Consider the following 72,089-nt stretch of genomic DNA (forward strand, 5'->3'; position numbering starts at 1 on the left):
CAGGTCAATACAATCATGCTCGTTCTCTCCCTTGGCTTCTACAATCATAGTGTCAGGGAGCAGGGTAGCTGGATTCAGAATGTTGCACCGAGTAATGACTACATTCGCATCACCTACGAGAATCCTCTCGTATTTAGTCAGCCGACTAAGGGTGAGATACTGAGTTTTAGTTCTGGTCAGTAAAATCACAACTGCATGTGGAACATACACAGTTACAGGATGTCCCATAACAATGGATTCACTCTGTTCTAGACTCGTGCAAGTTGCAGCTACTGCTTTCAGACATCCGGGTAATCCAGCAGCCACTGGATCCAAAGTGGCAGAAAAATATGCCACTGGACGTCTAGTCAAACCATGCTCCTGAGTTAGGACTGACAGGGCACAATTATCTTGTGTATCACAGAACAGTGCAAACTCTTTAGAATAGTCAGGCATCCCTAGAGCAGGGGCTGTACATAGACATTCTCGTAGCTTAGTAAATGATGTCAAGCTTTCATCATCCCATTCCACTGGGTCCTTTGCTCCTTTCTTTGTCATTTTTATCAAAGGTTTTGCCAGGACTGCAAATCCCACAATCCATTGCCTGCAGTAACCTACCACCCCAAGGAACATTCTGACTTCTTTCTGAGTACGGGGTAACTGCATGTTTCGAATTATCTTGACTCGCTCTGAGGTAACTTTTCTGATGCCTTTTTCTATCTGGTGCCCCAGATATTTCACTGACTTTGTACAGAACTGCAATTTGTCAGGGGACACTTTATGTCCTTTTTCACCTAGGTGATTCAGTAAAGCAATGGTGTCAATAACACAATCTCTATGACTTTTAGATGCCACCAAGAGGTCATCTATATATTGTACTAAAACAGATTTTCCCGGTAAGACTAAAGATTCAAGACACTTTTTCAGAATCTGATTAAAGATCGAGGGGCTTTCTGTGTACCCTTGAGGGACACGATTCCAAACGAACACGTGACTGTCAAAAGCAAATGAGAAAAGAAATGTGCTATCTGGATGCAATGGGATCGAAAAGAATGCGTGACATAGTTCTATTACGGTAAACCACTCAGCATCCCAGGGAATCTGATACAGGATCACTGCTGGGTTTGGAACAATAGGACAGCAAGGAACTACAATTTTGTTTACCTTTCTCAGGTCCTGCACTACCCTGTACTTGCCACTAGGTTTCTTAATTCCAATTATTGGTGAGTTACATGGACTACTCATCACTTCTTGTATGATGTTTGCATCTAGCAATCTTTTTATTTCAATGGCAACTCCTGCTCTCACTTCGGCACTCATTTTGTATGGCTTGGTATTGGGGTAAACTGCATTTTCTTTCATGGCTATTTTGATTGGGTCTACATTTGCCATTAATCCTACATCCTTCCCAGTAAAGTCCCATACTTCTGGCTTCACTGTCTTTTGGAGTTCTTCGGGTAAGTCTTGTATAGTCATTTGTTTAATTTCTGAGTCAGGTCTGATTAACATTCATTTGTATATGCCATCCTCGTCTGGGGTTTGAATTTCGACGCCCTTTGGTGTGCAAAAGATGGTGCAGTTCATTTTGCACAACAAATCACGTCCCAGAAAGTTTACTGGACTGGTATCACACACTACGAATCTATGCATTTCTTTGAAATTCCCTATTGTGATCTCCATGGGCTCAGTAACTGGGGTACTAATCAATTGATTAGACACACCCACTACTTGGATTGCTTCTCCCGAGAGGGGTAGGTTTGGAACGTCCGCTGTTCTCACAGTAGAACGGGTAGCACCAGTGTCCAATAGGAAGGTGACATCATTTCCATCAACCTTTCCTTCAATGTATGGCCCTGACTGGTCTACCGACAAGGAGGTGCCAAGTACACACTCCTCGTCCTCCCCTCTCAGGCCAGTATTGGTCGTCACAGAGAAAAGTATCATTCAACAGAAACTGCGAAGTTGCTGCATTTCTATTCTCATTGCCTCCCCAGATCTCTATGTCATCACCCTGTGGTGATTTTCCCTTATAATTTGGTTTTGGCACTCGATGCAATTGACTTGCCTTTACCTGATGCTGGGTCTTTCTTGGTTTTTCATTCTGCGTCTGTGGAGTTAAATCAGGGGTTTGGGTATTATCATGCTGTAAATATGGACACTCGTCTCTCCAGTGCCCAATTTCTCCGCACTGGTGGCAGGGAAATTTCTTTTTAGCTTCTTCTCTGCTCATTTTTACTTTTGGTTTTCCTCCACCCCCAGAGCCTTGATTTTGAGAATTCTTATTCATTTTATTCAATTGCTTTTCCTGCTGTTCTGCTAACTTTACTTGTGCCCACATGACCTTCTCTTTCAGCGCCTTTCGCTTATCTGCCATCTCGTCCTCACAATACTTGGCGTATCGTAAGACCTCATCCATTTTCTTAGACTGCCAACAAATTTTATTATCTTTGATCCACTGGCAAATTTCAGGTCTTAAACCGTTTACAAACCTGTAAATGAAGTGAGTCATGTCCTTCATCTCGATATTATCTATACCACTGTACGTTTTAAACACCTGTAACAGTCTTTCATAAAAGGAATGCACAGTCTCGTCCCTTTCCTGCGTGGTTCTATCTATCTTGGTCCAATCAGTTTCTTTTGCCGGCACCTTTCGCTTTAGGTGTAATATGACTTGGTCATATTTTCTCATCACTTCATCGGAAGGAGCTCCTGTTCTTGAGTCCCTCGGGTATTCCTCACTAGGCCAACCCACTGCAACCTTGCATTCGGTCCATAAATCCACAGGAACCACTATGTCGAAAAACCCATCCAGGTCATTCCACAAGCACTTTTGCACCTTTACAAACCTTTCCACCTGCCTGTACCAGTCCACAGGCTTTTCTCGTAATTTGGGGAAGTCATTGGTAAAGGACACAATATCCTGTCCGGACCATGGAACGTGCACGTATTTTCCACCTGGCACTTCCCGCATAGGGTATAATTGCTCTGGCTTGTCAGCTTCTTTTAGAACGAACTCAGAAGACGTCTGTTTAGATCTAGCCTCATCCTTTTTCTTTGCCCACCTGGCTTTCCATTTTTCTACGTCTCCCCATTTTTGCAGCACAGTCAATAATTCTTTGATCTGTGCCTTTTTCCCAGACACATTCATGTTTTCCAAATCTTTGTCTGAGAAATCAGCTCTATAGGGCTTTTGCAATGGTTTCGATTTTGAAATATCTATTCCCATACTAGCTGCAGTGTCTGTTAGTTTCTCATGGAGCCCTCTGGTATTTCGGGTAAAACTCCTACAGATGAACAGCAGCTCTTCCTCAGAATAGGTATTTAATCTGTCTAACCCCACATTACCTGCCATCAATTCTTCCATCTCTACTCTCAGCTTGTAGATGTCTAAAGGTTTCGACTGAGGAGTTTGTTTTTCTAACTCTCGACTCCATCTTTCAATCTCTTCAGGAGTCACCAACGTGACACTCTTGGTACCCGAAGTTGATTCCATTTGAATCTCCCTCGTATTGAAAGGATTATGTCTTTTCTGTAACCTTTTCCCAGCATTTCTGATGGGCAAATCCATTCACGAAACCTCAGACTCACATTCACTTGTCTGATGATCCACAATTAAGGGCTCTGGTCTCGGCTGTGCTATAACTGGGGTAATAACTGCAGTCTTTGGACTTCCCTGTCGGTCTCCATACAGCGGAACCACTGGTCCAATAGTTACCGGGATTGTCAAAGCCTCAGCACTTGTATTTAACTGGGAGATTTTCGGAATTATCTCGGCTCTCTGTTTAGCTAGAGCCTCTCGCTCTTTTTCCTCCAGTAATCTGTCTAATGATTTTTCATGTAACACCTGCGGGGTCAAAGTTGGAGCAGAACTCGGAGCAGTGGGATGCGTTTCACTTGGTCCTTCACCATAATTAGGTTTTGGGAACAAACTCCCTGTGCCTAGAGATCTTGGTTCTTCCTCATACGGAGGTTTTAAGAACGGAATCCCTGAAATTGATGGTCTTGCCTCACCTTCGTAGGGAGGTCTAGAGCAAAAGTCTCTTTCTCGTTAGTATCTTGCCTCCCCACTAACTGGTATTCTTGGATACATAACTCTCGTACCTATGGGTCCCAAACCCTCGTTATAGGGAGGTATTTGACAACCCCCTCCTACACTTGCAGATCTAGCCTCATCCTGGGGAGGAGGTCTTTGAGAATTATCCCCTTCACTAGAAGGTCTGTGTCCTTCATTATAAGGAGGCGGACTTCTCATAAACATGTCATCTAGTAATTCGTCATCCAACTCCCCAATGGGCACCCAATGTTTACACTTTTCTGTTTTCTTCTCCCCCCCAGGAGGACCACCCATTGGCATAATTGAAAACAGTCCTTCTACAATCATATTCTGTCTCCACTGTTTCATCTTTTTGTCTCGGGTCTCCTGTTTCAATTTCGGATAAAATTTTGTTAACCCTTTATCCATTCGGGGCTTATCCCTTTCGAAAGCCTCGATTTCCCATTCCTCTAAAGCTTCGTACTGCGTTAATCTAGGTCTGGGATGTAAATCATTCATTCGGGTTCTCAAATTAAATAGAATCCTTCCATTAAATGTACCTTCTAACGGGAACGCCAAAATTCCGTCATCGTTTGTGTATTCCGCCCAATTTTCCAACCATACACACGAGTGGTACCCTTTATCGAACATCATGAACGATGCAGGAGTATTAGGTGGCGGAATGACAACACCTTCTCTGGTTCTAATCGGTTTGTCCTTTTTGAAATAATTCTTTACTTTGTTTACAAGGGATAATTTTCTCTTATTTCCGTACATAATGCTGGTGTTATGCCCTTTCCACTGATCGTTCTCAAAACCCAAATAACATGGATGAGGTCTGGTATGCGGTCTATACGAATGCCACATACGATTTCTGCAAGTGACTTTTTGTTTACAAAATCACTTCCAATCCAAGTGCGTCTCCTAATTTTCGTGCGACCAATGAAATGCACGAATTCAAATAACCTCGACCAATGGGTGCGCGGCCTTTTCGCGAGACAGGTTCTCGCGCTTCGGCACTCACCCCTCCTTTACAATTCCAGCTCCGCTACACACCCGCTGCGTCTACCAATCCCAGCGCGGCACAGAGTGACGTCAGAGCAGCTCTGCAACTGACTCCCCCTTTCACAAGGTAACGGAAACTTAATTTCTCTCTAAAAGTGCAAGTGCTTTTGTTATTTAACAACGAATACACATTCGCCACTGTACCCAAGTGTCTAGACAGCAAAGATTTGTTTCACTGCAAGTAAACCACTTCCATTTACTTTTCACACACTACGGATAGATCACTTCTGCCTACCCTTCACTCAAGCATTAGGGAACCTACTACTCTTTTGGACTCATCCACTTCTTTTCAGGATATATACTAAGTCCAAAGTTTCACTAGCGAACCCTTTTGCTATCACCCAAGCACCGCTGAACCTGCTACTCCTTCCGGTGTGACCCTTACTAGGTTATATCACGATAGAAGTTTCACCAGCGAACTCGTTGCTATCATTTATTCAAACATGCATTCAGAAAACCCTAGTTAGTGCTTCCAGTTCTGTCTAACCTGCACCAACTTTCCTTAGGCCAGTGACCTCGAAGCGAAGTGGATTCTCTTCACCACTCGCTATTCAATTCCCCGGGGATTCCCAACAAACATATAACACTTTACTAACGAGTGGGTTAATACATATATCAGTATAACAATAAGAAAAACAATTTAAAACATTTCATAATTTCTCAAAGCAAACATTTCACGTGAGTGATCAATTCACAAAAATTGTTTACCCTTGTAGCAGCAATAAAATTCTTAGCAGCATCCAACCTATCTAGCTTAACTTAGTCCTACCTAACTTTAACTAGTCCCTAACCATAGCTCTGCTACCAGAAAATTACTGATAGAGATGGCAGGTCACCAGGCCATATATTTTCACCATACACATACCAGGCCCATAATATTTCCAATTATTATCATATACCTTGATCGGGCGACCTAACACTCTACTACCAGTAACCCTGATTCCTTCCTATTTCCTCTATTGTACCCGACTTACCATTCCACTGTTACGGGTACCTAATGACCACAATGGATCAGGGAGCTAGCTGTAAAAGAAAAGCAGGCAAATACAAATACCAACTTTATATGTCTTAATATTCATCAAATGAACACAGACTACTGGGAAGTTTTAAAAGTTTATCTTAGAATTCAGATTCTGAGAGCATACAATTTACAACAAGAAGGCAGTCTATAATCAGAATAACGAAGAGCACATAACCATATAATAAGAAAATTAAAGCAACCATTTATGATTCTATAAGAAGGTAAGAACAAAGTGAAACTTGCTAAACAGATTCGGGAATGGAACACAAACTAGAATTTTACTATTTTGGGAAATACTTCAGAAGTGGATAAAGATTGGAGGTCCTATATATCTATAGGAGGGGAAAAAGTGGTACACGCTATAGTTTTAACATCACTACTTCAATCAGATTGCAGGAGAAAAAGTATAAATCATATCTATAATTCATAAACAGTATGGAGAGAATGTGCTCTAAAAGGTAGGGAACATAGGAACATGCCATGGAAATAAATGCATTTACTCTTCATATAGTAGAATGCGGAATGCATGGAAAATTTACGTATGCAAAGGTATGTCTTTATTGAAGCGAAGACAGAAAAATAGAAGGTGCAGTATAGAGTTTTCGGCAATATATTTACCTAGAATGGTGTGAAAACCAACCCTGGCCACGGATCAGTCAAGGACAGGAAATACCCCAAGGAAGGACAGTCATCTATGGGACAGCAGGTGCAGAATGGATACCCCAGGACAGTACAGGAAAACCAGATTAGGATCAGGACAGGACCACCAAGGCACGACCAGCACCCGCAGTTCAGAAGCAGCGCCTGCGCTCCACCCTCTCTGCAGCTATCAGTCAGAACCCCGATTGGGTTAGCGAACTCCCCAGCAAAGTGCTCCGCCAGCACTTAAGGTTTAGTAAAACCTTTGAGTGTATGGTCAAATTCTGACAGAGTGCTCCAAAGCACTTCTGTATCAGTCACCTATTGAGTGCGTTGGGTCAGTGACAGGTCAGCTATTGAGACAAGTCGGACAAATTCTCTAGCTAAACCTAGGCTAGTTATACTGTTTTCGGGTCAGTGTACCACCCCCCAAATGTTGCAAGTGTCAGAATCCCCAATTTCGATTGGTCCCAAAGTAGGATAGGTTAACACACCAATCAGAATTTACGTCTGCAAGCTCACATTTGCATTTTATGGAACCGCCTTGTGATTTCGGGGTTCCCATGACCTACTCTACAGAATACAATAGAAAAAAAATACAATTGTTGCTAATGTAGAACATTTCAGTTTCTCCAGCTGGGTGAAGGTGCATCTTCCCAGGCACGTCTTGGCAGGGACCTTCAGTTGGCACTCTGTCAATGCCACCGGCAGAAACTTGTCATGCGCAGAACATCATCTCAATATGGAGTCTTTAGCCTTGTATCAGACCCTCAATACCGCGGTACATGAAAAGTAAGCGAAAACAAATTAAAACATAGAAATAAATGAATTCATTGAATACCATGAATAGCTACTTCATACTTTTTACTGTAAAAATATACTATGCCATTACGAATTAGTGCAAGCAGACAATAACACGAGAGCATCTGCGCAAGCTTCACCACGTTAGGACACAGACAGCCATTTTAGAGGCATGTACGCACGCGCACATTTTCCCACCAGAACTGCAACTACGTCACGTCACGTGAGTGTGACTAACGCATGCGCAGTAGAAAAACCCCAAGCGGCGGCCATTGTAAGAACAAGGGTTATTCGTATTAGTAAACACATAGGCAAGCGTCTCTAAGATACACACACATCAAAAATAAAGGGAAATTAATAAGACATATAGGTTGAATTACAGGATTATAAGTTATTCGAGGTTCTTGATTCAAGCAAGTCGCGTAATATGCGAAATCTTGCTTTATCAGTTGCACAGGTTGGGTTTTTCGATAAACGTACCCAAGTCTCACATGGTGCCCTCCCAGCGCAACCTGTTCATAGGATCGGTACTGGACACTACTGTTTGTCGTGCATTCCCTCCACCTCAAAGGATTCGCGACATACAGGAAATGATTCCTTTATTCTACAATGGAGCGGTTGTTCCAGTCCTGAAGGTCCTTTGTCTGCTCGGTCTGATGGCTTCTTGCATTCTGTTGGTCAACCATGCACGCTGGCACATGAGGACACTCCAGTGGTGCCTCCATAGGCAGTGGTTTCAATACAACGGAGATCTCAGTGAGTCTGTGAGGATCTCCAGAGAAACTGCAGCGGATCTGTCCTGGTGGAGTGTGGAAGGCAATCTGTCTCAGGGAAAGCCTTTCCATCTTCCTCCATCTGTTGCCACAGTGATAACGGATGCATCCACTCTCGGGTGGGGTGCTCATCTGGGGGATCTGGAGATCAAAGGTATTTGGTCTCCAGAGGAAAGGTTGCTTCACATCAACCTTCTGGAATTGTGGGCGATACGTCTGGCGCTCAAGGCCTTCCTTCCTTCCCATCGCGGTCAGTCGGTTCAGGTCCTGACGGACAACACGACCGCGATGTGGTGCATCAACAAGCAGGGAGGAGTAGGGTCGCAGTGTCTCTGCAGAGAGGCTCTGCGTCTCTGGTCCTGGGTTCAGGATCATCAGATTTGTCTGATGGCAAATAATCTGGCCGGAGTTCTGAACGTTCGTGCAGACGTTCTCAGTCGACAGTTCTCTGCCGACCACGAGTGGAGGCTGCACCCGGAGGTGGTTCACGACATCTTTCAGATGTGGGGGACTCCTCATGTGGACCTGTTCGCCTCTTGCGAGAATGCTCACTGCCTGTCATTCTGCAGTCTCCAGTATCCGATGCAAGGAGCTTTGGGGGACGCGTTTCAGTTGAGTTGGGGAAATCAACTCCTTTACGCGTTTCCCCCCATACCCTTGATTCCTCGGGTTCTGAGGAAGATTCGCCAGGACCGGGCCCAAGTCATATTGGTCGCCCCAGACTGGCCAAGAAGGGTGTGGTACACAGACCTTCTCCACCTCTCCTCTCACCTGCCGCTCCGTCTCCCTTTCAGGGCAGACCTCCTCTCTCAGATGGAGGGGAAGGTTCTACACCCCCACCTCCAGACATTACACCTTCATGCCTGGAGATTGAACGGGGCAACTTGAATTCTTTTTCTCTCCCTCACGATGTGGTGGATGTCATCTTGTCAGCCAGGCGTGACTCCACTAAGTCCATTTATTTCTATAGGTGGTCTAAATTTGTCTCTTGGTGTAGGGAGAGGGATGTTGATCCTTTGAAAGCTCATTTGTCTGACATTTTGCAGTTTGCTCTTTCTCTGGCGCAGCAAGGATTTGCTGTTGCCACGGTCAAGGGGTATCTTTCAGCCTTATCGGCATTTCTCTGTTTGCCGGATCAGCCGTCTCTTTTTAAGTCTCCTGTGGTTTTAAGATTTTTGAAGGGTCTCACTAATAGATTCCCTCCTACTCCTTTTGTTGTTCCTCATTGGGATTTGAATCTTGTGTTAACCTATTTGATGGGTTCTCCCTTCGAACCCTTGCACAAGTGTCCCATGAGGTTTCTTTCTTTTAAAACGGTCTTCTTGGTTGCAATTACCTCGGCAAGGAGGGTAAGTGAGCTTCATGCTCTTAGTTCCAAGCCCCCATTCTTGACCATTCATGCTGAAAGAATGGTTCTCAGGACCAGGGCTGCTTTTCTGCCTAAGGTGGTTACTCCCTTCCATCTAGGACAATCCATTACCCTTCCTACCTTTTACCCTCCCCCTCACCCTTCCAAGGAGGAGGAGAGACTTCATCGCTTGGACCCAAAGAGAGCAGTCAGTTTCTATCTCGATAGGACTAAAGACTATCGTGTTGATTATCAGCTGTTCGTGGGTTTTGCCGGCTGCAAGAAGGCCAGAGCGGTGCACAAGCGCCCACTTTCCAGGTGGATAATCCTGTGCATCAAGATTTGCTACTCCCTGGCATGTAAGGACCCTCCTGAGGGTATTAGAGCACATTCAACTAGAGCAAAGTCTGCAACATCTGCTTTGTCTAGAGGTGTTCCTGTTGAGGACATTTGCAGGGCCGCGACTTGGGCCTCCCTCCACACTTTCGCGAAGCATTATTGCTTGGATACCGAGGTGAGGAGGGACGGCCACTTCGCGCCCTCTGTCCTCCAAGATTTCCTGGTATAGCAGAGTGGACATCCTCCTCCGGGAGTGGGGACTGCTGTGGGACTCTATTCACAAGGTGAGGAATCCACAAGGCAGATGTATCTATCAGAAGAACAAGTTACTTACCTTCGGTAACGCTTTTTCTGGTAGATACAGTATCTGCCTGTGGATTCCTCACATGCCCACCCACCTCCCCGTTGTCCGCTCTGCTATACCTGGTTTTATGTATTTATATTTTCTGGTTTGTTATACTTTTGCTACACACTTTGTGTGCAGTTTTGATTTGTGTACACTGTATATATGTATGCCTCGAATGCACGGAAAAAAGGGCGGAACTGACTTCATCACGCCGACGTGGGTCTAATAAGGAGTCGGTGACGTCAGACGGAGTCGCGCGCGATGCCGTGCTCCTATGACGCCGCTCACGCCGGCGTGCTACGAAGAAAAATTCCGAATGTTGCTGATGCAAGGGGGATATTCACAAGGTGAGGAATCCACAGGCAGATACTGTATCTACCAGAAAAAAGCGTTTCCGAAGGTAAGTAACTTGTTCTTTAGTTGCTATAAAAACAAATATTGGCAAAGGAAAGAGTCCGTAGTTAGAGACGCGCGAACTGTATTAGCTGAAAAAGCAAAAATGACGTAGACCTTGGTGGACACACTATTAGAATCATTACGTCTCCAAACTGCCAATTTTCATTTCCACAGAACTATTGTTTTTGAGGCTTGAGAATTGAAGATTAATGTTGAGGCTCAAAGAGGCAGAAGAGGTGTGGCGCCGCGGCTAGAGCGACTGACTCCGAAGTCTGGGGTTCACGGTTTGATCCCCAACACCGGCGGCTGATTAGCCCAGCACCATGTGACTCTCGGCAATAGCTTGCTTAATCTTCCCAACGCCCCCCAGCGCCTAGAGACCCTCACGGGTGATTGTGCGCTTTACAAATGTGGATTAATATTATTACTCTAAGTGGAACAGTTTCTGCCAGGTCTGAGCACTTACAGTTAAAAGGACAGGATGTTCACATTTCCTTGCAAGTCCTTCTTTTGACAGTCTCCACTTGTAATAAAAATTTGAATACCAGCTACAAACATAAAAACATGACAGAATTTTGTTGCATGGCATATTGACCATATACATAATTTGAGGTTGTTTGCCCAATGAGTCTTACAAGCCTTCATTGCAGGTGATCATTCTCCTCATTAGCATCGGTGTAGCTAAATGTGTTCCTAAAACTGCTTTTAGTCGTCACCCATCTTCTGTGTTGCAGCTCCTGCCTCCACATTGCCTTTGATTCTCATAAGCAAACACTATCCTTTTAGGCTCCTCTGTATTCCCATGGTTCACAGTGTGCAGGGGTGCAAGAGGGACATTGAGCAATCCTGGTCCACAACTGTTAATAGTGAAACAGATAAAGCGGTGCATACATGGATCCAGGTTTTAGAGGAGCACCCCAATTATGTCTGTATTTTACTGTCTAACAGGAAAGAAGGGGAAAATGTATTTCCAATAGTTTTCATCCACCCATGCTACATCTAAGTGTGCCCCTTGGCTTGAGGGTGTATTTTGCTGACTTTGGGTGAGACTACATTAGTGGAGTGTGGATCACTTGGAGAAGCAGGCAGATAACTAGAGGACCTGTAGGATGAACAGGGAGAAACAGGAGGGTGAAAGGGAGGTCAAACAGAGGAGGAGGACAAGGGAACAAGACTCTCCAAAAAGTTCAGTACAACTGAATGGAGGAGGAGGAGGAGGAGGAGGAGGACCAAGATCACTAGCAGGATTAGGAACACACGGAACTGGATTTCCAAGATAATGAAGAGAAAGCAATAGCAGGAGGACAATGGGAAAAACCTGGAGGATCAGGCAGCCAAAAACCACAGTCGACCAGGATGACTGAGACCCCAAGGACATAAGGCCCAGAATGCCCAAGACAAAGAGGAGGATCAGTAAAACCAGGAGAATAAGTAGAATGAAGTAGACCAGAAGGACCAGAACCAGGAGGCCAAAGAGGAGAAGAAGTACAAGTAGCCACTTTATTAAGCGCCATAGAAGCCAGAAACTAGCTGACTCCAAACCCTTTCGGTGGTATAACAATGAATGTATGCAAGCAAGAATTGCCCTTGGCAATGCTATCAGGGTTGGGGAAATGGGTACTGTCCGTACTGCAAGATATGAATACAAAAAAGCTATCCATAAAGCCAAGTGCCTATGGGATGAGCTTAGATGGCAGGACCTAAAAGAAGCTAGTTTGTAGAATAATACCAAATTTTTCTGGAATATCATTAAGTGAGGCAGAGGGGGTCAACCTGATCAGTCCCCAAGGCATGTCTCTCATGAAGGATGGGTTAATTACTTTAGGCCCCAATATGCGCGTAACCCTTTAGATGATCAAATGGAAGACGTTAGTTATGTTTTTTATACTGATGAGGCTTTTAATGACAAAGAAGTTTTAGCAGCTCTTAGTGCAGTTGCTGGAGGTAGTTTAAACAAAACAAGTTGCCAGTACTGCTATGTAAATCAACTAATTTCACATGCACAACGACTTCAAACTGTTGCTGCATTAATATGGACACACAAATGTCAGACTTAATCCTTTTTATTATTTTGACACTTTTTTATATTTTTGCACAAGAAAAGTTTTTCAAAAATTGTCAGGGAAGGGGGTGAGGGAAATATCTTAAAATCTCTTTTATCAGAAAATAGTGTATAAAGATGAAAAAATGCACCAAAATAGATGAAAAAATAGACCTCAATCACGCAGACTCATTTATACGTCAACATTCATTCTGTGAAAAAGTCTTACACAAACTTCTTACTCGCTAAAACATACATGCAACTGAAAAAGATAGGGGTGAGAACAAGTGTGAATACCCTCATCGAGACACAGGGGAATCTGTTATAATCGTGGGTGATGGGGTATTAATGAAATGATTTCACAATAATTTTACAAATGACGACAAGTGGTTCAAAGGCATCCCATCAAAAATGTTTAGGCAATCTAAACGTTTTTATAAATGGTATTACTATTAGCATATGATAGGCCTGAACAGACAAAACAGGGTCGACACGTTTCGAAACCCCTTAATTGCGGGGCTTCTCCTCAGGACCTTGGGGGATTCACTCCTTATCTTCTTCCCATTGAAAAATGGGAAAGCTCACGTTCCCGTGGTTCGGCAAAACGGAATTTGCAATGTCCTGTATATTGTAGCACCAATCATATACTTATTCAAAAAGGGTCTTTTATCTATCAATCTCTTCTGTTGTCTTTTTGATATTTTCCAACGTGCCAGATTCGGCTTGGTTATTAGTCCCAGGGAACCGGATCCTCAGTCAAGAAACGAGTCTCCTCTCCATTGTGCGGCGTCTGTCAATCCACCGTCGCCCTGCCCTTGAATAAGTATATGATTGGTGCACCTCTCTTAAGCCACTTAGATATGATTTGGGTAGAAAAGCTATTATTGATGTCGCCAATTTTATATTGGCGCAGGTTGTGAACGACACCTGAACTCTCATCATATGCCTCAGGTTTTCTGGATGTAATAAAATCTGATGCCTTCCACAAAATCGGTTGGTTAAGAGGTGTTAGGAATAGCCTGATTGGCCTGGGAATGAGAATGCGATGGGAGAACCCATTAGAGGCTTCTTTTCCCTCTGAAAACATCCTAAAAGAGAAGTATTGGGAGTGGGCTGCTTGGAGTAACTCTGACTCTTCTTCTATGTTGGGAATCTTCTTAGAAACAAAACTCACACCCAGATTAGAATCTCATTTGGATAATATCACCAGGCCGAGAGATAGGAAGCTTTACTTCCAACTCAGGGCAGGGTCCTTACCTTTAAAGTCCCTTATGTCCAGGTGGGCTCCCACAAGTGATAACATCTGTCCTGCCTGTGAGAGTCATAGCGAAACAGTTGCTAACCTGCTTTTTGCCTGTCCCGCCTATGCACTCCCTAGGTGAGTTTGGCTGGCTCCCGTGTGCAAACTACTTTGCACATTTAGGAGCGCTGAAGCGGAAAGGCTTATCCACACCAGCACTTTACCATTTATCACAATAGCGGTAGCCAAATACCTAGGATGGGCGTGGGCTATAAGGCTGAAACCTAAATCTGGGTAATTCTTTAGTGAGCATTAATTTGAACTTCCCTAGCCTGGCCACTGAATGTGATTGATTATTTAAACTGGGTGTAACTTTTATCTCGTCCATTTGCTCTGAGATCTAAGTTTTATCAAACATTTTTAACTATCCAGCCAAAGGCATTTTTAACTGTATCTAAATGTTGTTTGTTTTGTGTTTTTATGAGTATACTTCGAATAAAGCTACTTTGGAAGGGAATGGAATGGAGAAGAAGAATGTGCAAGTGGAAAGGGAGGGTCATCAGGAGGACCAGTACCACCAGGACAAGAAGGAAGAAGATGGGCAGGTCAACATGGAGAACCTACACCACTGTGAAGACCCTACACAGAATGAAGAGGAGGAAGATGTCCATGAGGATGACTAGAAGGGGAGGGGAGGGTCCAGGACAGCCAAGAAGTTTAGAAACTCCAGGACCACCAGAAGGAATTGGAAAACTTGAACCAACAGGGGACCAATACCATGTCCAAGAACTAGGAAAACCAAGAGGATCAAGGCCAGGAAGAATAGGAAAAGGATTTCTAAGAGGACTAGGAAAATGAGGAGGAAAACCAGGAGGAGGGAGACCAGTAAGAGGAAAAAGACCATGAAGAGAAAGCGGAGGCTAGGAGGTCCAGAACAGCAGCCACCACCATAACCACCATGAAAAACCTGAGGGCCAACACCAGGATTGCTAGGAGTAACAGCACCAGAGGATTCAGAGGACCTTGGAAGAGGATGACCAAGATTAGCTGGACCATGAACATAAGGACAATGAAGATCATGAGGACCAGCAGGACTGGGACCAGAAGAATGAAAAGATTGAAGAACACCAGGGCAAGAGCACCAGAAGAACAACTAGGAGGGACATAGCAATAAGCACCATGGTAAAGATAATCCTTTTAACAGAAGTAGGATCTCAGGAGGATAAGGGCTACTTATGGCCAATGACCAATACCTAGAAGACCAGGACCAAGAATATGTAGATGAAGACCAGGAGGATGATTTTGAGGAAAATATGAGTTGACAGAAGGGAAAGAAGAATAAGAGGATGATCAGGAGGAAGAGACCTAGAAAAAGGAGAACATGAAAATCAATACGAAGATTAGGAGAACTATGAATAGGAAGACCTGGTAAATCAGGAGCATGAAGAGGAAAACCTATAGGTGGAAGACCAGGAAGAGGAGAATGACCAAGAGGAGTAGAGTGACCAGGGCAACCAGGAAGTCCAGGAGCACTAGGATTACTAGGTCCACCACGAGGGCACAACTATAAAGTGAATCACAACGGGACACGCATCAGGAGAACTAGGGACAGGAAAAGCAAAGGCAGAATGATGATTTGAAAAGAAAAGAGAGATCAACAAAACTGATGGGTACCATTAAGACCAAGACCAGCAGGAAGACCAGGAGCAGGAAGACCAAGGACATGAAGGAAGGGACTAAGATGGTCAAGAGGATCTAGACAGTGCCATAAGAAGAAGGAGTATCAGACAACCAAGAGAACTAGACCCACCAAGAGAACTAGGACAACCAAGGCAAAGGCCATCATCAACAGTGGCTAAGAATACAGGGCCTACGATGACAAGTGAGTCTAGGCTACATGTGTTAGGGCATGCCCCTGTTAAATGCTGAACATGTTTTCTTCTGGTTCCTTGATGGACTAAAATCCAACATCTGACTCCAACAGATAACCTCTACAGAAATCACTCTGAGAGATCTTAAGGCACTGTGAGTCAAGAAAACAGAGCAACCAGGAAAGAAAAAAATGGACATAAGCACGGTCATCTGTCAAAATCTACTTGTGGTCATATGTATTCAGAATTAGTACACAAGAGAGCTCATTCACACACCAACTCACTCTTGCATTCAGACAGAATTTACACTTTGAAGTTTGTAATTCACCACTGACCATCATCATTTGCACAAACTGCCCTTTGGCCTCATCTCAATTTTCTTATCTCCTTGCAGACCCTTGAGTTATGCATCAAGGCAGCTGTTACTAAGAGTTGCAGAGCGCTGAATGGAACTGTGCCAACCGTGCTTGCCGTCCTGCATCACCTGGTAAGTATATACATGAGGACAAACAAAGTATTTCAGTGGGAGGCGACAGACATTTCCTGATTAACATATTGTAACAAATAAAGTTTCTACCTTAATCCAATTTATAGTAGGAGTGTTTTTAAAGGGCAACATTTGGGAACACTCTTGCATAAAATATTAAATTATAATCCATACAAATCCTATATGAAACAATTTGCTACTAGGATGCAAAGAAAGAAGACAATGGATATAAATCTGTCAGTGTTGAGAGCTCCTCTGCAAGAACCCCCCATAAGTCTGCCTCCCGGCAGCTCTAACTCTGATAATAGGTAACAGAGGAACAGAGTGACAGGGAAAGGGAAGGGACCCAGGGGGAACACCAAGGATGGAGACCTGAAAGAAAAAAGTTGTACCCAATAACAATGGTTTACAACAGAGACATAATACTAACAAAGCTTATCTCGGAGGTTCAATTGTCCAGTTAGACTTTACTATATAACATATACTGGACTCTTCATGACATTCCCAACAACAGTACACCCAATCTTAAATCTATATATTTAATAATAACAAGGCTATATCATATACATTTGATTAATGCCATCAATCAAAGGAAATTCAGTATTTATCCCACTAAGCTTCCTAAAGTCAATATGTGCAGAAACTACCCCACAATTTAGTTCATATAATCCAAATACACAACATTTCTGGAATATCCTTACAATCCAAACTTGAAGCATTCAAGACCCAAGTCCACATATAAGAAGGCCCTCTGAAAACAGGTGCACAACTTGACGGCCATAAGCATGAAATTCCAAATAGCAATGCTGGCACGTGGAATCTGGAATGAATGGGAAACAAAAGACAAGCATCTCTGATGAGGACCAAAGTGCGAGAACTGAGTGCCGGTAAAGAAAAAAAATGAAGTGGTACAGCAGAAACAGCAAGTGGCAGTGAGAACAGAAAAAGGCCCTAATGAAGCCACCGACAGAAACACTCGCTCCCCACTCTGCTGACTAGAGACCTGGGACGCAAAATGGGCAAAAAGTGAAGCAAAAAAGGCCTGCTCTGAAAAGCATGCAACCCACTATGCTGGCCAGACACCGTAGGACGCAAAAGGGGAACTGCTTTACCGTCCCCACAGATAAACCAAGATGAAGTGTAACAACAGCCTTCGTCTTGATTACGTTGAATAGCAGCCACTAGTGCCAGCTTTGTTAAAAGCATTAAGTACCACTACCTTCTGCAATCTCGCCAGACTTCTGAGTCTACAAATTATCCAAAAACCATGGGAAACTAAGGTATCCATCTTAGAGTGGTAACTGAGAATTTGTACTTCCACCAATATCAGGCACCCTGAATATGCTGTATTCCACACAATTAATTTTTCTGTAGCGTGGTATGGATCATGGTCCCACAAGTCCTGACAAACTCCTATGCTGTCATTCCCCCACTGGAAGTTATTTGCTGTCTGGATATATAGGATTGGCTTTCAGATAGCCTAGCTTCCATTATTATTTATTATGGCTTTGTTATTGGCAGATCTGCACACCCTCAAGTGGGGTTTCCGATGAAACAGAAGAGCCACTCAAGTTGTCCACGGCTATTATCCTGTCACTGGGTGAGTTGGTCATAAATGTATGTATGTATATATCTGTGATACTGCAAGTATATATTGGCCTTTACTAGGGATCAGGTCCTCTGTAACATTAATTTCTGTACACTGCCCTGCACGTAACTTGATCGTCTTAAAAGCTACTATTGCTTAAGTATTTTTCTCCCCCCCCAGTACATTGGTTGGCTTGCTACTGGAATATGGTGACCAGTTTACTATATACAGCTATAGTAGTCACGTGAGTAGCATGTGCTCGTAAAATCATCATTAAATGTTGCAAACCATTGATAACATACCTCCTGGACATTCGTTGAAGAATGGCCTTGATGGGCTGCTCCCCGGTGTTGAGTTCCTTCTTGCATAATTTTATGTTGTGTTATTTTTCAATTAAGTCTATTTTTTCTTTTCACTTTACTCTTGCAGCCCATTCTCACTCTAGTGAGGTCCTTAAATACTTTGAAAGTAGCTTGATGCAGATAGGTGCAGAGTCCCGTGCCACAACATTACAGCTGCTTTGCAAGCTCCTTTCGGAAACTGGTAAGACTGTCAGTGGGTGGGTGGCAGTGTGTGATTTAGGCAGGGAAAATAGTTAAAGGGATATAATGCTTGTCATAGAATCCGGAGCCCTAAGTTGTATTCCCAACTTACTCCCTTACTTGTCCAACATGGTGCAGCTATAAGCAAAATACTTCAATTTTATATTCTTCCATGGGGCTCACAGTCACAGACTCACAAACCAAAACTGAAAGACAGGACCCTCAGGGTGGTAATCACAGTTGATAGTGGAAACTTCACTACTTATGTATTAATCTTGATCTTACTAGACAAAGTCAATATCTATGTGTTATGAACATTTGGTGTATGGCTTTATTTAATAGATTCAGAAGGTGCCTTTTATCTGGATGCTGTCCGTCACGTGCTTGAGGATGACAATCGCAAGGTACCATCAAGCTATTATACATGTGTTAAAGCACTTTCATAATTAGCAACTCAATCTAATTAAAGTTATGCAGTTTTTGCACAGTGCAGTAGTCCTACTTACATGGACTCAGAGCTGTGGTTTGCACACCACAATCTGTTGACTTTCTCCAAGGCAGTGGAGGTGTTGGGTCATGCAACCTCCAGCCATTTCTGTCAGTGTGTCTTGTGTTCCATTGTCTCCCTATCCTAGTGGACATATCCCAGTTTTCCTGCCCTAGTCTGTGTCAATGCATTATTTTCAGATCCAATCCCAGAGGTTGCTGATCCCTAATTGTTTAATAAATGTGTGTTAAAAGAAAGTTTGCGTATGCTGTTAACATATTTGGTCTGTATTTCACATTGAGTTGATCTGTAATACCCCTCACTGAGGAGGAGAATGTTGATGATCAAATAAGGGGTTTTGAATTTCAGAATATTAATATCTCCTCAAATCTTTAACAACCGTTGTGTAAGGTATTTCAAATGTCTCTACCAAGAATAATATTTGGGCTATGTCTCAGCGAAATCTCACCAAACGTGGATCCATAATACAGGATAATATTCAATGTGCACGTTTGAAAAGTCTGATTGTGATATAAAAGATGTATTTTATGTAGGAATTGGAATATATGTGACTTTCTTGATGCCATGTATGTCCACAAGGTGCCTTACTTCAGTGCCATGGTGAAAGCAAGTAACTCAGTATCAGAATCACCATGTTCAGCATGTTAGCAAGCACAGGACATAGACACAAAGGAAAATCAACAAAGCTGTTTTCTTTTGATAACGAACAAAAGGTTGTATTGCCATAACTTTGTCTCTATTGGATTCTCTTTGAGAGGTGTATTGGGTTTGTAATTTTTAACCTCAGGGCACGATATAAACCAAGTTATCCTTAGATATTTTTCTGATTAAACCAGGAACATCAGAGACAGGACTCTGCTAGGAATGTTAGAATCACAGAAAACAAGCATGGATGTATTCTTTGGCAGTTGAAGCCATTGTGGCCAGATTGTGCAAATATACAGCGTACAGAACCATGTTAGGGATGTGAATTTTAACTCAATACTGGATACAGGAGACTGTGACTATTTACGGTCTTGAGCCAATACGACTTCTTGAAAGTGATATGGATCAACCAAACAACAAGGTGTGGGACAATCAACTCTAAGTACTGCAACCCATTTTCTATCTGCTGTCCGTGTTGGGATGTCTGCTCAATCTGACAGGTGGAGTTAGACAGCGGCCATCATTCTTCCCACAGACGACTGTAGTTTTTTTAAAATTCCCTCAGCAGTGGAATCCACAGCCTATTGAATTCTCATTTGCATTTTTGTAATCAATATCAGGTCCTGAGAGCTTTTTTGTTGGTTGTAACCTACCTAGGCATATTTTGCAATGTTTTTTTTATTTTTTTTATCAAATCTCAGGCACCTATAGAAGGTGTAGCCCACCTGGAATATTTGAATATTCCCTCAATCACTCTTCAGTCAGACACTCTGTAAAAACAGTTTAATTAAATTGACTCTAGTTTCATTCTCAGAGTGTCATAATAGCCCTTTTTGCAACATACTTTAAAAGGTTGTATCCAGGTACTGGCTTTCCACGCATAAAAATTTATATCTGTCTACTCTGTGGACAAAAGGAAGGAGAGAATGCATGGTTTTCTCACACTCCCTTGCTACTTTCTCACTGGAATGTGTGATTTTCTCCTATTCATACACCAAAAGGGTTTCTCACTAACCATGCTTACCTTTTTTCTCAATTACAGGTTATTCTTGCCACTTTAAGTTTAATGTCCAGTTTAACAGCCAAAGGTTTTTATGATGTGAACGGAAGAGCTGTGATGGATTATGTGCTTAAAAAAACCAGCCTCCTTATCAAAGAGCAGGTAAGTGGCAGATGTACATATTTGGGTAGGTGAATGTGTTAGGGAACAGCAACAGTAGTCAGCACACAAGAAATAAGTGGACCTTTTAGCCCCCTTGTGCCCCAATGTAGTTACTTTGCCATATAATATTCATCGGCAGGGTCACATATTTGCCCCTGGTGGTGGAATATAGACCTCATGTCCCTCTTGTTTGTTCCCATAGTCTCACCTTGACATTCTATGTTCCTCATTTGAGCTTGATGTTCCCTACTTCCACTCCAGTGCGTCTTTCTCCCTCCGTCACTTTTATGGGTGTTCCTTATCCATTTGGCTGCTTACATTTGCACCTGAAATTCAGCAGCTGCCCATCAGTGCCAACACTGTACATGCCTTTTCTTCATGTCTTTTTATTCCAGGGTGCCCATGATGTGAACCAAACCACTCAAGTGAATTTACTTATAGCTTTCACTTCAAGAGTCATTCTTCCAGTACACCCAATCTATGGTATTTCCATTATTGTGAAAAGTTTAACCTAGTGTACCCTTACTATTGTGGGGTCTGAGTTAGTGATGTCAACTGAAAGTGGAGTCGTTGTCCCGAAGTTCAACTATTGCAGCTGGTTTGATTCGTACTGTGGCACTTCGGGCAATTTTATAACTTTTATCCTGCTCTTATGTTGTGCAAAATCGTCCACTGTTGTGAACAACGAGTTTCAGAAAGTGGTCTGATAATATCCTTTAGTTATTCTCTTTCTCCTTCATTGCCCTCCTCTTCCACAGGCCTCATGTATGATTTTGTATTGGGCACTTCTTCTGTTTCTTCTCTTTTCTTGGACCATCTCAAGTCCTTTGGGCACTTACACTTTGATCCTATCTCTAGTAGCTGGAGGAAACACCTGTCATCTGACTAGGGGCCAGGAATGGGTGTTGGATCAGTGCTCTTCACTGGTGCTTGTGGGGCTGCAGGTGATATGTGGCAGCATGGGCAATGGCATGTGGCATGGTGTCTGAAAACTGCAGTATTCTTGGCTTTGCCAGTGTCTCTGGGAGAGTAGGCCACAGTGGTTTATGGTCTCACCAATTCCTCCATAACAGCAGAGGTGCCATGACCTTCTTGATCACTGTGAACCAGGTAGGACTTCCTCAAGCTTGGCCAATGCATCCATGTTACAGAGTAGTTGTACCAAGATGCACAACTCAAGTCCATGCTCAGTAATATGTGTGGGGATTGGGCAGCACTGATGACGTCTGGTATCCATCTCCTTGGGGCCTGACCATAATCCAAAGTGTCTGCAGTCCATGCTTAGTCTCACTCTTGGGTTCCCATTAAGCTCAACTAATAGATGAGCCAGACACTGTCCATAGTTTCTTTTACCACAGGCCAGAGGCATCATGCCAGGAACAATTCAGATGCCTGTCCTTATGTTGCATCGCATTGTAACAATGGTGCTTGAATACCTATATCCCATCTTAGTAACCAGATGCACATGTTGACTGGCATGAGTGCAAAGAAATAAGATGCTCAGACACTGTGAGAATGGAACTCGCTCCATACACGTCTCAACAGCAGTGCTCCCATGCAGTACATAGGCCTACCACACAATCCAGCCTATGTGAGACAACTGGTCCTTAGACTTTGCCGGGGCTAACTGGGAAATTTCTTGGGTGATTGGGCAAGGCACATGGGCATTCAGCTAATGCACTGGTAAGCTGTGTTTTTCACTGATAATTCATTATCTACTGGGCTCCTTTCTGTTACATACCCCGCATTATCATTGAATTTCCTAACAGGGAAAACTACCAAATCCTACACAAAGTAGCACAAACATACTTCAAATCAGTATTTCATATCAACACTGCCTCCCAAAAATGCAGGTCCCGGTTTTGTCTTATTGAGTGTAAGAAGTACCATAATGTAGCACATACTTCCTTATCAAGCAACAAGGGGAGGGCTCTTGGGGCATCACAATCTTTGTAGTGAGCAAGAGAGACTACCTTGTGGTGCCAGAGGTACAATGTCTCAGATGTAGTGCCCAGTGCATCAGAACCTTACATATTATAAGTGAGTCCACTGGTATTTTGACTGTATATGAATGCTATACACTTCTCCGCCAAATTACCATATACTTTTATTCTCTGTAGAGCGGAGCATGGGTGCATAACCTCATTTATACATTTTTATTTACATGTTTGCGGCTAGTGGTTTTAATTTCACATTTGAATTTAAGCCAAGAGGTTCTCTCTGTGCTTACAACCTTGATTTGAAAATTGTGATGTTTTCATTCTCAAATCTCTTGAACCTCCATGAGGAGAGAAAACACAGTGAAAATGATGTGAAAATATGTTACTTTACTTCTCTTGCTTTTCCACATTTTCACAGGGCACTACTAGTCACATGGATCCTGAATCTGATGTTGAAGAAGAGACCATCCACATCCAAATCTCTCAGCTCCTCAATAAAATTGCATTACGCCATAAAAATACTGACGAGGTAAGTGAGAAGGATGTGAAATAAGGTGGGTCAATAAACTAGAAGTGTACAAAATATAATTGCAGAATGTCCAAATACTGCTCAATTCCAGGGTTATCTTCATTATCCTCTAACTCACATAATAGCATGTTTTAGTAAAGCTATCTCTGCTGCAGGTTTGTATGTGGGAAATATGCACATAGTGATCTGAACCATGAATGCATGTTTAAAATGCATTCCTTTTCCACCCAAGTAGTTACCATGATTTGCCTTCGGGATAGCACTGGACTTTGGAATAGTATTTACTATTCCAACTCCAGTCTGTGCAACTGTAGGGAAAGAGTTGGACTTAAAGTACAACATTAGTCCAACAACGCTTTCCTTCAGGGAAGTGGTTGTATTGGCTTGATGGATAAAGGAATGCATTGAAAAGACACATTAGGGCACGTACAGCAATTACGAGTCTTGCAGGGCAATGTGTTGGGATCTTAAATACCTTAAAAACATCTTGTCTTCCTGCCAAAAGGTGCCAGAAAGACAGTGGTCCAGTCTTTAATCTTGTTGAGACTGTATTACTGCATTGTTCTGTATCTCGGAGTGTCACAGACATGATGAAGAAGATGACAGTGGGTGCAGAATATGGCAGCTTGGCTGCTATTTCATCTGCCTAGACACTCATCATCAGCCCCAGCTCTACCAATGCTGCTTTGGCTTCCGTTAAGGCATTGGGTATATTTCAAAGCCATGTGCTATTCTCACAAGATTCTCAATCACAAAGGCCCTAAATATCTTCACCTCTGATCACACCTTATCTTCCTAAACGAAATCTGAGATCAGCTGATGCCTCTCTTGCATCTATCCCCAGAATCCAAAGTGCTCACATTGGAGGCCATTCCTTCAACTACTTGGCAGGCAAGATGTGGAACTCCCTACCACTTTGGCTTAGGCAAGAAAAATCTGAAATACGATATCACAAGAATTTAAAAACATGTTTTTTCACGCTAACTTAGATTAGGGGAATTCATATTCTTACTCTGTATAATAGGACTGATAGCCAAGTGCTGGGACACGCTGCTGACGCAGCTATGTGCTTTATAAATCTCATTATTATTATTATTATTAGTGGTTTGGACCAAGTTGTTAAGGCACAGCGTGATTTGAGACGCGATGTAAAGTCTGTTTCCTCTGCTGCAGGGATAGAGGTCTGCTGTCCCATGCAGTCCTCATTCCCAGCATTTCCGGCATTCATAGAAGATTGTCGTATCCTACCTCATTTTTTTTAATGAGGCAGGAGGTTTTCCAAATTATTCTAAATAGCCACTTTGAAACGAGATTGAATGGCACATCAGTCACATTGCAAAACATAGCTACTCAATCTCCATCTCCTATTTGCTACTTGCCCGATGATACATCAAGCACCAATATTTCATATCAACAGGGTTGTTCATTCCCAGCCATAGCTTTGCACACTCTGGCACATTTATAAAGATAGTTCTGTTTTGTGATTGTTATGAGGATAACAGCAGATAATGAGATAATTTACAAAGCAGAATAAATGTTGCACTCATTCTCTGCAAATAATTGCTTGGATATAGAATCACGGATTATAGCATTGAACAGGGTTGGTGCTACATCAGTGTAATACCAGCAATCTGTCTTGGACCCCATCAGCAAGGAATGGTATCAGGAAGGGGACAATTCAAATGTAGCCCCATCTCCAGAAGACCCACCAGAAACCCTCCCACCGGCTATGACTGTTTATCTGTGGGAATGCAGCCTTATTAAATGCTAATGATACTAATAACACATTCACTGCTCTTTCTTGCAGGGATTTTGGAAAGAGATTTTGAGCTACATGCTGGAAGATGAATATACTTCATCTGTGCCAGCACTGTGCCAGATCCTACTTGTTGTAGATAAGAAAGCAAGCATCAACTTTCATGAATGTGGTGAGTCTTAAGCATCCTACTCATTGACACAGTGGGATCTACTATTGAAGGTGGTTAATGCTTCCTCCTCCACTCCCCAGATCCCCTCTTACTTTGTTATGATCAGGCATGAGTTGAAGAACCAGTCCATTAGCTCAGGATGTGATGGTTGAGTTACTATAGAATGTGGGTGTCAATAATTCAAATAACATTTATTGCTCTCCTTTTAGAGATATATGTGTCTGTGCTGATGTTGCTGCTCGCTGTGAGCCTTATTCATAAGGAATTAACTAATTGCTGTGCCTCAAGCCATTTGGCTGTGCCACGCTGTGTTAATTACGAAGCACCAGGATGCTTCATATCTACAATGATATAATGGATCCCTTTGCTCTCCCAGTGCTGGTGCATAATTAGCTTCCATGTACCTATGAAGGCACCCTTGTACCATGGTGCAAGGGTGGCTGCGTCACAGGGATGATTGTTTTTGTGCAATAAGGCTATCTTTGTTTTTATGCAGTTAGGCATACCTTTGTGCACAAAAACAATCACAATAGGTAATTTCCTCATCCTAAATGTGCTGCAGTATGCAGTACGTGTAGAAAGAGGTAAACAACGAGGAGAAATAAAAATATTTGTTCTTGTTGCACCTCCCTATACCTCCCCCTGGGGAGGTGTAGCATTCTGACACATTTCCAGGTGTACTATTTCTTGTAAATCTGGAAATGCGGCAGAAGCCTTGGGTGTTGCGCAGGAAATCTCACAGCAAAACCCATGGCACAACTGTTCCACACAAAGTGTTGCGTGTAAAGGGGCCATATTTACAAGGGCATTAAAAGCCACGCAGGGTGGCTTTACCTGTCCTTGTAAATATGGAGCAGCAGGTTGCACTGCTGGTGTGTCTCAAAAAGTGATGCACAGGTGGCACAAGGGTTTTGTAAATAATCCCTATATACTTTTTGTAGTTTGCCAGACATAAAGTGACTTTCCTGTTTGTTTCAGCTCTTAGTCTGGTTAATGCTCCTACCCTCTAAATGCAATGTACTAACTGTCCCAGGTTTCCACACACCATGAGGCTACTCAGGGCTCTAATGCTCCTCTTCAAACCTTGGAGTATTCTTGCTCTCCATGATGTTACTTCTGTCTAGTATGTTGGTCATGCCCTACTCGGTATGGTACCTATTTATGTGTTGTTACTTTTGTCGACCGCAACAGGGATGTATTTTATTTCTCCATGGAGTTACTTTTAGTTATGATATTTGTCTCTGCAATGTTTCTGGTTCAACTTTTTGGACTGCAGCTCCATACTAAAATGCTAGTTAGTGGCCCTCACTTATAAGCAAGGATGCATGCTCAATGATGGTAAATGAAAATAAATATTTTGACTGACTCCAAGGTTACGAAGGATTCGCATCTGGTGGTGAATACCTGTAATTGCTATAATTCCAGGGTTCCAATTAGCTCTCCCCGCTCAACTTTCCAGTGGATGTGTTGCTAAAGTGCAAGTGACCTGGGAAGATGGTATCATAGTCTATTTATTTGTCACTCATGTTAGGAGTCCTGAGCAGAATCGAACAGGCAAAATATGTGCTTGTACTTGCTTGCCCCAGGTCGTTAACCTTATTAGAAAATAGATATGCAAGAACATGTTCTGGAGTCCTCTTTTCTTCTGGGGTATCCGCTGTCAGAAAATGGCTCCCATTTTTCCATGGTCCTTCAGGATGTAAAGCACGTCCACGGCTCATGACGCATCCTCTCTTATCCCACTGGAGTCTTCTATCCCTCAATGAAAGCTGTAGCAGGAACCTGTGCATGGCAGCTTAGGTAGCTCCTCCTCCAGCTTTCATTCCTTGACAGCAACCGCTAAGGGAGGGAGGAAGAGAATTGCAGCATAGGCTGTCAAGGTACTGTACACCCCTGGGCGTTCCTTAGTGGTAGGGGTGCCTTTGCCAGTATTTGCAGGAATTTCAAAGCATCCTCATGACCGCTAGAGGCTCATTGAAATGCCACCCATCACCCATCATCTTCTTTACAGGTACTACTGGGTGTCTTAAGTGTGTGTGTCAGCCATATGTCTTCATTTGGCAAGTATTGCTCAGTAATTTATGGATTGAGTATGACATGTCTTCGTTCTTTTGTACCTAAACAGCTAAAGAAATTCCAATACACAGACTCTTCATAAGATTGCTGGTGAGTATCACATTCCACCCCCATCATATTCCACCAGATCCCTCTTCCCAAGTTGTTTGCTGCCATTTCTATGCAATCTGCTAAAAGAGATCTTAAATTCAACTCAGCTTTTATCCTTTTGAATTTGATGGTTTTATTTCCAGTAAATTGGTTATCAGTACAAAATGCTACTTACATTGTACAGAAACAGCCAAAATGTGGTTGGTACTAAGTACTTCGCAGAGAACAAGGTAGCATTTCCAGACATTTTAAAGGCTAGAGAATAGGAACTCATGAAATAATCACTTTCTGAATTCTTTGTTGTGGGTTTTCAGGTAATTTCTTCATATCCTCGCTGGGATGTCGAAAGGGGAACTTCAGTCTTGGCTCTTCTCGAGCGCCTGATTCCTGCAAATTACCCATTTCTAGCAAAACTCCTCAGAATGAAGATCCCCCCGCTGATAACATATTTAGAAGGTGAGACCCCAAAGCATGAACCAGTGAGCACACAATTTAAACAAGTATTAATGGCATTTCAAACAACCATTGACCAATGACAAAGCCATTAAGTCTGGTGTTGGCTGCTAGCTTTTAGACTTTGTCCACTCATGTTTTTTTCACGGTTTTTATAAACTTGTATTGTGGGAGGTGATGCCAGGTACATACCAAGATAAAAAATACTGTTTTGGTCTCAAAAGGTCACATTCCTATTGTTGTCCCTGGAACTAAATGAAAATAATTTGTGTGTGGATGTGCTCCTTGTGAGAAAGCAGAACGCCATTGTTCAAAGTGAAGTTAGCCAATGGCAGAATTGGCCCATGATGTATGCTGTGGAGGACAGAAGAGAATGTGAATGATAGGACATGTTAGACCAGCAGATGAGGAAGTCTGGCTGAAGGCTTGTTTAAGTAAGCAAAAAAAAAGAAATAGTCACAGTCTTTCTTTGTAGCTGGCCGATGCCATACTCCAAACCGAATGAGGCAATAACAGAAACGGAGTCAGGTATCTTCTTGCAAGTTCTGGGTTCCTTCCGCATATAACAGAAAGGCAGTTGACACATTGGTTTGCCCAAAAAATCAGTTTAATACAAAGCTTCTGCCATGAAGCGCTTCATCTGTCAGATGCAGCCTTGATCACATAAGAATGCGGCATCTTGATTCAGTGTTTTAAAGTACATATGTGCCAAAAAATTCCATAAACATAGAAAAAAATATTTCGTCAGTATATCCAAGGTCAACATTATTTTAGAGCACTACCTGTTTTGGCACCTTTTCTTTTATTTCAATTGTGACTTATTGTAACAACTCAGTAGCATCAACTCTTCTAATGACTAAACTTGAAACAAAGACCCCTGGTGGCCTCAATACAGAAGAGATTTTGCACACACATTTATAAACACCAAACGCTCTCTCTGCGTTTGTATTAGAAGTAGGTATTAGTCAGGGTACATGGTAGGTTTGACTAGTCTACTCGGGCATAACATTGTTTGTGTGATGACTAAGGATGAACAGGGTATTTCACAGCAATTAATATGAAAGAAAATGTTAGAAATCTGGTACAACCATATGTTGCAGTTAAAAGTAATGTTTTAAATGTTGCATAATTGAATCCTACTATGTGAGAAGTTCACATGGAGGAACATTTAGAAAAGTTGGTGATATTATGTTGTTAATAAATTGATTGATACATATTTCTGTAAGGTTAGACAACCTTGTTTTCTGAAAAACAAGATTTATATTTCAGCTGTGTAGCAGATATCATGCGGAAGTGTTTTATTGTGTTTTTAAGGTAGAATTAATTGCAAATTATAATGTCACTTATGTGAATTAGTCGGGTAGTTCCTACAAATCTATAAAGGATCTCCACGTTTTAGACAACATAAACTAAGGGATTGGTGCCCAGACTGATTCCAGACACCCCCAAAGGATATGTTAGTATGTAGACCAGCTAGCTCACAGTGCCACTATAAGCCCCACAACCTTACCAAGGAGAGAATAGTTTCTGGCAACTATCGAACATGAGAACCCTGACCCCTCAGGGATCTTGGAAACAGTACAATACTTTTTGATGGTCACTTGTGCTCACTTTATCTCCGAGAGATACACAGACTAAATCTTGGGGGCGTTTTCAATAAGTATTTATTGAACCAGAGTTATTCTAGCATAAAATACAAGTGCTGCAACAACCACGAGACAGAAACAGATATAGACGATTACAAGCACCAATAGAGTAAATAAAAAGTAGAATTCTACCATGGTGCTTAAATAGTGAATATATGCAGACATATAAATACATGACGTTAATAGTGCGTACTCCTACGATGCAAACCCTAACTAGATGTACCTAAGTGTACCTAGCATGTATGTTGGTGTATAGCCAAGAACCTCCTAGGAAAGAGCAAACCCCAATACCTGAATGTGAGAAAGCAAAGGACCCCATCTTGGTCTCGAGTGGACAACCCACAAGTAATGTCAGACGACTGCTAACTGGAGTGTCTGCATGCAGGGACTTCAGCGTCTCATGTCAGCATAGAATCTTTTTTCTCCTCCGGCTTGCCCAGCAAAGATGTGGTACTTATATACCTGAAAGGTACCATCAGAGGTTCTACCTAGATGTGCCATGGTACTGTGGGCATGTCAGCCAAGGATGACGATAGTGGTGACCCTTATACAGAGTTATTATGCACAAGATTGTAATCCTGCTGTGATACTAAGAATCCTCATGTATAATAAATTAGGCTCGTTTTTTGAGAAAACTACACAACATTTATGCAGCACCTAACTAGGTAAAAGGTCAGGGCCAGAACTGTTATGTAGAGCAAGGTAGGACAAATGTCGGTAAAAGCTTGTGCGACTACCTAGGACTATATTAGGGTACATTGGGTATTATAGCAAATTAAGAAGTATTACAAAATATTTTGGTCTTTGATATAACTAAGGAGTATTTTTCTATGTGTATGTAATTTTAGAGAACATATGCACTTTATTACTCTGAACCACAACGGCGATCCCCTATGTGATCAAGGCTTCATCTGACAGCTGAAATGATTATTGGCAGTAGCTCTGTAATAAACTGATTTTCTGCAAACAAGTGGTGTGGTGACCTTTCTGTTATATAAGAAAGGAAACCAGAATATATAAACCTAAAATTACAACCAGATATAAGGAGCTAAGAGTGACATTAAGGGCACATGAACAACTAATGACCTTGAACTCAATTCCCAGGACAGGCTGAGCCAACAAACACATTTTGCACACTTTGAATTGTGTGAATCTGCTGCTGCTAGTGCTTGGTATGTAAGCACATTGCCTTTGAAATGTTGCTTGCTATTCACTTTTACTTACATATATTTCTTTTTTACCAACTACTATTTCAGCTTCCACGGAAAGAACCTTTGACTTGGCAAAGTGGAAATGCACGCTTGTTTCAGTAAGGATGAATTGCTAATGAATGTCACACATGACGCTTGTCTCTTTGTTTTCCATAGCCACTCATTCAGCGTGAATATATGCAGATATTAAATTCACCCCATCATAGTGCTGTTCTGCTATGAGGTTGCAATATTCTCACCATATCCCTATTATTTCTATGGATTATGATCGTTGCTATGATGTTGATTATGATTGGGCACAGAGGGGGAGCAGCTGTACTCGATACATAACATTTCCCTAATATGCAATATTTACCAGAAGCATTAAAAACCTTATTGGCCCAAGTTGACATTCATAAAACTGGAAATTGCATGCTTACGACACCTAGTCCTACATGTATCAGAGTTTATCTGCATGGTTTACCCAGGTAAATTACAGGCTCTACAGTGATCATTGCATTACTCGTAAATCTGATTATTGTTGCACAGGGCTACAAATGTAGCCCCTTACTGGTAATTGTTTCCTCCGACTCTTTTTTATCCCCCAGGATAGTCACACTAGCACAACGTTCTTCTTTCCCTGGATTGTCACACTATTACTCTTCCCACTGCATTCCACATTATCAGTAAGTTCATATTCTGCAATCAGATTGGCACATGATTCATGCTCCCTATCTTCATTTGAATTGTCACTCTGTCACTGTATGTTTTGCCAGGCCATCACACTCCACTGAGCTTCTATTGTGCTCCTGAGATGCAATTTTTTGTTCCTTGTGTTCAGTCTTCACCCTTGTTAACACAAAAGTTACATTCTGCCGCCTTGCTGGATACCCAAAATGTTTTTGCATTCTGCTTCTAAGTATGTGATATTGTTGCATAGTCCCAATGTGTTTTCTGTCTGGATGGCTGCACTGTTGTTCTTTTCACAATAATTTGTGGGCAGCATGGTTTTGTTGCATGTGTTTCTGTGTAAATCACGGCCACTGTCAAGGCCTCCTGTTTCTTCTGAGCACTGATATCACACCACACTATTTAAGCATTGCTGTATGTGTTCTCTGATTCTTCTGTCCAAATATATTTTCGTCATTACAGAGGTTGTTAGCTGAAGTTTGTTTACCCTTATCTTCTCACAATCACTGCAGACGTCAGCCGTGGATACTGCATTTACGTCTCTATTACTGCATTAAAGTCTCTCACTGTTTTCCTTGCAGTTCCTGGGGACTATCCTAAAACAAGCCCCATACAGAGAATGGCATGTCTCTTTTATGGAAGAACTCACCGAACAGATTGAGAGTTTTGCCTATCATATGAATGAGGAGGTTAGTGCTCTCAAGGGTCAGTATTAAACCACTGGGGAAGTCAATTTAACACAAAGTCGGAGAAGGGTAGAACTGTGTATTCCATTAGTAAAGGTAATTTTTATAATATGGGTACACAGCATTGGGCTTAGCCTGTTGGGAAAATCAGGTATGGTTCTCCCACTCCCTGGAAGGACTGACCTACTAAGAAGCAGATGGAGATGAACTCCCTGAGGTAATCCTCTCCACTTGAATCAATAAAAGCCACATTTCAGGGCTAAATTCATTCCCCTAATGGATCTCCTTTAGCCAATAGGTAGTCTTCATGTTAGAGCCAATCCCCATTCAGGGGATGTGAGGCCATATTCATGCAAAAAGCAGTGGAGGTATTGTTCCTATCAAAAAGCAAAGAAGAAAGGAAGGCGGGCAAAGAAGGGGGGATCTTAAGGATTATTTCTTGGTGCCCTCACACATCACTGAGGATGTAATGCTTCATAGTGGGCTTGCTTCTCATAGGTCCAGCGCTATAATGCCCTACGGGCCCCAAGAAGGGTCACTTTAGGGGAGATCTTTTTATTTTTTATGTCTGATGAGAAGTGCTTGTGTAAGGGCATTTTGTATGTGAGGGGTGATGTAAATGTTTACAGTGAAGTAAAGGGAGACTAAAACTATCTAAGAGATACCGAACTGAACTGTAATGTGATGGTTCCCTTGGTAGGATTAAAAAAATATAATTTGGTTGGGGCTAAGACAGGGGTGTGATGTACCCAAGTAGACTAAATCTGTGAGTGTGGTCAGGTTTCGATGGCCTAAAAAGGTTCCACAATGATTCGTCAGGACCAAAAATATGGGGTATAGTCCGACCCCACACCTAAGACATGATATGCTGCTAAGGTATTCCTTTAGAAGGAAATACCTGGTTCAAAATGTTTAGAATTGATCATCTAACCTAGAAAATAAATGAAAAAATAAAGAAAACACTCAGTAAACAAATGTTTTGTATGTTTGGTTCAATGTGTCACCAGAATCGATTTTCCAACTCACTGTATCATAGTGTGTCTAAAGGTAGACATGCGCATGCTATTTTTGACGCTGATCAGTCACCACAACGTGAAAGAAGTGAAAAACACACAAGTACATATAATATAACAGAATAAGCAAGTGAACATACATGAACAGACAACATAAACCAATCTGTGTTCGTGTTACTCAGCGTATCATAAGTGATTGGTTGTCCTCCATTGTGAGTGACGGGTCTTACCCTTTGGATCAATTAATTATGCCCTATAGGTCAAAAGCAGAGGCTAGTGCTCAGCTGCTGACAGTGGAAAGAGCTATGATGGTCAGTAAAAAGAAACAGTAAATCAAGGGGACCCAAATGACTTAGTGTTAAAAGAAAAAGAAAAAGTTTTCAAGAGAAGCAACCATACTCACATGGTTTCTGCACGGAGAGCACAAGAGACCTACCCTCCTCTGCTCGCCTGGCTCGACACTGAGCAGAGGAGAAGACCTGTCATTGAAGGTACAGGCAATTGGAGCGATTGTCCTCAGGTGTGGTGTGGGTAGCAGCTGGAAGGAGTGATGACCTAGTGGACAATGAGGAGAGGAGAGGAGGGGAGGGGCGAGCTTGAGCCAAAAGCAGTGAGCTTCTCACGTGCTGATGTAACGGAGGTATCATGCCTCAGTGGCGCCTATCTCAGAGTGTGCAGTGGTTAAAAGCTGGGCATCCCAAAGTCATCCATGTTTTTTGTAAGGTGGCCTCTAAGTAGTAAACTAAGACAGTTGAATGTTTTGTTAATCAAGGGTAATGGTAAGAGAAAAGTATAGTAAACCTAAGTACTCTTGCATATACAGTGATGGAGAGCAAATCAGGTGCACATAACTCCTAGCGATCCCTCATGGTGGAATCTAGGCATATTGGCATCTGTGTTCATGTTGGAAATCTAGGCCACCTCATGTAATAAGTAACACGAGGCGGCCAAGTGGTCTATTCCCAATGGATTAGGATGCTTGGTGAGCACTATTGGGAAATGTCAAATGAGGAGAAGAGGAAAGAGAAGAGGTAGGCTGGAGCCAATAGGAGCAAGCCCCTCATGTGTTTGTGTAGCAAAAGTATCATCCCTCCGTGGTGGACATCTTGGAGTGTGTAGCGGTCAAATGCAGGCCGACCAAAGTTGTCAATGGTATTAGTAAGGTGGCTTATGATGGATATACAACTGCCAGTGGATTCCTTACCTTGTGAATATCCCCCTGCCTCAGCAACGTTCGGAAAATTCTTTGTAGCTCGCCGGCGTGGACGACGTTACAGGAACGCACGACATCGCACGCAGCTCTGCTGACGTCACCGGCTCCATAATAGGCCTACGCTGGCGTGATGACATCAGTTCCCTTTTTTCCACGTCGTCGACGCTAATGGTTTCGAGGAACCTCTGTAGCTGTTAGTAACTTTGTTACTGTTTTTCTCTGTTTGGTGTCTTCTTGCTTCTTTGTTTCTCGTTGAAGATGTCGTCTAAGAAGACCGGGTTCAATCCATGTAGTGAGTGTGGCAAGATGATGTCGATTACGGACGCGTGCGAGGATTGTATCTGGTGCCTGAGTTCGGACCACGATGTCAAAGGCTGTTCTTCGTGTAAGAAGTTGAACCCGAAGGCTCTACGAGAGAGGGAAGCAAAACTTCTGGTGGCGAAGTTGAAAGGTAGAAAGGAGAAGAAGACTTCGAGATCGCGTTCGAGTAGGGCGAGGTCGAAGTCGAGGTCGAGGTGAAGGTCCCGCACGGCGTCGCCTTCGAGGTCGTCATCTGGTCATGCTTCGAGGTCAACGAAGAAGAAGCATAAGAAGCGAAGGCATGGATCTCAACATCACTCCGGTAAGGACTCGCAGTTGAGACCGAAGTCGCCTAAGAGGAGGCATAGAAAAGATGAAGTGTCTCCTTCACCTGGTGTTCCAGAAGGTGAGGCTTCACCCTTGGAGTCGCCAGTGTGTTCTCCGGCTCCGGTATCGGATCCCTCTCCGCGCCGTCCCCGGCTCGAGAGGAAGAAGAGGCTCCATTACCTGAGGGCTCGATGACTCCAGTCCATCCGCCTCTGGAAGAGGATGCGAATCTGGAACCTCCGAAAGAGCATCCTGTGGGTCCTTACCCGCCCTTCCCAGCTCCAGGTCAAGACCCTACTTCGTTTTTAAACGCAATGTATGGAGTCTACTCGAGAGCTTTGTACCCCTCTGGTGCACCTTTGGGTCCCATGGGTCCATTGGCATATAATTTAGTAGTTCCCCACTCCTATGCTCCAGCTCCTTTTATGCCATGTATGCCGGCGCCGGCTCCGCCTTGGCATGTCTCGGCGCCTCCGAGGTCGTCGACGCCGATTCAATCGTCGCCGGCTCCGACTCGACCTCGTGAACAGCAACCTGGACTTCCGGATCCGATCTCGACGCCGGCACCGGCTGCGTCGAAGTCGGTCACGGATCCAACGGCGCGACTCTTGAAGGAGAAATTGAGGTGAGAAGCTCAGCGCCTTATAGAGGAGCAAAGATTTAGAGAGGCTGAGGCTGAGGTGGAAGAAGGTGAGCTTCAGGAGGACTATTTTGATCATTTGAGGGATGCTAGTGGTTTGGAGCTTTCCCCTGAATGGGAGCTGTCCTCTGTATCTGATGCCCCTTCAAAAGACGTTGCACCATACCATGTGGTCATCAAAAAAGCTGCGGATCTTTTAAATTTGACTTTGCAGCTGAATACTAGTCTAATCTTTTGACTTAGGTCCTCCATTCCCCGTCTTCAGTTGTGGAACCATTGCTTCCTTTTAATGAGGCTTTGACTGAGCCTATATTGGAGGTTTGGAACAGGCCTCTTACAGCTCCTGCAGTGGCTAAGGGTGTTGCAAGGAGGTATAGGGTAGCACCTGGTGATCCTGAGTTTCTATCCTCGCATCCTTTGCCTGAAAGTCTGGTTATACAGGCAGCCTGTTCGAAGAAGACTGTTGGTGCTTTCCCTCAAGTGCCTGGGGATAAGGAGTCCAAGAAACAGGATCAGACTGCGAAGAAGATTTTCTCTTCGGCAAGTATGGCTCTAAAATCGACCAATGCCACATGTCTCTTGGGGAGATATATACATGCCCTGATGGACTCTGTACGGCAGTTGGCTCCTAAAATTCCTGAGGACAGCAGGAAGGATTTTAATGAGGTGTTGGCCGATACACAGGCGGCTGCACGTCAAGTGATTCAAAGTGGTCTTGACACTGCTGATTCAAATGCTCGCATTATGGGAACTTCTGTTGCCTCTTGAAGGGCTGCCTGGCTGAAGTCATCTGACTTTTCTGCGGACGTTCAGGCAGCCTTGTTGGATTTGCCATTTGATGGTGCTGGACTATTTGGCAAAAAAACTGATGCAGCTTTGGAAAGATTTAAGGACAGTAGGGCTACTGCCAGATCTTTGGGGCTGCAGTCCAGAGGCTCTGCGACTAAGAGGTATAGAGGTTTTGGACGTTCGTCCTTTCGTCCCTACCGTCACACTCAACAGCAGCAGCAACAGCAAAATCCACTATATAAATCCTACAGGGGCAAACAAAGAGCTCGTCCTCGAGGACGTCAAGCCTCCTCCTCCTCTTCCCAACCCCCTTCACCATCAACAAAGCAGCCTTAGATCCGCCATTCCGGATCATGCGGGTCCTGCAGGGGGTCGGCTTAACCATTTTCTACGGGATTGGGCATCGGTTACATCAGATCTTTGGGTTCTCAATCTTGTAGAGAATGGGTATGCTCTTCCCTTTTGGGAATTTCCTCCAGATTACCCTCCTTGCCAAGGATTTTGCTCAGAGGACCACCTACTTCTCCTGCAGGAGGAAGTCCTGTCACTGTTACGAAAGGGTGCGACAGAGGTGGTTCCGGAGCAGGACAGGGGTCAGGGATGCTACTCCCGGTATTTCCTGATTCCCAAGAAGGGTGGCAGACTTCGTCCAATCTTGGATCTTAGGATCTTAAACCTTTACCTGAAACAGGAGAAGTTCAAGATGCTCACCCTTGCTCAGGTTCTTCAGGCGCTGCTGGAAGAGGACTGAATGGTGTCGATCGACTTGCAGGATGCCTATTTCCATATTCCTATCCTGAAGTCGCACAGAAAGTATCTCTGTTTCACGGTGGGATCGCAACATTACCAGTTTGCTGTCCTTCCGTTTGGTCTTACTACTGCACCTCGAGTTTTCACCAAGGTGATGGCTGTGGTGGCAGCACATCTCAGAAGGTCGGGGATACCTATATTCCCGTATCTGGACGATTGGTTGATCAAAGCAGAATCTCCAGAGACAGTGCTCCATCATCTGCAAGTCACAACTCAGTTGTTGTACAGGTTGGGTTTTTCAATAAATGTACCCAAATCTCACCTGGTGCCCTCCCAGCGCAACCTGTTCATAGGTGCGGTACTGGACACAACTGTATGTCGAGCATTCCCTCCACCTCAAAGGATTCTCGACATACAGGGAATGATTCCTTTATTTCACAATGGAGCGGTCGTTCCAGTCCTGAAGGTCCTTCGCCTGCTCGGTCTGATGCCTTCCTGCATTCTGTTGGTCAACCATGCACGCTGGCACATGAGGGCACTCCAGTGGTGTCTCCGCAGGCAGTGGTATCAACACAACGGAGATCTCAGGGAGTCTGTGAGGATCTCCAGAGAAGCTGCAGCGGATGTATCTTGGTGGAGCGTGGAAGGCAATCTGTCTCACGGAAAGCCTTTCCATCTACCTCCATCGGTTGCCACGGTGATAACGGATACATCCACTCTACGGTGGGGTGCTCATCTGGGGGATCTGGAGATCAAGGGTCTTTGGTCTCCAGAGGAAAGGTTGCTTCACATCAACCTTCTAGAGTTGCGGGCGATACTTCTAGCACTCAAGGCCTTTCTCCCTTCCCTTCGCGGGTGGTCGGTTCAAGTCCTGACGGACAACACCACCGCGATGTGGTATGTCAACAAAACAGGAAGGAATGGGGTCGCAGTGTCTCTGCAGAGAGGCTCTGCGTCTCTGGTCCTGGGTTCAGGAACAACAGATTTGTCTGATGGCAAATCATCTGGCCGGAGTTTTGAACGTGCGTGCAGACAGTCTCAGTCGGCAGGTCTTGGCCGACCACGAGTGGAGGCTTCCTCCAGAGGTAGTTTGTCACGTCTTTCGGACGTGGGGAACTCCTCAGGTGGCCCTGTTCGCCACTCACGAGAATGCTCACTGCCCGTCATTCTGCAGTCTCCAGTATCCGATGCAGGGATGTTTGGGGGACGCGTTTCAGTTGAGTTGGGGCTCACAACTCCTTTACGCATTTCCTCCCATACCCTTGATTCCTCGGGTTCTGAGAAAGATTCGCCAAGACCGGGCCCAAGTCATATTGATCGCCCCGGATTGGCCAAGAAGGGTGTGGTACACAGATCTTCTCCACCTCGTGCCCGCCGCTCCGTCTCCCTCTCAGGGCAGTTCTCCTCTTTCAAATGGAGGGGCAGGTTCTACACCCCCACCTCCAGACCTTACACCTTCATGCCTGGAGATTGAACAGGGCAACCTGAATTCCTTTTCTCTCCCACATGATGTGGTGGATGTCATTTTATCGGCCAGACGTGACTCCACCAAGCCTATCTATTCTTATAGGTGGCCTCGGTTTGTTTCCTGGTGTGGGGAGAAATCCATCGATCCTTTGAGGGCTCGTTTATCAGCTATACTTCAATTTGCTCTTTCTTTAGCGCAGCAAGGGTTTGCTGTTGCTACAGTCAAAGGTTATCTTTCGGCTTTGTCTGCATTTTTCTGACTGCCGGATCAGCCGTCCTTATTTAAGTCTCCTGTTGTTTTAAGATTTCTAAAGGGCCTTACGAATACATTTCCTCCTACTCCCTTTATTGTACCTCAATGGGACTTGAATCTGGTGCTTACTGGGTTCTCCTTTCGAACCTTTGCACAAGTGTCCCTTGAGACTTTTGTCTTTTAAGATGGTCTTCCTGGTTGCTATTACCTCGGCAAGGAGGGTAAGTGAGCTTCAAGCTCTTAGTTCAAAGCCCCCATTCTTGACCATTCATGCTGAACGAATGGTTCTTAGGACCAGGGCTGCTTTTCTGCCTAAGGTGGTAACTCCCTTCTATCTAGGACAGTCTATTACCCTTCCTACCTTCTATCCTCCCCCTCACCCTTCCAAGGAGGAGGAACAGCTTCACCGTCTGGACCCTAAGAGGGCGGTGAGCTTTTACCTTGATCAGACAAAGGACTATCGAGTGGATGACCAGTTGTTTGTTGGATTTGCTGGCTGTGGAAAAGGAAGAGCTGTGCACAAGCGCACACTTTCAAGATGGATTATTCTATGCATCAAGATCTGCTACGCCCTGGCTGGTAAGGAACCTCCAGAGGGTATAAGAGCTCACTCTACTAGAGCAAAGTCATCAACATCTGCTTTGTCTAGGGGTGTTTCTGTAGAGGACATTTGTAGAGAGGCAACTTGGGCCTCCCTCCACACTTTCACGAAGCATTACTGCTTAGATACCGAAGTGAGGAGGGACGGCCACTTTGCGCGCTTTGTCCTTCAGGACTTTCTGGTATAGAGGAGTGGACACCCTCCTCCGGGAGTGGGGACTGCTGAGGGAATCTATTCACAAGGTGAGGAATCCACTGGCAGATGTATCCATCAGAAGAACAAGTTACTTACCTTCTGTACCGCTTTTTCTGGTGGATACAGTATCTGCCTGTGGATTCCTCACATGCCCACCGCCTCCCCGTTGTCCACTCTTCTATACCTGAATTTCTGGTAATGTTTTTTTAATGTATACATGCTCTCCTCAAAGGAAGTGTGTTCTTGTACATGATTTACTATGTTATATTCACACTATGTGTGTTAACTTGACTAGTTTGTACTGTGTATACTGTGTATATATCTATTGTTGTTGGTCCGTCCGTGTGCCTCGAAGGCACGGAAAAAAGGGCCGAACTGAAGTCATCACACCGGCGTAGGCCTATTATGGAGTCGATGACGTCAGCGGAGCCGCGTGCGATGTCGTGCGTTCCTGTGACGTCGTCCACACCGGCGAGCTACAAAGAATTTTCTGAACGTTGCTGACGCAGGGATATTCACAAGGTGAGGAATCCACAGGCAGATACTGTATCCACCAGAAAAAGCGTTTCCGAAGGTAAGTAACTTGTTCATCTCAAACAGTAGACTAAGACAGTTAAATGGTTTCTTATTGGAGGGTACCACCTCATTGGTATCAACAGAATCATTTGTGTTACTGAAGAAGAGACCAATGCCAAGTCGCAAAATGCTTATCATAAGCACTGCTTAGTGTGGTGTCTTGGACTCCATAGCCGGGCATTCCATATGTGACATGGTGTCAATGGTGATATGATATATCAGGTCCCATGTATGAAGAAAATGTCAATCCAGCCATAGTAAGAGAGTATCTGATTTCACAGGGGACTGAATTACACCTCGCACTAGAGGATTCCATCTTTCAAACCTTTGCTGTTGGTGGAGAGGCATAAAATCCACCCTTGTTCCATTCTGAAAAGGTTTAAAGGGCTCCATGAATTAAATTCATCTGGAGAGTGGTTGGAGTTGGAAAAGTGATGACACATTTTTGTAGTGCTGTGTCTGCAGCATATGTTGCTCCAGTGCTCCTTTATTCTTGGTTCGATAGCGCTCGTGGTCATTCCCGCGTAATGAAGGCCACAAAGGCAGGTAATCAGGTAAACACAGTTTTTTGTACTGAAGTTACTGTGACTTTTCTGTTTCCAGGCGAATTGGGGACCCAACCTGACCTCTTAGGAATGTTTAGTCAGTGGTCATACCCCTTAGGACCCACAGGGATAGTGCCCTGTGACAGGTGGTAAGGCCCATAAGGTGTTCTGCATGTGGGACTGTTGAATATGAGGTCTGGTGTTTACTAGGAGGTCCTTCAGTTTCTGGGTACACTTAAAAGCGAATCATGGCTCTGGAATCTCAAGGGGCCCAGTGCGTCATCACTCTTTCCCACGGTCGCATGCACCCCACCCAAGGACAATCACTACAATTACCTGCACCTTAAAAGACGGGTCTTCTCCCCTGCTCAGTCTCAATCCAGATGAACAGGGGATGGTAGGTCTCCTGTGCTCTCTGCACAGAAACCACATGAGTATGGTTGCATCTCTTGAAAACTCTCTGTTTTCCTTTTTTTCTCACCCCAAGGCAATTTGGGTCCCCTTGACTTGCTGTTTCTTTATGTTGACTATCATTGTTCTCTCCACAGTTAGCAGCTGAGTGCTACACTCTGCTTTTGACCTATGGGTCACTGATCCAAAGGGTAAGACCCTTCAATCACTCCTGCGGACAACTTGTGATACACTGTGTAACATCAACACAGATTGGTTTTATGTTGTCTGTTACCTGTATGTCCACTTGCCTGTTCTGTTATATTGCATGTACTAGTGTGTTTTTTACTTCCTTCACATTGTGGCGACTGATCAGCGATAACAATAGCATGCACATACAGTGTCCCAGAAAAGCGATCCTGGAGACACATTGGCCCATACATGCAAAACATTTGTTTACTGTGTGTTTTCTTCATTTTCTCATTTTTTTTCTAAGTTGGACAATCAATTTTAAACTTTTTGAAGAAAGGTATTTTCTTTTAGGGGATTACCTACACTTTATATCACATCTTAGATGTGGGGTAGGGTTAGCTCTCCCTTTTTTAGGTCCTGAAGAAGTGGTACAGATACTTTTTGGGCCAACAGGCAAGAAACACGTTGACCTGACCACATTCACAGATTTAGGCTACTTGGATACATTACCTCCCTGTAGTCGCCCGTACCAAATTATGTTTTTTTTAAACCTGCCAAGGAAACCATTAGTTTAAAGTCCAGTTGAATACCTCTTTTTAGTCTCTCTTCATTTCACTATACACATTCACTCGACCTCACACATTCAAAACGCCCTCACACTGGTACTTTCATCAGATGGCAAAAATAAAAAGATCTCTGCTAAAGAGACCCTTCGTGGGGCCCATAGGGCATTGCATTGCCAGCCCTATGAAGAACACCCTTGATGATGAGACATTACATGCTCATGGATTTGTGAAGGCACCAAGAAAAAAATCCTTAGGATTCCCCTTTCTTTGTCCGCCTTTCTTTCTACTTTGCTTTCTGAAAGGAGCAGTATTTCCACTGGTTTCTGCATTAGCACTTTCAGAGCCTAGGTACTGGACCTTCATTGTCTCACATTACCCCTCACATGCTTGTTTTGAGTCATATTCAGGGCCATATACAAATCTCTACAATGTCCAGAAAATATAACTATACTATACATAAGATAACAAACATTTCACTCAACTTATTAAGTGCTATTCGAAAGTGGGAGACAAATATGTGTGTAGAGTGAATCAAAGATGAATACTCCAATATGAGTAAGACTTTCATAGAGTGAGCAGGAGATGCTGTTTATTCTTAACTCAGACTGTCTTTAATTCACTCCCATATTAGGGTTTTATTTTCCAGTGCCTTGGTAAGTGCATGGCCAGCTGTGATGATACTGCACTGATCTTACCCTTCCTTCGAAGCATGTTCAAATCTACTAGGTTCATCGCTACGCCTCACCATGCAGTAAGTATCATGTGCATTTCTTACAATTATCATAGATTTATTTCCCTAGGGTATTTCACCCTGTACGACCACAACAAAAACAAGTTGAGAAGGTAGTCATATGGAGCTGTGGAGCATCTGGATGTACATTGTGTAGGTTTGTAACTTCATTCATAGAGCTTGATGGTAAATTATTGATGACCGGTGAAACATTCCTCACTCAGGACTTCCTCTCACCCAAAAGTGTGCATAGCCAAATTATATGAGGACTAAGTTAGCAGAAATTAAATGTAGAGCTCCTTTTTCAGGTGACTAATAATGCATTTCATCAGGGATAGTTAGGAGCCTCTTTAGGTGATCTCTCTTGATAGAAGCCAGTGTTTGAACAAGATAAATCAAGGTTAATCAATGTAGCAGATAAAGCGGTGAAAGACATAAAGCTATGTGAAGGCTTTGAAATGACTCTCTCAGAAAGGCCTTCAAAATAGACAACAGTAGACATGAGGAAGAAAGGATAAGCACCCCTTCTAAAGAAATCACACTCCTTTGTTGTAAAGAAGGCTTGTGTATTGAACTGTCCTTGCAGTTCCTTTATGTGAAAAACCCGAGAGAACAAAATGACAGAAAACAAATAGTGACAAAACTCTCATCTTATTGTCCAAAGATGCTTTTTAAGTAGCATGGTAAAGGCCCTCCAGCATAGCTGTATAAAGGTATCCTTAAATCATGCTTTCAGGCCACTGAATATATTTGCTTTACTAGTTGACAATCATTCACCAATACCAGCTGTAAACACTGAATGTGAAATCAAGAACCAGCTTTATCCTTTCTTTCTAATATGAAATCTCTTGTACTAAATGTCTGTGTTTGATTAATGTCTATTGTCTCCCTGAGGCTGTGAGTTGTCTTTCCCAATTTGCAGGGCATAGCAATTGGTTTCCAAACATGTGCCAAGGTTCATCCTTTCGCATGCCGGCAGGTACTTGAAGCGTACAAGGGTTGTCTTTCTGATATTGAGCAGGTAAGAACCATGCATCTCTTTCTGTCTCATATTTCAAACTTTCCTCAGCAGCGGCGGTTCACATTTATTAAATGTATTTTACAATTAGATAAAAGTTTACGAGAAAGAAAAGCTCAAATATGTCTAAAGACGTAGGCAGTCTACAATTCCGAAAACAAAACTGTATCAAATAAATGGCCAGCGCAGCTTACATTCCTCATGTGTATATAACATTTGTTGAAGAAATTTAGAAATTTGTTTAGAAAATTTATTTTGAAGGGGCTTATGATAACAAATGCAACAATCTCTTACATTTACCATAAAAACAAGTCATTCAACCTTTACTTTCTCCTTTGATTTACTCATGACTTCAGAAGTAATAGAGCACCAACGGAAATGTCACCCTCCAAGACAACTTACATTTAGGAATGTGGGTGTACAATACAAGACCGGGTCTAAGACCAGGCCCTGGACTCAAGGGGGGAGTGGTACTCGATATCAAACAACAGACCTGGGTAAAGGCTGGGCTCTGTATCTACAGAATACAGTTACATTGAGGAAAGGTATGCGGCTGAGTCCATATTCTATAGCACACAGCATTACTGTGTTCTAAACTCCTACTGAAATGGTGACTGGCCCGGGCCAGGAGGCAACTGGCACCAGCACTGGTGTGTTGTGTTACAGGACTACCTCTCCTGTCTGAGGATGGTCCTTCATGAGGCCAACGTGAACAACCCACCCTGACACATGGGTAAGGCAGTGTGATTGCGTTGTAGGGGCAGAGAACCACACATATCCCCTATGCCTAGGACAAGGCCAGGGAGGATCATTGTATTTGGGGGCTGGGTGACACTGAGGCCAGGGTTGATTTAGGCAGCCGGGTAAGGCAATATTCACTGGATCATTGGTTTTGCAGGGCATTTTGTTAGTGGCGTTCCTGCCGCCTTTGAGGTTGTGTGTGTGTGTGTGTGTGCGTGTGCGTGTGTGTGTGTGTGTTTGTGAATAAGAGTTAGGGTAAGGGTAATGGTACACATTAAAGTTAGGTGTAGAGTTAATGTAAGCATAAAGGATAGAGATTGACTTCAGGTTGCTTATATTGTGCCAGTTACGGAACAGTTCTTGTTTAATGTTAGTCTTAGGGATAACTTTATGGCTAGAGATGAAGTATGGGCATGATACAGGGTTAGGGTAAAGAATTTTGTTCAGCATACTTTGCTGGAATGAATAGGTTCAGGTCTATGAAAAGTGGTGGGTATATTATCCTCCTAGTTGTTAGGGGGTTTGGGTTTCGGTTATAGTACATAATAGTAATGGGCAAGTGATAGTGATAGCATTATGGTTAGGCATAGGATTTTGGATTTTTGTACCTTACAACAAGAATAAAATCCTATAAAATCATTTTCAGATACTTATACAGCATTAACATTTGAAATATCAGTTTCTCACTTTTATTTTTTTATTTTTTTTCTCAATATTTAATTTCTACATTTTAACCTAAATACCACTGGCAGGGGACAAGTGTCTTTTAAGCAGACAGGTGCATGAGGTAGTGCTGCCCAAAAGTTCTTTGACACCATAATTCAACTTTGAGTGAATAATTTATGTTGCCTGCGCCACCACAATTGTCTAGCACAGAAAAAGAATTGTGTTTAAACTTTATCATAACCAACAGCCATTACACATCCCTCACTTATTTCAAAGTACATTGCGTACCAGGGCAAGTGGAAGCTGCACTCCAATAAATGCGCCAATAGCTATGACAAAAAATGTGTTTGTTAAGGCATGAAACCTATGGGCTGCACCCTTTAAATGAAATAAAAATAAGCTGTATAAGTTTATAAATGATATTAAGTGTGATGGATCGATATCTGAAATGTACGTTTTCGTTTGAAGTTTAGCAGTGCCCAGAAGCTGCATGAAGTTGTCACTAGTGGAGAAGTGTGGCTCACTGGTTAGAGGAGGCAGACCCTGAAGGAGATGTCAGACCCGGGACCAGGGTTCAATTCCCGACGCGGCAGGGTCTTGAGCCCAAATGTCCACGGACTCGATAATTCTCGCTTCGGTGCCTACTCGAATCACGGGTTCACACTCTGCAACTCTGGGCAATAGCTTGCTTAATCTCCACTACGGCCCCCCCGCGGCGGGATGACTGGCTTTCACCTTGGGGATGCCCAGTACGGGTTATCTCACAGGGAAAAGCCAGGACGGGTTCCCAAAGCAAGCGCCTTGAGACCTTGCTGTGAAAAGGCGCTATATAAGAACCTTTGACATTGACATGACATTTACACTAGATGGATGAAATTACTTTTTCCGACAGGTTAAAGATCCGCTTTCTGGCAAAGCTCTTAACTTACAAAAGTGGTTACTTCATAGGTCTTTGCTCTAGACAGCGCGTGTGCGCTGCTCTAACCAGCCTGCCCATAGGCTTCCCTTTAGCTGCCCCAATCGTCACTCCATTCGTCCGTGGCATGAATACATCATGCCTCTTCCTGTATTGAACCCCCCCTGAAAGCACCAGCCAATTACTTATATGTTAACACAGTGGCCATTTTAGGTACTCATTTTGGGAATACTTTTTCCATTGATTAGAACTACTGTGCACGGTGGTTACAGGCGCACTCTCTCGTTGATCTTAGAAATGCTTGTTTTTTTATTGTTATCTTGTGCTTTTATCTCAACACATTATTGGCTCAGCTTTGTTTTCCGTTTGTGGTGTTTCCGTTGTTCAGAGGGTGCCCCTTTATGGCCGCTGCTTCATTGATCTAAGGGGTATCGCAAAGAAATTGGAATTTCAACAGCACAAAACCTGTCGTGTAAAAAGCTGTTTTTCTGTAGTGAGAGCATAATTCTGACAATGCCCAATGCTGTGTTGGCTAAAACACCGCTTCTAAGTTGTGAAAATCAAATAGGAGCGCTCAGTCAGATCACATTGGAAGCAAAACTGCCTACAGGACCTGGCAGTAAGATCATAGATGGGACCAAGCAAGATGTGAAAACATGGGGTAGACGCTGCATAGGGCTGCAGTCTTCTCTGCAGGTTTCGTTCTCACCCAGCAGAAACATTCATTTTACTCGTATACTTTCTTTCTGCTCTCCTCCTTCTGACTCTGCGCACATGTTCATGTTTAACAGCCTGAACACCGTAATAATAATAATGTATGTTTTCATTTATAGCTCATGTAACTGCATTTTGGTAGTTTCATAGCATTGCCGCAAGTCTTGCAGATAATTTTTTTAACAATCCAGGCACAAATAGATATCACATAGGCCGAGGGCTTTAAGTGGGCTGGGTCTTGCTGGTGCACCAGCAGTTCTAAAAAGCAAGTGCTGGGACGGGTCCTTAATGGGGTCTCCATTTTTGCCCGCACCCTCCATGCAGAAACCTCCGTTTTGTCTGATTCCTCTTTTTTGCTGGAATGTCTGCTCTGATCCCGCTGCTTAAGGGAAGTTCCTTGCTACAGGGAAGGATGTGTCTTTTACCATTGCAACATACTCTGCAGAACAGCAATATAATGCAGAGTACATTATTACAGTGTTCACTACAAATGACGTTAACTGTCATTGTCCTCTACTAGGGAAGGTTTCTGCCCTTCATGTGCTTGTATACTTCTGTAATTAAGGCAACGATTATGCTTACATGCTGTTGTTGCACAAAAGGACATATGACTAGCCAGGCCACACCAAGGTCACGTTATGCTTTTTTCTTTCTTTTTTTTCTGGCAGTTTATATAGTGTAACCTTGGCCCTAGGGCACTAAAGGGCTTTACATGTAAACCATATATTTTTACATGACAACTGTTCTGCAGGAAGAAATGCTTTGAGTGTGTAATCGAGGTATTGAAGCATATATTTTGTTAAACACCAATGTTGTTAAAAATAAGTTGTGCAGGAAAAAAAGTTTTGAGAGAAAGGCAAGGGCTTTACTTGGATATCCTGCGTTAAACTCAGGAAAAACAGAAGATGGCCTATTTAAACTAACCTTTTCAAATCCTCCCTTTGATAAGCAGCCCCCATTGAGAGAGAAAAGACTTAAAAGGAAACAAATTATTTGAAAAGGGCATGGAAAGGTTCACCCTCAGATATAGCCAATGGAAATACACACCATTGACAAAGCTGACAACCTGGGCTTGTTGTATCAGCCATGTAACTTGCTGTATTATATATCTGGGTGCAATGACAGCAGCTCCAAAATACTAGTGGGGAGGCACACTATACAGAAGCACATATTATTAGCTTACATGTTTTAAGACACATCCGTAATCTTCTTGCCACGCCCCTTTGAGGGACCCACCAGTTTTTTCATACCACTTGAAGCCCTGCATAGGCCTTTCGTCGTAGGCCAGGGTTTATTTAATGAAGCATGCTACAAACAGTAACTTGCTACATTAATTTTTTTTTCTTTCTGAGCATGATGAGCTGCCAACACTGGTAGTCTTTTATGTTTATGGTAATTGAGCATTAGTCATATCATGTTGGAAATTTGTATAACACGCCCTGGCAGCCGGGGCTGCCGCAAATTGCTGGAATCTTTCTTTCAATTTTTTTGAGGCTAGTCTTATTCATTATTCTATGATTCTAGCTCCTGTGGCCTTGCACCCCTCACACTGCAGTGGAATTGAAAGTGTGAGCATTTAGTTGTCCCTTTCCACCGCCCACCTGGGCTCTGCAGGTAGGGCCTTTTCCTGCAAAGTGTGGCCCGCAGTGAAGTGGCCTCCCACTCTGTGCACTGCCTGGTCAACAAAACATGAACATTGCCTATTTTTCTCAGAAAGTAAATGTAGGTGAAATGGTTAGTATGTGTATGGAAATGAGTGGTAAACTGTAAGGTACTACACAATAAACATTTTGGTAACTGTCAAAGTCATTTTACACTCATTATCTGATCCAATGAAACCTGTTACATATATTTCTGTTATTATATTGATTATACCGTGATTGCATGTACATGTGATTTTTCTAGGATTACTTTCGTCGGCATTCTTCCAAGGGCAGGATGACATATTGAACATTTAGTGACACCCATATTTTCTGCATCTACAAATCTGTCAACTGCCCCCACACCGTGGTCAAAACACACACAGCCATTTTGTTTGTCGGGAATGCTGCTACCACCATTTCATAAACTACAATGTCTGCTTGCTCATTCAATCTTGCTCTCTATCTCACTCTGAGAACACGGAAGAGAACACATATGCGCTTGTACAGGCAAAGCATTGCAGCGCTATTTGGTATCTCTCTGATGGTAAACCACGCAGCTGGATAAAGTCATGTTTTTTAGAACTCAGCTCTAGACGGAGCATATGGGCTGTCTCAAACCGAGACATGCTGCATCTACTGGATGGGCTTTAGCCTGCCCATAGGCTTCCCATTTGCTGCCACCATCATCACTCTTCAGTTATATCGACATATTCCAGAGCACACCATGCCACATATTTCCTCTACACAGCTTCACACCATGCCATACAATTCCACAACAAACAATTCCAATCTAACACATCACTCACTCCCTTGCACTATCATCAACCCTGTCATCACTTCCCTACACACCCACTGCCTCTCTCATCTCTCCCTCAGACTCCCAGTACCCCCTCTCATCTTACAATACCGCTGATCTCTCCCATCCCTCCCTCACGTCTTCTCTCTATACTGCCTGCTCACATCCGCTACCTTCCTGTACCTCCTCACGCTCTTCACTGGTCCACCTCTCGCCTCCTCCCCTATTATTGGTGCCCCTTCCACTTGTACCTCTATCTCTCTCTCTCGTACTCTCTCACTGCTCTCTCTCGCTCTCTCATGCACTCTTCCCGCCTCTCTCATACGGTTCACTTGAGTTCTCAAGCACAGTTTCTGATAGATACATCTGCCGTGTGGATTCCTCACCTTGTGAATATCCCCTTGCGTCAGCAACATTCGGAAATTCTTTTGTAGCTTCGCGCCGACGTGGATCCGGACGTCACAGAGGCACGGCATCGCACGCGACCTCTCTGACGTCACCGGCGCCTATAACAGGCCCACGCCGGCGTGATGACATCAGTTCCCTTTTTTCCGCGTCGTCGACGCTAACGGTTTTCAGGGATCGTGTAGTAGCTTCCAGTAACTTTGTTACTATTTCTTCGTAATTGTGTCTTTCTTACATTTTCTTCGAGATGTCGTCGAAGAAGACGGGATTTAAAGCCTGCGGTGAATGTGGCAAGACCATGTCAATCACCGACCCCCACGAATGCTGTGTATGGTGTTTGAGCTCGGACCACGATGTCGAGGACTGTTCCTGTTGTAAGAAGATGACTCCAAAAGCCTTAAGAGAGAGGGAGACAAAGCTCCTTATGGCGAAACTCAAGAGCAAAAAAGCTAAGAAGTCGTCAAAATCTCGATCTCGTCGGTCGAGGTCGAGATCGAGGTCGAGGTCTCGTTCGAGGTCACACTCGGAGTCATCATCAGCACACGCTTCGAAGTCTTCGAAGAAGAAACACAGAAGGAAGTCCCATGAGTCACGTCATCACTCTGGGAAGGACTCTAGCTCGAAACCAAAGTCCCAGATCAAGCTCGTGTGTAAAGAAGTGGAGGTTTCGGAGTCGGAACATGAAGAGGCTGTGCATCCAGTTTCACCCGAGCCTCAGGAACAGGTCCAATCTCCAATTCCATCAAATCCTTCTGGTCAGGAGGATGAAGGTGATGAGCAGGGGGCTGGTGGAGCCGAAGTTCCGGCACCCGATGGTTCATCGACTCCGGCTCCGGCGCCCGAAGAAGAGGTCGACGTCGTATCGACTCCGCCTCCCCGGGAACATCCGAGAGGTCCGTATCCTGAGTTTCCGACTCCAGGTCAGGATCCTTCCCAGTTCCTGAACGCCATGTATGGTGTATATTCAAGGGCAATGTTCCCGTCTGGTGCACCTGTTGGTCCCACGGGTCCTATGGCCTTTAATCTAGGGGTTCCGCAGGCTTATGCCCCTGCACCCTTCATGCCCTTTATGCCGGCTCTACCGCCGCATTGGCATTTTCCGACACCACCGGTGTCGTCGACGCCGAAGCGCACAACGCCGGCTCCATCGACGCCGATCCCATCGACGCCGATACCCGTGACTCCGAGGCAGGATTCTGTCCGACCTCGTGTCGAGAAGCCTCGTCCGACGTCGGGCTCGACGCCGGCAGCGACCCCGTCGGAGTCGATTCCGAATCCTTTAACTTCGATTGTGAAAGAAAGGTCTCGGAGAAAGGCCCAGAGACTTTTAGAAGAGGAAAAATATGGGTATTCTGACACTGAGGAAGGAGAATTACAGGATTCTGAGGATCCCTTTGATGAGTTAGGTGAAGCCAGTGGTCTTGAACTGTCACCTGAATGGGAGTTGGCTTCTGTATCGAATGCTCCATCTAAGGATGTGGTGCCTTACCACACTGTGATTAAGAAGGCAGCGAGTTTACTAAATATAACTCTGCCTACAGCTGATTATAAACCCAATATTTTAACTGAGGTACTTCATTCACCCTCATCTGTGATCGAGCCTATGTTACCATTCAACGAGGCGTTGTCTGAACCTGTCTATGAGGTCTGGAAGAAACCCTTGACTGCTCCAGCGGTTTCTAGAACGGTGGCAAGAAGATATAGAGCTGCACCGGATGACCCTGCATTTTTAACAACGCATCCTCTTCCTGAGAGTTTGGTAGTGCAGGCTGCCTGTTCTAAAAAATCTGCTGGGGCATTTCCACAGGTTCCTGGAGACAAGGAATCCAGGAAACAGGACCAAAATGCTAAAAAGGTTTTTTCATCAGCCAACATGGCATTGAAGTCAACCAATGCTACGTGTTTGATGGGGAGATATATCCATGCTTTGATGGACTCTGTCAAACAACTCATTCCAAAGGTTCCTGAGGATGACAGGAGGGATTTTCAAGAAGTAATCTCGGACACCCAAGCGGCTGCGAGACAGGTCATCCAGAGTGGTTTGGACACTGCAGACTCGGTGGCAAGAGTCATGGGTTCCTCTGTGGCTACTAGGAGAGCTGCTTGGCTCAAATCTTCAGAGTTTTCTGCTGATGTCCAGTCTGCTTTAATGGACTTACCCTTTGATGGTTCAGGTCTGTTTGGAAAGAAGGCTGATACTGCCTTGGAACGTTTTAAGGACAGTAGGGCCACTGCAAAATCTTTAGGCCTTCAATCCAGAGGTACTACCGGAAGACGTTTCAGAGGATTTGGCCGATCTTCCTTTCGATCTTACAGATCATTCCAGCAGCAGCAGCCTCAGCAGCAGCAGCAGAACACGCTGTACAAGTCGTACAGAGGCAGACAAAGACCCCGTCCTAGAGGTCGTCAAGCTTCCTCCTCCTCCTCCTCCTCCTCTCCTTCCCAACCCCCGGCCAACGCAGCAAAGCAGCCCTAGATCCGCCATTCCGGATCATGTGGGCCCAGTAGGGGGTCGGCTTACTCATTTTCTACAAGATTGGGAATTTATAACATCGGATCTTTGGGTTCTCAATCTTGTAGAGAATGGGTATGCTCTTCCTTTCCAGGAATTCCCTCCCAATTACCCTCCTTGCCAGGGTTATTGTTCAGAAGACCACCTGCTTCTCTTGCAGGAAGAAGTCCTGGCATTATTTCGAAAGGGTGCAATAGAGGTGGTTCCAGAGCAGGAAAGGGGTCAGGGGTGCTACTCCCGGTATTTCCTGATCCCCAAGAAAGATGGCAGACTTCGGCCAATCCTGGACCTCAGGATTTTGAACCTTTACCTGAAGCAGGAAAAGTTCAAAATGCTCACTCTTGCACAGGTTCTTCAGGCGCTGTTGGAAGAGGACTGGATGGTGTCGATCGACTTGCAAGATGCGTATTTTCATATTCCCATCTTGAAGTCTCACAGAAAGTATCTCCGTTTCACGGTTGGGTCACAGCATTACCAGTTTGTGGTCCTTCCGTTTGGCCTTACTACTGCACCTCGAGTCTTCACCAAGGTGATGGCAGTGGTGGCAGCTCATCTCAGGAGAACGGGGATTCATGTATTTCCGTATCTAGACGACTGGCTGATCAAAGCGGAGTCGCCAGAGAAGGTGCTCCATCATCTGCAAGAGACAACTCAGTTGTTGCACAGGTTGGGTTTTTCGATAAATGTACCCAAGTCTCACCTGGTGCCCTCACAGCGCAACCTGTTCATAGGTGCGGTACTGGACACAACCGTATGTCGTGCATTCCCTCCCCCTCAAAGAATTCGCGACATACGGGAGATGATTCCTTTATTTTACAATGGAGCGGTCGTTCCAGTCCTGAAGGTCCTTCGCCTACTCGGTCTGATGGCTTCATGCATTCTGTTGGTCAACCATGCACGCTGGCACATGAGGGCACTCCAGTGGTGCCTCCGCAGCCAGTGGTATCAGCACAACGGAGATCTCGGGGAGTCAGTGAGGATCTCCAGGGAAGCTGCAGCGGATCTGTCTTGGTGGAGCGTGGAAGGCAATCTGTCACAAGGAAAGCCTTTTCAACTTCCTCCAGCGGTGGCCACAGTGATAACGGATGCATCCACTCTCGGGTGGGGTGCTCATCTGGGAGACCTGGAGGTCAAGGGTCTTTGGTCTCCAGAGGAAAGGTTGCTTCACATCAACCTTCTAGAATTGCGGGCGATACGTTTGGCGCTCAAGGCCTTCCTCCCTTCCCTTCGCGGTCAGTCAGTCCAGGTCCTGACGGACAATACGACCGCGATGTGGTACATCAACAAGCAGGGAGGAGTGGGGTCGCAGTGTCTCTGCAGAGAGGCTCTGCGTCTCTGGTCCTGGGTTCAGGACCATCAGATTTGTCTGATGGCAAATCATCTGGCCGGGGTTCTGAACGTTCGTGCAGACAGTCTCAGTCGGCAGTTCTCTGCCGATCACGAGTGGAGGCTTCACCCGGAGGTGGTTCACGACATCTTTCAGATGTGGGGGACACCTCGGGTGGACCTGTTCGCCACTCACGAGAATGCTCACTGCCTGTCATTCTGCAGTCTCCAGTATCCGATGCAAGGAGCCTTGGGGGACGCGTTTCAGTTGAGTTGGGACTCGCAGCTCCTTTACGCGTTTCCTCCCATACCCTTGATTCCTCGGGTTCTGAGGAAGATTCGCCAAGACCGGGCCCAAGTCATATTGATCGCCCCGGATTGGCCAAGAAGGGTGTGGTATTCAGACCTTCTCCACCTCTCCTCTCACCCGCCGCTCCGTCTCCCTTACAGGGCAGATCTCCTCTCTCAGATGGAGGGGCAGGTTCTACACCCCCACCTCCAGACCTTACACCTTCATGCCTGGAGATTGAGCGGGGCAACCTGATTTCTTTTTCTCTCCCTCACGATGTGGTGGATGTCATTTTGTCGGCCAGGCGTGACTCCACTAAGTCCATCTATTCTTATAGGTGGTCTAAATTTGTTGTTTGGTGCAGGGAGAAGTCTATAGACCCTTTGAGGTCCCATTTATCTGATGTGCTCCAGTTTGCCCTTTCCCTGGCCCAGCAGGGGCTTGCTGTTGCCACGGTGAAGGGATATCTGTCTGCGCTGTCGGCATTTATCTGTATGCCTGACCAGCCTTCTCTTTTTAAGTCTCCCATTGTTTTAAGGTTTCTGAAGGGCCTTACTAATAGGTTCCCTCCTACACCCTTTGTTGTACCTCAGTGGGATTTGAACCTAGTTTTGACATTTTTGATGGGTGCTCCCTTTGAGCCTCTTCACAAGTGTCCCATGAGGCTTCTGACTTTGAAAACGGTTTTTCTCGTTGCAATAACCTCAGCAAGGAGGGTAAGTGAGCTTCAAGCTCTTAGTTCCAAGCCCCCATTCCTGACCATTCATGCTGAACGAATGGTTCTTAGGACCAGGGCTCCTTTTCTGCCTAAGGTGGTGACTCCTTTCCACCTTGGTCAATCCATTACCCTTCCTACCTTTTATCCTCCCCCTCACCCTTCCAAGGAGGAGGAGAGATTACACCGTCTTGACCCCAAGAGGGCGGTGTCTTTTTACTTGGACAGGACTAAAGACTGTCGAGTGGACGACCAGCTCTTCGTTGGCTTTGCTGGCTGCAAGAAAGGAAGAGCGGTCCATAAGAGGACTCTGTCGAGGTGGATCGTGCTCTGCATTAAGATCTGCTACTCTTTGGCTGGTAAGGACCCTCCAGAGCATGGGTACTCACAAACTTTCTGTCGGGGGCCAAATTTACAGTGTGCTTTGTGGCCGAGGGCCGCACTGTTAGGGGTGGGGTTAGTGGGGGCGGGATCAGTGGGGGCGGAGCTAGAGTAAAAAAAACTGGTTTATCCTCACATGCTCAGACATACTCATACTCACTTACTGACAGTCAGTTTCATTAATTCTTGCTCACTACCTGTCACTAAGTCTCCCTCTCACTCACACACACACATCCATTCAAACACGCATTCACACATACAGACACAACACACACTTTAAAGCTTTTTTTTTACTTATCCCTGAGGCCAGTAAATGTCCCATTCCAGCTCCTGGTTCCAATTTGCATTACGCTATCAGTGAATAATAAGATATTATTCACTATTAGTGTGATAACAAATAGCTCCTTATGCCCATAAATGCTTACCACTGCTGTGTTCTTGGCACTGATTTGCCACTTGTGGGGTCAGGGATCTCAAAGGCAATGTTAGGAGTTGCAAGAGGATAGCCAGTGGCCACAGCTGCAGCCTCTGGTAGGCCCTAAATATCTTAGATTTGGTGCTATTGGCACTCTGGACTGGTGAAAGACTCATTTCCAGAGGAGATTTTTTTAAACGTTTTTTTTCGTGGGCTTTTGCAGTCTGAGGAACTTAGCAGCTGAAACCACGCTCCATTACAGGCAGTGTCGATGTCATGTATGTACACAGGGTGCATCACCATGTTACTGTCAAGCATAGAACTGAAAACACGCACAAAAACAAAAGCTTCACGGAGGAGTTCTCTCGTCACTAGATCGTGATAAAGGGCCCTGCCTTACAGAGGGATGGCTCCGTCTTTGCCCCAAGTGTACACTAAAAGTAGATTCTAAACCAGTGACCTGCTTGGCCACTTCCACACACAGCAGTGACGGCTTCCCTCACGCTCCACTTCTTCCAAACCTCTTTGAGTAACATGCACCCCTTCAATCTTCGCGTACTCCCCAAAGATTGGATACCAACCCTGTGCATTGTGTTTAGAAATGTGTCCCATGATCGCTAAAATGTAACATGAGTGGCACCACAGCTACGCTCTGTTTATTGATGCTGGTCGTGTAAGTTTAAAAACACACAATTCTCCAATGTACTTTAAAAAGAACAGCGCCACCTACTGTCGCATGCACATACATAAATATGCAAAACCACGGAATAAACATGTATATAACATTTTAGCCCCCTCGAAGATCCTGAAGAAAAACTTCACATTTATGTCAAACCCCGAAGGATATGTTTACATTTTGCATTATTAATTAGGTCTAAAAATAGAACAAAAAAAACAGATGACCAGCAATAACAGTGATGCCAATTGCATACACTTACTTGTTTCGGAGAGGCACCATTTATTTCAACAGGGCACTGAGTCTCATCTTCTTCAGTTGGGCACACACTGCTTTCATTCGCGCCGTGGTGAGCAATTTGTAGTGCCTTCTTTTTAAACCCTCACCTGCCGCGACATAGGGACGCAATCCTATGACGTCAAAGTGGCAGGTGAGTGCGGGGGCCGCAGGTCAGCATGCAAGTAGGTGAGGGCGGGGGCGCAGGTCAGCATGCAAGACACTAATTGTCTGCGCATGCCCATTTCTAGGTAAATGCGGCCCCCCGAGGAATCACAAAAGCAGTAATGGTCAAGTCCGTGACTGTTCTTGTTTTCCCTGGGGGGCCGCAAGGAGAGGTCTGGCGGGCCGCATTTGGCCCGCGGGCCGTACTTTGAGTACCGCCGCTCCAGAGGGTATTAGAGCACATTCGACTAGAGCAAAGTCTGCATCATCTGCTTTTTCTAGAGGTGTACCTGTTGAGGACATTTGCAGAGCCGCGACTTGGGCCTCCCTCCACACTTTCGTGAAGCACTACTGCTTGGATACCGAGGTGAGGAGGGACGGCCACTTCGCGCGCTCTGTCCTCCAAGATTTCCTGGTATAGCAGAGTGGACACCCTCCTCCGGGAGTGGGGACTGCTGTGGGACTCTATTCACAAGGTGAGGAATCCACACGGCAGATGTATCTATCAGAAGAACAAGTTACTTACCTTCGGTAACGCTTTTTCTGGTAGATACTATATCTGCCTGTGGATTCCTCACTGACCCACCCGCCTCCCCGTTGTCCACTCTTCTATGCCAGAGTTTCTATGATGTGTTATTTTATTGTCATGGAAATGTTTATTTCAAATGTTGTTATTGCATTTGCTTCACACTGTGTGTGTTACCTTGTTTCTATACTACGTATACTGTGTATATTTCTACTATCATCGGTCCGTCCGTGTGCCTCGATGGCACGGAAAAAAGGGCGGAACTGATGTCATCACGCCGGCGTGGGCCTGTTATAGGCGCCGGTGACGTCAGAGAGGTCGCGTGCGATGCCGTGCCTCTGTGACGTCCGGATCCACGTCGGCGCGAAGCTACAAAAGAATTTCCGAATGTTGCTGACGCAAGGGGATATTCACAAGGTGAGGAATCCACAGGCAGATATAGTATCTACCAGAAAAAGCGTTACCGAAGGTAAGTAACTTGTTCTTCCATACCATGCCTTTTCACAAATTTCTGTCCCTCAAATCCACACTCTCCTCTTATTCTTTAAGTGTTTTACTTTCCTGCATACATATGTGCCCCCACTTTATGCATCTAAGGCCTCCTCTCCCCTTCTTTCTCACATACACTTTCTGCTCCTCTATCTCAAATTTCTGTCCCTCAAACCCACACTCTCCTCTTATTCTTCAGGTGTTTTCCGCATACACATGTGCTCCCTTTTATGCATCTGTGGCCTGCTCTCCACTTCTTTCTCACATACTCTTTCTGCTCTTCTATCTCAAATTCAATCACCATTTCCTGCACAAATTACCTATCCCTCTCTATCATCCATTTCTATCTTTTTTGTGCAGCTCTCACCCCTATCTATTCACAATGCACCGCAATTCCACTACACAAATACACCACACACTTCCACCCCACACAATTTCAAAAATAATAACTTGAATACAACTGACATAATTCCATTGGACACCACATACATCCACTACACTCCAAACCAAAAAACATAAGTAAAAGACATTGTCATTTACGTCTATAGCTCTAACCTGTGCAAATTCGAGACCTATTGTAAAATCATGCAAGCTAATATATGTGAAGGTCTCTGCTTATTGGCTCGGGGTATGACGATGGTGATTAAGATGATCAGTGGCTAACAAAAGCAAGACAATGAAAGGCTCAGATTAGATGAATAGTTTAGATAAATGCAACAGCACCAAAAAAGGGGGAAGAAAGGTGTCTTAGAATATGTCAGTCACAACAGCAGTCCCAGCTCTAGCTAGTTACTCTAACACTTTACACTGGTATTGCATGTATTTATGCATAGATATTTCTATAATCTGAACTTCAGAAATATTGGAGTGTTGACAGATGGGCCAGCCCATCAAATAATGAACTCCATTTGGGGAGGGCAGTGGAAGCATGTACTCCACTGACCTGGTAGCCATACAGCTCACCATATTGAGGGATTTCTGACAGCCTGAAAATCCCATGATAGGTTGTAGGACTTCTGTCAATAATATTAAAAGTTGGGGAAAAGTCCAGCTGGCACAACTGCAGGGTCAGCTTTGACAGCAAAGTGAACCGATTGGTTGAGTTTCATTGCTGCAATTTCACCCTGGTTCAAGAGCAGTTATTGCGCAAGAGGAAATTCTTGTTGAGTTTTCCTGTAGCTGGATAGTAATTTCTTTATTTTTTGAAAATTCTTTTTATTGAGTTTTCAACACATTTAAGATCACACTACTGTATCACTGCATAGCACTCCCTCCCATGCCCCCCTTGCAAAACATCCCAATCAGTTCTGGAATACCATGAAGTAGACGTCAGTTAAGTCTGCTGCTACCAATCCGGTTCACTGTAGAGGGATATGTGCCATGGACAACTGTGCACTTTCCACCAAGAACTTCCTATGGGTGGCCAGCTCTGGGTGTTTTGTGCTGTACTTTCCACTGTCTCCTGATTCTATCATACTTTTGTGGTTACCCTCTGGATCTGTACACTGCTTCTGTACCTAAAGAGCAGTTATACCATCCCTCTTGGCTACTTTGAGATTGTGGGGGGCCTGCATCTCCAATGGCCTGCTTTGTGAGGTTAAGCAAAAACACAACCGGTCCCAATCATCTGTTTTTGTCCCCTTACCCATCCCATCCCAGAAATACTTCCATGATAGCCAACGTGGGATTTTGTTCTATCAGAAATCGGCATACCCTTTGTAGGTTAGGGTAAAGCAGGATCCAATACACCTGAATCACCTGGCATTTCCATACCACATGCATGAAGGAGCTTCTGGCCTGTCCATAACGAAAATATTCAGGGCAGCTGTCCCTCCCCATCCTTCATAGCCCCTCAGGGGTTTAATATATTCTTTAACCTGGTCTGATCTCAGGTGAGGCAATATTACCCATTTTCGGCTGCCATTGTTTGCCTTAATCCATTTGTCATCATCCAAGGGGTGCAGGTCTGACTCATATCTTTCCTGCAATTTGTTTAGCCGGTCTGGGACATTTAGCACCAGAATTCTGTATAAGCAAGATCTGCCTTTCCTGCCAATAGCTAACATTATGAGTCAGATTTCTAATGGACTGTACTCTTGTGAGTGCTGTTATGTGGCCCGTGTGCCTAACCAGTGCATGTCCACACAGTAGGTAAATAAACAACTGGGATCTCTGTAAATCCTCTTTAGCTTCAAGTTGGTCGTAGAACGTCATAAGGTATGTCTGCCAGATGTCTCCCTATTTACAGATCCCAAACTTATCTCAGTGCCCTGCAGCCCTACCGTTTCCGTTGGGCATGTACCCATGCACAACAGCTTCTTCCTAGTAGGCAACCTCCAGTTAATCAATGGAATGGCTGGAACGGCTAAAATGGCTGGAATAGTGGGCAGGAGAAACTCCCCATACAGCCAAAACCCTGGTGCTTGCCTGGTAAAAGGAGTCTGCTTAAGTTTCGTGGCTGGGTACCCCCGGTCCCCAAAGATCCAGTCGTTAACCGCCAGCAGCTGAGCTGAGCTGCCCAGTATTATAATCTGATGTCTACTGCCCCTAGTCCGCCATCACAAAGGATTGAATGCACTCCTTATGAGAGATTCATGGCACCGGTCTTCCCTACTTGTAGCTATTGATGTTGAACTGTAGGGTTGTAAACCAATGGGTAAGGATTTTCTGGAGGTAGTGTGGCAAAACATACAACAGCTGTGGCAATGCCACTATTTTGAAGAGGGCTATACAACCTCATCATGGAAGGAAGCAACAGTGGTCTCAATCTTTAAAGCAAGGTGCCATACGTGACCTGGCGTGCCAAAGGCCCATTTAGTTGATAGATGCCACAGATAAGGTTTTGGGCAGAGTCCTCCTTGCACGCTTGAAAGATTGGGCATCAGAAAATTGGATTCTGTCCAATACTCAATATGGTTTTAGGAGAGGGCGGGGTGCAACTGAACAATATCTTAATTCATCTTTAATCATTAATAAGCACAGAAGGTCCTTGAAGAGTTCTATCCATCTGGCCTTCATGGACCCATCTGGTTTGACACTGTCAACCGAGATAAATGATGGGCTATGTTGGAAGGTATGGGTGTGGAAAAAGCGTTAGTAACCCTACTCCCCAGTCGTTACTCCGGTACCACAGTCATAGTAAGATATGGCAGTAAAGGGGAAAAACACATATTTAGATGCCTGTCAGGTTTTAGCACATTACACAGAAAAGGCCAGTAACTTCTCATACTTGGGCAATCTTTTTAAGAAACTGTTGAGATGGGAACCTCTTTCAACCATAAGAGCACAGCAGAAAAGTAGGGTGATGGATGCACTATTCCGTTTGGCTTCTAAATTGGGGACAACTTTTTGTCTTTATTGCATTGTCCCTAGGGAGCTGGGGGTCTTGTCCTTTTTCCTGTTTGAAAATGAATAAAAGATTTAAACCATACATTGGGGCACAAGCCTGTGAAGGAACTAATTACCCTTTATAGCCAAATGTCTCTCTATTGCCAGGTATGGATCTGGGGTTTGGGGCTACGCTAAAAAGCAACAGTTTGTAGGAATCGAAAATAAATTCATGAAAAGATTACTGATGCTGCCAAAAAGTGTTCCTACCTCTTTTGCCATACAGAACTTAACTAGAATTTATGGAAGACCGTATAGGCAGTGCCCCTTTTCTTCTATAGGCCAAGATAGGGACCTCTGAGGATTTAATATTTTCATGTGATGTTATTAAAGATTCCCAAAAATCAGACAATGTTTTAAAGGTTCCATGGTTTTAATATTTAAAGAGGATTTACCATGAGATTGGTCTGGGATACTTTATTGAAAACCCTGAATGAATTCCCCTACATGCCAAAGGAGTTTTCAAGGAGGCATATTGATCCAGGGGCGGCAATAGGCTTATTAGTTACCAACATGACAATATTGAAGTCCCCTGTTTGCTTCCTGCCCCTGCACAATGTTATCTATTTATTTCTACTAAGTTCCAGTTCTGATTTTATCTAACCAGGTTCTGTTTATGCACTGTGCACTTTGTTGCTGGCATTTCCTCACCAAGGAGGGTGGTCAAACAAGGTTATGCTCTGCCCATGTGATAATGTCTCAGTTTAAAGAACTATGGACTTTGTATTATTTTGCACATTGTATAAATCAGAGAGAACTAGATTTCTGCTCCCATTACTAAGAAATACTCACTCTTGCTCGTATTGATGGTTTTAACTTCTTACCGTCTTTGGCTACGGCTGAAATCTGTATTGCAGTAGCTAATTACATAAGAGACTCCATTGCGATCAGATAGCCTTAGGAGTAAAATCTGTACAGAGATTTTACCTTTTTATGATGAATTGTGTATGTATTGTATTTTAATCATATTAATTTGTAAATCTTTTCATGGTTCTCTGAACTGAAATAAAGTTATTCTTGACTTGACTGGCTCTATACTCCATGGTGATCGGGGGGAGATCTATCTCACCATATTTCCCTTAATTTTGCGTGTCAACGGGGTCATATTCCTGTCCCAGCTTTCCTATGGGTCTCATGTGTTAGAAATTGGGTTTATGATTGACAAAATAATGCAGCCTGTCCAAGCAGAAGCGGTAATCCTAGTCAGGGTAAGCTAGATCCACACTAAAAGATAACCTGTGTTTACCCTCTGGTAGCTTGGCACAGAGCAGTGAGGCTTATATAAAGAGGCAACACACAGCAACAGAAAGAATACCCCACAAAAAGACTCCATACAGGTTTAGAAATATAACACTATTATAAACAAAATAAGACCAAAATGACAAAAATCCAATGTATAGAAGTTGAGATATTAAATGTTAAAGGAATACATGCAGTGAAGCGCTTAGAAGCAAGTAAAATTAAAAAGTTACTTTACATCGTGCTGGACCGGGTCAAAGTTAACGTTCAGGCTGACCGCGTGGAAGGGCAGGCCAGCTACAGGACCCATGCAGGACCAAGTGATCAAAGTACCTTTCCTGGTCACAAACAGTGAGATGGGTCAATCTGTTCCACGTAGTGATGGCGATGTGTCAGTTCGGAAGATGGGTGCTTGAGTCGAGAGGTGTTGAGTGATGTGCCTCACCAGATTCTGCCACACAGTCGAGGGGATGCATCGATCTCACCAAGCTGCAGTGGCGGAGATGAGCTGTCCGATGCATTAATCTCTAGAGGCAAAGTGCTGGTTCAAATGTGATGTGGCAATTAAACTCCAGCAACAGTGTTGATCGCCGGCTCTATTACTCACAGACAGGAGATGCCCCAAATTCCATGTTGCAAGTATCTGGGCCACTTCCAGTAAGCTTCAAACAACGAAAGAGTGTAAATCAATAAATGTGTAGAAGCACAAAAGGAGAGAAGATGAGTATGCAAGTGTTATTAGATTTGTATAGGAAGCCCTCACTCACCACCCTGGTTGGTGACATGCTTCATCATCGGACCCACCGGGAGAAGCCAAATCCCTCCCCGGTGTGCTACAACGCCAGGATTACTGCGGAGCTGGTTAGTTGTGAAGATTATGTAAATGTGAAAAGGGTTTTAAAATGTCCAGATTGTGTCTCACATAAAAACTTTATTCTGTGGTCAATCTGACATATTAAAAGCAATGTGTTAAGGAAGCTACCAAGTTAATTGTTTGGCTATTTCCACTTAAAGTGGGGTCAAAATGTTTCTGCCCTTGATGTGTGATTTACTGGGCATTCGTCAGGACCATGGGGAGTGCACCTCGGCGGTATGGGCACGCTAAGGCCCACCCTGACCAGAGGACGTGAAAGTTAAAAATCAGTGTAAAAAAGGTGCAAAATGAACAAACCAACAAGTTGTGGGAAAATTACCTCATAATCAGCGGAACCTGTATAGTTTGAAAAATAAAAGATCCACTCCCCATAGGTCTCGGGATGGGGGTGGAGGTGAAAACGGCACACCGCCCGCAACGCCTGGCACCCGTACGATACCTGCGTGTAGCCTCTAACCGGACCACTTCCAGTAAGTTCAGGCACAGGAGCAGGGTAAGGACTTTGATATCCCTGAGTCTCAAGCAACAGGAGGCAAGCCACAAGCACCTGGAGATCACTTGGCGGTAAGGCAGAGTCAAGCTCTCCTTCGGCAGAATCCGAGAGCAGCAGACAGCAGGGCAACGCAAGATAGAAGCAGGCCTTTCAAGCTTGCAGTCTAAAAATTAGTCATTTCAGCACCACAACAGTCCTTCTGATAGATTCAGTTCAATATCTAGAAGTGTCTGATTTTCGGGGTGGGGGTCAAAGACCCAGTACTTATACCCAAACGTGCCTTTGATGTGAGGGTGTGACTTCAAAGCAGCCCTCTGAAGTGCATAGGTTCTCCTTTCAACTCAGTCCTGTCCATCAGGGATAATCTGTCCTTTTTGTGAGGACATCACACTGCCTATTCAAGTGACGTGTTAGACCCTCCCTTCCACCCCGCCCAAGCAAGGCCATCAGAATGCAGATATATTTAGATGGGTACTCATATCCATCTATCCTTCATGTGTTGTGGCGGTCTTGCTTGAATGCACAAAGTGTAGCTGTCACCCACCCCAGACGTATATTAGAGACGGGCTGTCACGCACAAAAAGCAGTAAGTGCAATGTCTACTTTCGAATAGTCCTGTAAATAAATAGAGCCTAAAAAGAGCTCGTTTGACTAGGGCCTGTGCAATGTGTCTTGCATGAGACGTAGTATTGTGACCTAACTCAACCCTAAAGTACCCAACCTTTCCCCCAACAACCCTCTAATCAACACTTCTAAAGAGGAAGCATCTGTCGCCGCAAAAACAAGCAACCTGAATAGGAACAACATACAATACAACATAGTACTCTATCAAAATAAAGTAATCACCATAGTCTTGTGTAGCAGGGAGTGATTTGCCCCAAGACAGCCCCTCTTTACAGATGCCATGTGTCTCTTCTTTGTCAGCGAATGAGAATAAACTTGTAGCTCTACATGGAAGAAAGGAAGGAAAGGGACCAAACTCTATACCACTGAATAACATCTCATCATCCACTGGTAGCGTCCCCTCCCCCATGATCACCAGAGCTCTCTGAGGAGGATGCCCTATGTCTGTCCTCCAGTTGTGACCACAGTTGGCCTCCTATCAGTCTACTGTGTTTCCTCCTAGAGTGAGATGGTTGACCCCCTTCGGCCTCCCAAATTGTCATTGGCTCCTTAGTTAATATGGGCAGTTATTTCCTCTCCGCCGCTCATTCCCAGAGCTCTTCCGGACTCTTAAACAAGATGGTTCTCCACTGATACATTACTTTCAGTTTGGCAGGGTACATCAGCATATATTGAATGTCCTTAGCCCTAACTTTTCCCTTAACCTCTAAGAAAGATGTGCACTTTACCTGCATAATCGGGGTAGAGCGTAACCATAGAGTTGGTGCAATGGACATTGTTGTGCCTGCCATAGGATATAGTCTGTCCATAAGGTACAGTATACTGATGGTAATGCCTCTAGGCGGTCTCCCTGGCTGTGGTCTTAGGGCCAGTGCCCTGCGCGCCCTTTCCAGAATAAAGTAGGAGGATAGCTCACAATCCATGATGCAGGTTCTGACGTATTCTGTGGGAAATTTCTCTCATGTTTCCCACCCCCTCTTTTCTACTCTGGGCCACCAAATCATCTGGGCTGTCACAAGCCCATGGGGGTGCTGAAAAATGAAAGGTGGTCCCTACCACTCCGCCCCCATGTGGCTGTATCCTCTCCCTTGCGAGTCAAGAGTCAATGCAGATGTAGAGGTAAGTCGCTGCAGTGAGATTGCAGCTCCAGGTTGTGTCTGTTGGCGGCATGTCCATCTCCCGGCAGGTCGTTGTTTGCCTAATAAGTTTCTCTCATCCCCGACTCCCTACATGGGCTTAGGTTGGCCAAAGGGGACAAGTGTAGCGGGCACCACATGGATGTTTGCATCCAAGAAAAGGTTGCCCCATAGTTGGCTCAACCAGGCTGCAGTTTCAGTCCACGGGCCACCACCTGGAAGTGAAAGCAGCAATGTGCCACACCTCAGCCACGCGCCTGTCTTCTCTCCCTCTCATGCTCCAGGAGTCGATGCAGAGAGGGTTTGCCACTGTGGGTTCACAGCTCCAGGTGGTGTTTGCCTCTGGCAGGCCCATCTACAGGTAGGCCGTATGCACACCCAGGCCGTCGATTGCAGAAATTGGCTCTCTCATCCAGGTCTCCCTGGATAGGTTCGGGTGGGCCAAAGGGGGTGATTATAGGGCCACTGAACTGGTGCCTGCAACTGAAAATAGGTCACCTAAGGTTCGGATTCAGCAAGGTTCTAGAAGCTGGCATGTAGCTCGCTCAAAATGCGGCTGCCATCTTAGGCTGCTTGGCCACGCCCCCCAGTAATTTCTTTCTTGATTTCTTTACAATGTAGTGGAGGTGAGTGATCTGTCAATGGTAGGCAAGCCCTTTGGGAGCCAGGATGGTATTTATCAGATAAGGTAGAAACTGTATTGTTTAGAAAGAGCCATACAAGATTTCTTAGGTAAAGAGCAGAGTGAGCACTTATGGTAGCAGCACACGTATACATTGCCAAATCACTATTATTCACTGTTACTGCATCTTTGATCCATTACTCACAAAAGCAATATTTCACTGCTAAGGATGTGAAATGCCAAAATAGGAGTGAACATAGTATGCTGTTTCTTGTATATATGTTTTTTATTTGCTTGAGGTGTGCAGCCTTTCATGACTTTCATCTTCAAGACTCATGACGATCTACATTTGTTTACAACGGTCTTGGTAATGCTGATATTTTTTATTATATTTTCAGGATCCAGACAATCTGCTTGAAAAAGTACCGACAACAGAATACAGGGATGACTTCCACATCCCCAACTTTTCACCTGAGAAACTAGTGAGTTTTCTTTAAAATACAATACCATCATGTTCATGTGCCTTCTCTCTCAAATTCTGTTTCTTCCATACCATCTTCACAAAAAAGTACATCCATATGATATCACACAAATAACTTCCCATGGAAACTATACTCCATTCTTAGAAACACAAGGAATTATTTACGTTATTAACAAGGAGTGAATGGTGTAGCAACTCAATCCGTCTCTCATCCACTGGTACCCTTAGAGAGCTAGAGCTGATTTCTTAACTTCAAAGCTGGTTTTAGTGCACAGTGTAAATGTACAGAGGTGGAATTTATCTCCTGAAGGAAAAAGAGATTATTTAAAACAATTGCCCTTCTGACTACTAGACTAACCTCTTCTGCTAAACAATATACACTGGGGTTGATCCAATTTGTGGGCAAGCAAGGATCTATGGGCTAAAAATTCCCTTTCACAATAGGAGCAAATTTAGCTTTTTCTATCCTCACTTCTAGACTAGACAAAGAATTTGGCTGGCCTTGGCTTTAATCAAAGGAGAAAAAAGCTCCTATTCCTTGGGGTCAACCATTTACTGGCAATGCCCACAATTTGCGTTTTTTTGAGAAAAATAAGTCAACTGTTATACATGCTGTCATGTCTAAATAGACTTCTTGTTTCCATTCTCTCTATCTACCAGCTTGACGACATGATCAAAATGATGAAAAGCACTCTCCGGTTGTGCGAGTTCATACTTTCTAAGTAGGGTGAGGTAAGATTTTGATGCTGTTTTCCTGTCAATGTGAGTGAGAGTGTGAGTACTATCAGACTAAAAGGATCACACAACAAACCATCACTTATCGATGGTGGTCACTGGAATGTAATGTAATTGTAGGGTGGATTTGTAGAGAGCTGCTTGTCACCCGTGAGGGTCTCCAGGCACTTCTTCCATACAATAATGGGTTTACTATACTTGCCAAGCAATCCCCCCTTTGCTACATAGTTTACAGTTTTTTTTACAAATAAATGTTTTGCTAGTTTAGAGGAATCAAAAATTACACATGGTGTTGCTCTGTGGCAAACGTTAACTACTCACCTGAATTTATCACCCATGTGTTATACTGGTACTAGAGAGGCACAACATTTTGCGAGAACAGCATTAATATTTGATAAAGCAGCAAAATAGTATTGTCACAGAATGTACTACATTATGCTGCATAATTTGCACTGTGTTCCATAATTTGGCCTTCCTATGTGTCTCATGAATAACAATATTGTGGGACACTAATATCATTGATAAAAAAATCAAGAGACAAAATATCAAAAGGTAAGTATCTAAAGATTTTCTGTACCTAATTCAACATATGTGTACCAAAATACATATATCTTTATTTATTTGGAGTTAAGAATGGCAAATGTATAAGTCCCTTTGTGCATTTACCCTTTAATATTTTGTCCCTCGATATTTTGTCCACAGTATTACTGTGCCACGATATTCTTGTACTAGACGTTCAAGAGTACAATCGGCCCTTCTTAGTCTCATAATTCCAGAGCCACTTATAATATAAGGCCTTTGGTTACTGTTTTAAATTACATTACAGTTATGAGGGTTGAAAAGGAACGAAATACATAGGTTTTCAAGAGCCTAGGGAAATATGTAACCAACAATGGAACTAGCGAGACTGAGCGATCACATCCCATTGGTGCTGGAGGAGGAGAGATTTCGGGGTAGTGTTGTCCAAAGCACTCATTATCATAAAAGAAACACCTCTATTTTGGGAAAGATTCGGTGTAAAACCTTTTAGAAGAGAACTACTTTACCAATTCAGAGATTCATCATGTGAGAATAGAGCCACCAAGAGCTTGGCTGTAATTCCTCTATGGATGCTTTCTGATTGCACAGAAGAGTAAAAATAATTCTGCAAATGTGGTACAGATGCAAAGGGGGGGGCCCATGAGTAAGCATCGTTATCTGCCCCCTTGAGTCCGCCCAACACTGTCATGGAAACATGGACCGACTGACCTCTAGTTGGCAGTCCCGACCGCCTAATTATGATGCAACCACACATGGTGCGGTCACATACTTACATTTCCCTATGGGAGCATGTGTTGTGGCTATAAATCAGCTGTAGCACAAGCTCCCATAGAGAAATTGGAGGTGGTGTTCCTCCCTGCACCACGTGGCAGGCACCTAAAGGTGCCTGCCACACAGTGCTGGGATCAACGTGCCCCATTGGACCCCAACCGGAGATGCAACAGAAGGGTCCCTGCTAGAGGCCCCCAAACACGCTTTCCAACAGGCTTTCCATGTCGGAAGCCGGCATGAAAGTCTGCCCCAGAAACCGTGCATCATAATTAGGTCTCACGGTTTTATGGTATTTATTATTTGAACATTTCCGTCTGTATTTGTCCATATTTATTTTTTGGCCAGCTTATTGGTATTTATCCATATTTAATTTGTGTTGTTTAAATAGATGAGGTGATAACTCGTGTATTTCTGCATTTATTTAACAGATAAATGTGGACTTATACTTAAATGCCTGTCAGGTTTTAGCACATTACACAGTAAAAAATATAAACATAATAAACCCACATTAAAGAAATAGTGTAATAACACATATACATGTTGAGATATGCAGTAATTTAAGGACATATCATTGAGTTTTGTAGCTCCCATTGCTGTCATTATGTACAGCTACTGGCCTGAAAGTGATTAATCTCAGCATGATGAATCACTCAAAAGAAGCTAAATTATCTGTCTTTTTCCACTTTCAAAAATAAATACAGACAGGGGAGACAGTGTTTTCTGTCTGTGTTTATCTGTAAAAATCAGACAAAGCGGAAATCAGGGAACCCTAATCATAATATGGACGGTATAAAAATGCGTCCATATGAATTACGGGCCAGACTCCGACAGGCCGACGGGCTCCTTGAGCCTGTTGGAAGCCAGCTGGAATGACTGGCCAGTTTCATTTCCGACAACCGAAATTGTATTCAGGGGGTCAATAGTGAAACCAACCATCTCGGTCGGAAAGCTTCCGTTTCGACCGAGATCGTAATCGACCCCTAGGACTGACATTTATCAGGCCTGTTTCACATTGTTAAAAATAATCTGTATGATTCCAAAACAACAGGGTGTGACACTGGAGAAGACAAGAGGCACCTGCTGGAGTACAATATTGTATGGCAGCACATTTTTATAAACTGCCTTACCTCTTGTCGTGTTTGAAGAGTCACAATCTCTTCAGTGCTGACTCCCCCAGCACCTTGGGTAACGTTATTCAAATTCTTTGCAAGCTAAAGTTGAACACAGAGCAAAATATATTTTATTAACTCCTGGTGCCTCCATTGCTTGCTGGACTGTGAGGATGGGCAATTGCCTACCTGACCTATCTGACCTTGTACTTTTCAACTTTCAGGTTTCAACCTACTTACCATTTCTTTGGCCTTTGATTCGACCACTGCGACTGATACCACTGACAAAATGTATTGAGGATCCCTAACCATCTGCCTTTCTCATAAACATTCATTGCTGAAACACAATATCCCACCAGAGGACATCCAGAGAACCATTAGAAATCATTGAACAGTAAAGCTACACCAGCCATAGAGAAACATGAAGATTTGACTTTTGTGATTTGGCGAAGGACGACAACCGCATCTCAGGAGTATGACTGAGGATCACTTCGAATGATAACGAAGTACTACTTCCACCTGGCCTGGTGCTCCTACATCAAATCATTCACCAATATCATCCATGACATGTTAGTTCATAATAACTTGAGCAATATTAAGCAGTTGTTCAATAGTCACTGTACAGCCATGGTGAATGTTAAATTGCTTACTATTTGTAATGTAAATCTTACTGTTTAACATGTTTGTATTGCAAATGCTCTTGTGCAAACTCTCGGAATGTGAACATTGTACATTATTATATGTAATTTAATTTAATTTAAGGGCCCTTGGCAGTAAATAACAATCTTTTAAAAATTAAATCACTCTTGTCTTTAATGATGACTCTCATATATTCTTGGCTACATGACTGGCATAATCCTTCAAGACAGAGTTTCAAAACTAAGTAGGTGTGGGGCATGTTGCATCACAATGCGTCACTCTTGAACAATCACTCTCAGCAATGTTTTTCTAAGCAGAATTTAGGATTTGGATGGAACATGCTTCTTCAATCACATTCAAAAGTTTGAAACACAGAGACCCACTGGTCTTTGTCTATTAGTTCACTTGGCTCAGATCTGTGCAAGGGAAGCAATATGAAAAAAAACAATTCTGTTCATTAGACTAATTTGTAGGCCTGGGCGGTAAGCTCTGCTACCCTTGAGGAGTTTGTGGACTTTTTATAACTCTGCACTCCGCATGGACAGCAGAGCTTCTAAAAACTCAGCATATTGGTGTGCAGCAGATTCTTTCCTCTCTCATGGCTCGCCAATATTGAGTTAGCAAGAGCGAGCTAGGAAAATCCAATGCTAGACTATCTCCTGGCGAGATTTCTCATTGCGAGGGGTCACGGTAGGTCATTATTGCTCATGTTGAGAAACCTGCCACTTGCATTGAGGAAGCTGCCACTCGAGTAGAACATCTCAAGTGGCAGAAGGATGCACCCTTTTGAGCTAAAAATCAGCAGTGCAACTTACCTAACTCCATCGCTTGCGGAACTCCATGGAGAGTTTTTTGGTCACTCCGCAAACTCTGGCCAGGCCTCCTACTTTGTCCCTTGTTTACGAAAATGCTTATGCCAGCCATTAAGAATCTAGGAAATTGTATTTACATAAACCACTATAAAAATAAATTCCATGTTCTTCACATTTAGGAATCTTCTTTGGCTATTCTCAACGATCATCGTAATTTGGGGTGTTCAACGGACAAAAAGAATCTTACTGTTTAAACATACATCTTTCTTAAAGAAATAAATAAAGGACAAAACTAAAAAAAGTGAATCTGTGCACAAGCCCCTAACTTGCATGAGAACTTCATCCCAAATTATGTTTTCTACTCCTGACTCATTCTAAGAAGGTAGATATATACCTCAGGGTCACATGACTTCTCTGTCACAGGTCAGAGACGAGATAATTAGAAAACAAACCCCTGCCACTGTGTGTCTCAAAATGTCCTTTGTGAGAGAGAATTTGCTTGTTGTTTAGCAAAAGTGGGAGGGATGGGATCAGATAAGCAGGATGAGGGTTTGGTGGTTTTTATGGTAGGCTTAATACTGCAATCTCTGGAGGGATTTCTTTCCTCATGATGCCCCTTATTACTTCGTCTTTACTTGATACATGACAACTCATGTCATATGGTATAGTGCCTCACTAAAGGCCTTTACTAACTGACCCTTGGGTTACAAGTGTTGAAGGCCTAAGGAGATATGATTGTGTGAAAATTGTCATAACAATATGATAGTGCTACTTTTATTCACTTAATCTCCCTGTGCCTTAAAAATGAATGTGTCCCTCTGTAATGCAACTGGTGTTCATGTGAGGAGCTCTGATACCTTTGGATCAAGTGTGCCCTATATAAAACTGAAAAGAAAGTGCTTCACCCAAAAACAGGTTGCCAGGCTCACTCACCAAGGAATGGGTTTGCAGCCGTTCAAATAGGAAACAGCCATAACCAGGCGAAAGTACAATATAACCCGTTCTCTCCTAAGGAGAGGTAGAAAGGCTTTCTAGAGAACTGGGAGAAGTACTTGTTCAAAGGACATCCCATCTGATGAGGTAGAGGCCATTCTTGGGTCGTAAAAAGGAGTGCAGGTGGTTTTACATAGCTTTGCTGATCTGACAACAATGGTAGGCTTGAATTCACTAACAAAATATAATGTTTAGTATTTTTATTCTTTTATCCCAAATTTATTGTGACATTGTTAGTACTGATCTTGTTGAGATGACTGTTGTAATACTTAGATAATACTAGAGGATAGGATTTAATAAAAATCCCATTATATTAATTATCTATTGCCTGTATAATGAATTGAGTAGACACAATTGGGGTAGGCA

General features: G+C 43.9%; 1 protein-coding gene and 3 long non-coding RNA genes across 4 annotated transcripts; all 4 read left to right on the top strand.

The window, feature by feature from the left end:
- The first annotated feature begins 16,189 nt into the window (after positions 1 to 16,189).
- Positions 16,190 to 18,486, top strand: LOC144774127 (uncharacterized). Its single transcript, XR_013600097.1, has 3 exons — positions 16,190 to 16,379; positions 17,901 to 17,979; positions 18,397 to 18,486. It is a non-coding gene; the product is annotated as an uncharacterized LOC144774127 (long non-coding RNA).
- A 310-nt stretch (positions 18,487 to 18,796) lies between these two features.
- Positions 18,797 to 23,291, top strand: LOC144774135 (uncharacterized). Its single transcript, XR_013600098.1, has 3 exons — positions 18,797 to 18,913; positions 20,705 to 20,824; positions 23,183 to 23,291. It is a non-coding gene; the product is annotated as an uncharacterized LOC144774135 (long non-coding RNA).
- Positions 23,292 to 23,880: 589 nt separating this feature from the next.
- On the top strand, positions 23,881 to 46,782 carry LOC144765057 (maestro heat-like repeat-containing protein family member 2A). The gene is made up of 9 exons (XM_078650311.1): positions 23,881 to 23,898; positions 25,101 to 25,221; positions 27,347 to 27,387; positions 27,702 to 27,843; positions 30,743 to 30,795; positions 31,948 to 32,055; positions 42,501 to 42,620; positions 43,522 to 43,620; positions 46,774 to 46,782. The coding sequence occupies exons 1-9, from the start codon at positions 23,881 to 23,883 to the stop codon at positions 46,780 to 46,782; spliced, it is 711 nt and encodes a 236-aa protein (XP_078506437.1).
- A 19,264-nt stretch (positions 46,783 to 66,046) lies between these two features.
- On the top strand, positions 66,047 to 69,834 carry LOC144774141 (uncharacterized). The gene is made up of 3 exons (XR_013600099.1): positions 66,047 to 66,125; positions 66,785 to 66,856; positions 69,504 to 69,834. It is a non-coding gene; the product is annotated as an uncharacterized LOC144774141 (long non-coding RNA).
- Positions 69,835 to 72,089: the final 2,255 nt, after the last annotated feature.

The sequence above is a fragment of the Lissotriton helveticus genome, chromosome 1_1 (genome assembly GCF_964261635.1).
Source record: "Lissotriton helveticus chromosome 1_1, aLisHel1.1, whole genome shotgun sequence".
Classification (NCBI taxonomy): domain Eukaryota; kingdom Metazoa; phylum Chordata; class Amphibia; order Caudata; family Salamandridae; genus Lissotriton; species Lissotriton helveticus.

Excerpts from the sequence above, each read along its gene's own strand:
- LOC144765057 (XM_078650311.1), top strand. Across the intron at positions 27,844-30,742 it reads GCTGATAACATATTTAGAAG|CTTCCACGGAAAGAACCTTT; the intron begins GTGAGACCCCAA and ends CTACTATTTCAG. Across the intron at positions 30,796-31,947 it reads GGAAATGCACGCTTGTTTCA|TTCCTGGGGACTATCCTAAA; the intron begins GTAAGGATGAAT and ends TTTTCCTTGCAG.